Source organism: Primulina tabacum, chromosome 17 (assembly GCF_025594145.1).
Source record: "Primulina tabacum isolate GXHZ01 chromosome 17, ASM2559414v2, whole genome shotgun sequence".
Taxonomy (NCBI): Eukaryota; Viridiplantae; Streptophyta; class Magnoliopsida; order Lamiales; family Gesneriaceae; genus Primulina; species Primulina tabacum.
In genome coordinates this window covers 4,348,021-4,420,109 of record NC_134566.1, presented here as the reverse complement: position 1 = coordinate 4,420,109, position 72,089 = coordinate 4,348,021, and the positions used below count along the sequence as shown (strand labels likewise).

General features: G+C 37.2%; 1 protein-coding gene across 1 annotated transcript; it reads right to left on the bottom strand.

Moving 5' to 3' along the window:
* Positions 1 to 50,890: 50,890 nt before the first annotated feature.
* Positions 50,891 to 51,313, bottom strand: LOC142530437 (uncharacterized). Its single transcript, XM_075636272.1, has one exon. The coding sequence runs from the start codon at positions 51,311 to 51,313 to the stop codon at positions 50,891 to 50,893; it is 423 nt and encodes a 140-aa protein (XP_075492387.1).
* Positions 51,314 to 72,089: the final 20,776 nt, after the last annotated feature.

The following is a 72,089-nucleotide window of genomic DNA, read 5'->3' as shown; positions in this document are numbered from 1 at the left end:
AAAGTTTATTTTCCTTGGTTTGATCATTTCCTTCATACAGCTGGATCAGCTTCTCCCAAATTTCTTTTGCTGTTTTACACATCTTTATTTTGATGAAAGTTAGTTTGTCCAGCGTTTTGTACAGAATGTCTTTAGCCACATTGTCAAGATTTGCTTTTCTTTTGTCTTAAGTTGTCAATTCATCTCTGGGATTTTCTATTCTTTGTGGTGCCCCTTCTGTTATGGCAACTGCTGTATTTGCTTTTAGAATCTTCATGGGTCCATCAGTTATGACATACCACATGTCATCATCTTGTGCAGCCAAATGAGCCTGCATTCTGATTTTTCAATCATCAAATTCTTCTCTGGAGAACATGGGAATTTTGTTGAATGAAGTCATGCTGGCAAGTTTTTAGATCAAAAGTATTCAAGAACAAGATTCAACCGCTCTGATACCACTTGATAGGATCGATTAACGTATCAAGAGTGTTTAGAAGGGGGGGTTGAATAAACATTCACAATTAAAACTGATCTTTTCGAATTTTGAGTTCAGTTTGGTGACAAACTGATTCTCGGAATCTTGTTGGTCAATGACAATCAGTTAAACTAAAGTAGTTGCGGAAAATAACTGACTGAAAGATAGAATACGAAACTGAAATAAAATAGGCAAGGGTTGTTTCTGGATGTTCGGAGAATTTAATTACTCCTACGTCACCCCTTCTATCTCAAGGATAGGATATCCACTAAAAGACTTTGATCAAATACAAGAATTGTACTGACCCACTTCAGTTTGGACTTAACACTGCCAAAACTGAAACTCTTAGTATTACATAATGTTCTCAGTGCGTAACTGATATTAGCACTATCGAATTTCAACGATTATTACAACTTGCTAATGATCTCAAATTGTAGCCTTAACTGCTACGAATATATCAAGTAAGATTGAGCTGAGATTTTGACAGAGTGACAGCAAGCTTTTGAACAGTGTTTACTCCCTTCTTTCTTCAGCTGTTCTTCTGTCATATTTATAAGCTTCTTTTCTCCAACGGTAACTTGAGATGAATTTGAATCTTTGTATCCGTTGATTATTCCTTGGACATTATTTGCTTCATTTATTGTGATGCGGCGTCTTAATTTCTTTCGCCGAAATGCGTTTTCCTTTGCTGTATTAATTGAAGTGCGGCGTTGCAATCTTCTATGTCTCTTGACGGTTGATTGTTCTTTTCCGAGATATGTTCAGTTGAAGGGTGCTTAGCATACGGCTGAATATATCAACTGCTCAGTTTCCAACTGATCAGTCAGTTGATTTCAGTTATTAAGTTCAGTTGCTGAGTTCAGTTTACTCGATCAGTTGGTTCGTATTTTCAGTTGATTCATATTTTGTCAAACGCCGGAATTTAGTTTCCAACAGTATATACTTCTAGCATTCAAGGCTATACTTCGAGCTTTCTAGCACAAACTATAGTTGTAAAACTCGATTTTAAAGAGATCAGTTGTGCGAAGTCTTTTAAGTTGAGTACTGTGAATTACATTGTTAACTAAGAGTTTCAGTTTTGGCATTATTAAGTCCAAATTGAAGTGGGTCTATACAATTGTTTGTATTGATCAAAGACTTTAGTGATAAACATGTCCTTGTGATAGAAGGGGTCGCGTAGGAGTGATTGAAATCTTCGAACATCCATAAAATCCTGTGTGTTCTTATTTCAGTTTTCATTCTATCTATCAGTCAGTTTATTTCCGCACTTTATTGTTAACTTATTATAATTGACTGAAAAGATTTTGAAATTCAGTTTGTCACTAAACTGACTCAATATTCGAAAAGATTGTGAAAATCGATAGCGTTTATTAAACCCCCCCTTATAAACACTCTTTCTCCAATTAACCGATCCTATCAAGTGGTATTAGAGCAGTTGAATCTTGTCCCAAAATATTATTATCCACAAAACTGATTATCATGTTTCATTCAACAAAATTACAATGTTTTCCAAAGAGGATTTTGATAATTGGAAAATAAAAATGCAGGCTCATCTAGCTGCACAATACGATGACATGCGGAACCTTATTACTGGCGGACCCATGAAAATAATAAAAGCAAATACAGTTGTTGCCATAACTGATAGGGCACCATATCGCATTGAGAAGCCCAGAGAGGAATGGACAACTGAAGACAAGAGAAAAGTCAACCTGGACAATGTGGCTAAGGACATCTTATACAAAATGCTGGATAAAGTCACTTTCAGAAAAATCAAATTAAACAAAACTTCTAAAGAGATATGGGATAAACTAATTCAGCTATGCGAGGGAAATCAAACGAAGGAAAATAAGCTATCAGTTGCTGTTCAGAAATTCGACAATATCAAGATGAAGGTTGGAGAATTCATGAATGAATATGATGAAAGGATCATTGGTATTATAAACGAGCTGAATATACTTAGAAAGATGTAATCAAACAAAGAAGTAGCGCTAAAGGTGATCAGAGGTCTTCCCAAAGAATATGATGTCAAGACCATGGCAATGCAAGAATCAAAGGACCTGAACGAGGTCGAACTTCATGATTTGTTTGCCGATCTAAAGGCCTACGAGTTTGAACTACAAACTAGAGAAGGGGACCTTCTACACTAGCTGTCACAACTGCCTTAACTACTGTCAAACTAGAACAACCTGGTTCAGTTGACAAATCTGTTGATCAGTTGAGTAATGACGCAATGTCATTGTTTGTCAAAAAGTTTAGAAGATTCATGAGAAGAAATCAAGGAAACTTTCAGACAAAATACCAGAGAAACAACTCAAAAGAAGAACCAAATGCTTGCTACAACTGTGGCAAATCTGGCCACTTTATTGCTGACTGTCCTAAGCCAAAGAAGGACAGTCGAGGCTCAACTGAAAAAGGAAAGAAGCCCTATGCGTACAAAAGAAGAACCAAGGATGACAAGAAATCACTCAGAAAGAAACATGAGGTGTTTCTAGCTGAGGAGAGCAAGTCAAAGTGGGCAGAATCTGACAGTTATGATTCAGAACCTAAGAGCTTGAGCTGCCTCAGTGATGATGAGGAGGAAGTCAAGTGTCTAATGGCTGATGACATAGAAGTGGAGTCAACCAGTCAGCAGGTATTTGACTTTAGCTCAACTGATTTCACACGAGATGAACTTATTTCTACACTTCATGACATGGTTAATGAGTATCACAAGCTTGCCTTATCTTTTGAAAAGGTCAGAGCAAAGCAAACTGATCCCAAAGACGATAAAACTGAAACTGATTATCACGCCCCGAGACCGAAGCGTCGGTGACATCTGGCATTGTTTAACAATTACTTGAAAACAATAAGCCTCGTATCAAAACAAACCAGTCTTTTTCATAAATCAATATTGTCTTTACAATGACAATAAAATGAAAATTACATCAGAGTTGCGGAAGCAGAAACTAAACAAAAGGTAAAGTAAAAATCTTGATTCTTGATCTTGTTCATCGATTTACCATCTCCGGAAATCTTCTTGTTCCTCCTCATTCAGTTGCGCTTCATTTTTATCTGAAATTTGTAAGGGTGAGTGTTTTGGGAAACAATCAGCAAGTGGGGGTCGATCGATTTCCAAACATACATATAGAACTTCATTTTTCTTAAAACATATTTTTAACAAACTTTCAAAACTTATTACTTTTTAACTTATCGTAACAGAACCGAATCAAATATAAGACAAAGGTTATCAGATGAATCAAAGCAGTTCAGAAACAAATCAGAATAATTCAGAACTAACACAACACTGTTACTCATCTCATTTCTATGGTCAAATTGTCCCCAATATGTTAGTCCTCTAAGGGGCCAGACAGGACACGGTTTTATAACCACCGTTGGGGGCCAGACAGGATTACAATTCTCGTATCATTTCAAATCGAGTTGTAACAGTGTATCACAGAATTCAGATTTTTATCGAACAGAACTTTCAGAATTTCAAACGAATACAGCGGAACCAAAGAATATCAAAAACCAGAAGAACATAACATCGATCAAAATTTTGAAAGTTCGAAAATAAAGACACACATACATGCATGCCATGATATATATTCAAGTTTAAAATTACAAACGAATATATAACAAAAACCCACTTACAGAATTTTAACGGTATGCTTCGAAATTTACAGATTCTTGAACGAAGTTTTCTCCCGTAATTTGGACAGCACTTCTACGTAAAACTTGAGCAGATTATATCTTCAATCTAGCAGTACTTCGACGTATCTTCTAAGCACTTGGACTGCACGAAGCTTTCTTCCTTGCCTTGGCCGAATTTTGGAGGATTTGTGGAGGGTGAGACCGAATTTTTGAGGTGATTTTTGGGGTATTTTTCATTCAGCAATCATGCCATATTTATAGTTGAATTTTGGACCTCTTGGACTCCCCATGGCAGAACACTTGATGGCCAAGAAATGCTATCAATGTGGTCAACAATCCATCCAAGCACCAAGAGTCATCTAGGTTTTCTAAAGGTCATTTCTTACATAGTTAATTTGTCCAAACCCTTAGCTCATCCTTTAGCTCCTTTTTTGGTCCTTTTAGGACAATCATGGTTGAGCTTCATTGAGCTGAAAGATTGAGTCCTTGAGCTGGGGGTTTACCTCTCCGATGACGATTCTTCAATTGATGCGATTTCGTATAGCATAGCTTCCCGTTGAGCTAATCTCCGAGCTTCGGAGCTACTTCCTCATGTTAAGTTAGCTAACAATTTAAGTTCATATTTGAGTTTTATAGTTAGAATGAAAGTTTTGAGCTTAGTTTCGAGTTTTTAATTCTTACATGATTTGCTTCGGCAATTCTGGGTTCTCACATCCCACCCTCCTTATTGAAAGTTTCGTCCTCGAAACTTGGATCAGCTCGATCTTTTGAATAGATGAGGGTATTTTGTGCGCATCTTTTCTTCTAGTTCCCAAGTGGCCTCCCGTTCAGTATGATTTGACTACTGTACTTTGACATATGGGATTGTCCGGTGTCTCAACACTTGATCTTTTGTGTCCACTATTCGAATAGGGACCTCTTCATATATAAGTTCTTCATTCAGATGTCCTTCAATAATCAGCGGTGCAACTTTGAGAACATGATTCGGGTCTGGGACATATTTCCTCAGTTGTGAGATGTGGAAAACGTTATGAATTCCGGACATATCTGGTGGCAAAGCTAGTCGGTAGGCTAGGGTTCCCACTTTCTCCAGTATCTCGAATGGTCCTACATATCTTGGATTTAGCTTTCCAGATTTGCTGAATGGAACCACTCCTTTCATATGAGATACCTTGACATATGCCTTTTCACCGATTTCTAATTCCAACGGTCTCATTTTTAAATCTGCCCAGCTCTTTTGTCTATCTTGAGCTGTCTTGAGTCTTTCTTTGATTGTGGCGACTTTGTCAATGGTAATTTGAACAAGCTCTGGTCCAATAATAGCCTTTTCTCCGACTTCATCCCAGTATAGAGGTGATCTACACTTTCGGCCATACAATGCCTCATACGGAGCCATTTCAATGCTATTGTGATAACTGTTATTATAAGCAAATTCTATCCGAGGTAACTGTTCACTCCAATTTCCATGAAAATTTAGAGCACAGGCCCTCAACATATCCTCGAGGGTTTGAATTGTCCTTTCAGTTTGGCCATCAGTCTGAGGATGATAGGCCGTGCTGAGGGTGACTTTGGTTCCCATAGTCTTTTGAAAATTTTTCCAAAATCGTGATATGAATATTGGATCTCTGTCAGACACTATACTAGCCGAGACTTCGTGTAGTCTCACTATGTTGTCCATATACAAGGTGGATAGTTTATCCAGATTGTAATTCATCCGCACCGGCACGAAATGTGCAGACTTGGTCAATCTGACAATGATTACCCAGATCCCATCGTGATCTTGCCTTGATCTTGGTAGCCCTACTACAAAGTCAATGGAGATGTTATCCCACTTCCACTTTGGTATTTCCAATGGTTGTAGGAGTCCTCCAGGCCGTTGATGTTCTGCCTTGACTTGTTGACAAGTTAGGCACTTGGAAACAAAGACAGCCACGTCTTTCTTCATTCCATTCCACCAGTAATTATTTTTCAGATCTCGGTACATTTTGGTGCTTCCCGGATGGACTGAAAATTTCGATTTATGTGCCTCAGCAATTACTTCTTCTCGAATCCCCTCGATGTCTGGCACACATAACCTTCCTTTCATCCAGAGAATACCATTTTCATCAATCTGAAACTCTGGGGCCTTCAAAACTTTGCAAAAAGTATGCTACATGATAGTTCCAAGAATTTCTCATGCAAATACATGTACATCAGCATATAAATGGCGTGAATGATGAGAAAAAAACTGTTTTATGGCGTGGCTTAGCGTTTATGTGCTCGAAAACTTTAAGACCCCTGCGAAAAACGCCTACTGGAGAGATGGGGAAGAATTTTCTTGAAAGCTTGAGAGGATTTTTGAAGGTGCCTGCTGGTTTTTTCGAAAATGGAGGCTGCTGAATGAGGGAGGGGGTGGCCACTTGAGGGTATTAGGTTTAGGGTTTAGTTTATTAGGTTTAAGTCAAAATAATACACTAATGGGCCTTTAATTAAAATATAAAAGGGTTAAAAGGGTTTTGGCCTATTAAGCACTAAAATAAACTCATCAAACCCAATAACATTTCAAAAAATATTTCTTTTGGGTACATTTTAGAAAATATTGCCTGAACCCTCAAAAAATCTCCCGACTTGATAAAATTTGCGTACCGGCTAAAAATATGACCCGACGAGTAAAAATACCCAACCAAGGCCCATTTTAAAAAATCACACTTAAATACACCATATATTAAATAATTAAAAACAATTATTTATTAAAAATATTTTTCCTGAATATCCTCGGTTTCCGTGTCTCGTTCGAGCGCAAAATGCAACTTAAAAGCCTAATGCATGAAACTTTAAACAACCAATGAAATAAACACATATTCATGCAAAAATCATGCATTAAATGAATAAAAATCATTAAACATGTATTTTAAATAATAATCCTAGATTGCATGCAGTCGGGTTACGTAGTTCGAATTTCCTAGACCTTACAATTCCACTAACGTTTAGATTTTCAAACCCAATATTGATTCATCCTACAATGCCCTTGATTATCATTCCTTATTAAATTATAACCAAGATATTTCAAAGTTCTAAATATCCCTTTCATCCTAAATCATCGAAAATTCATATCATTTAAACTTCAATTCTCACTTATTGCTAATCTAGTCCCCAAATTTCTTAACAATTGCAAAATTAATTCCTAATTTTCTCGAAAATTATCCAATTGGTCCTTAATTTCAAAAATTCTTTAATTAACCTAAAAGTTCTTGGCATTCCTAATTTCATTCTATGGATTTCCCCTAACATAAAGTTCAATAATTTTAGGCTTATTAAACCCAAAATCAATTATCATAACCAATCTTACATTTTCATTAATACCTAAAATCCCAAATTATACATTTTTATACATCTAAAGACCGACACAGTCTTCGAATCATTATTCTTTATATGTATTTCTCGAAAATTAATTCAATTACTAACCACGAATCATCAGTATTTTCTTAGAAAAATCTACATGTCTCAAAATCATTCATAATCTTCATGATTAACTTATGACCCAAATAGTAGAACATCAGTTTTAAAACCCAAAAATCAATATAGTCAAATCAATTTCAACCTTTCTTAACGCCCATTAACCAAATTCTTAAACATGTCCAATTCAACTACGAAGCCAGAATGCATGAAAATTATATAATTTCTTATTTCATGTCCTAACATACATAAAAATTCTAAAGCATCTAATCTTTTAGTATAAAAAAATCATGCAACCATGCATGTTTTAATCATAAAAATCATTTATCATGAAACATAAACCTAAATGCCATTTAACATCAAAAAGTGTTTAAACATGTAGCTTAAATGTATAAACCATATAAACACGCAGGTGATAATATTAAAAATATTTAAACTTAAAAACTTGAGGCAATTCAAAACATGAGATCAAGACCATCAACCAAACCTAAAACTAGTTTTTTTTTCCAAAATAAAGCATAAACATCCTATTATCTCAAATCTCTCAAAAATATCATAAGTCATAAAATCTTTAAAGTAAACTTAAATCATAAACATAATTGCGGAAAACTAGCAAAGATCATCGGGTTATGTACATCAGTCCAGCTAGTTCAACCATCATGTCCTCCGTCAAAATTATGCTCACCTGCATCGATCACACTGAGTGAGTCTATTGACTCAGCAAAGCTTAATCGTAATAGCAAGTAATACATATATATTTACAAGCAACAGTGAAAATACTTTTAATAAAATAGCTTTTCATGAATATGCATAAACATAAACATTTTTCCTTTCATCATTTACTTTTCTTTTCTTTCATCATATACGTATACGTTTCCCTTTTTATTGAATTTAGATCATCAATTTTGACTTTCGAATTAGCTATAGGTCGATGGATCCATCTACATGAAAGGGGATCGGTTACAGTGTCCGGTTACGCAACGGAAGTTTTGAAAAATTGTTTTTCAACAAGAAAAACAAAACCAGGCACCTCACAATATGTGTAGCAAATAACATAAACACAAAATTTCATACATAGCGTGTTTTAGAAATTTTTACCTATCAATCTTAAAAGATTGATGATTGCTCCAACTTAGTTTTCAAACAACTAAGCTCTTGAATGGTTGACCCAATCTACAAGCTTCCTTGCTCTTAGACTCTTTTCTTCAAAATCAGGTCCACCACTAACTAGGAAGATCCCCTATAATTTTGCACTAGAAAAATTAGAGGATTTTTCTTTCAGAAAACTAAGCTTTCCTCAACAATTGAAGAAGCAAAATGAGAGGAAAATATGGGTGAATATTTCGGTCATGAGGGTGTAGGAGAGAAGGGGAGGAAACTTTCTTGGTGTATCAAAAATTAAAAAGCAGCATGTGCATGTCATGCCTTGTTTAATGAAAAATTTGCCTCCAACCCTTCACCTCCCAAGCATGCAATTCTGTTGGGGATCGAAATAGAGTTTAGAGCGGGGGTGAATAAACTCTTTCCTTTGACAGTTGTTTTTGCAAAGGGTACTAGAATCCTGTTAGAGATTATAGCTATTCTTGTTTGAAAGTAAATCCAGCAGATCACAATAAATAGTGCGGAAACGATCCAATGGAGTACGGTGAAACACAATAAAGCAGTAGGCAGTAGAAAATGGTTTTTTATGGAAGTTCGAAGATAAAATCTTCTACGTCTCCCCTTCTTCTGTTTCCAGAAGATATCACTAAAAGACTTTGGTTTTTACAGTACAACACTTGTACACACCCACTTCAGCAGGACTTATCCTTCGCCTACTGAAACTCTTAGTTTCTCATCACGATAATACGAATACAGCAAAGTTCTGGAAAAAACTCTTTTCCATATTACAAACTCTTCTCAAAGATATAGTAACTTGAATATGATTGTAGAGAGAGTAAGATACAGTCAGCACAATATGATCTCAAAAGATCAGATAACTAAAGTGAAGCGTGTGCTGCTTTTCTGTATATTAAGCTTGAAGATGATAAGAAGTTCTGAGTGCTCAAATCGACGTTCGTATATGAAAAAATGTAAACGTTGTTTCAGTATCGGTAACCTATAAACGTCGTTGATCTTGTGTATTTATAGAAGTCTTGAATTCAACGTCTATAAACAAAACGACTTCTTTGACTTCTGATAAAATCAGCTTTATTACCTGAAAATGTTCCTGCAAAAAGCTTCAGAACAATCAGTCTTGTTTCATACCACATTTGATAAAACGTATTAAATGACTTTGTTCAGCATTGATGATGCATTTAATACTTTGTACTTGGTAAAGTAACGATAATATTTAATATAAGATCGTTAGGTTGTGATTCAGTAGAAGTCAAGTTCTGTTTCTGTTTTTCTAAACTGATAAGTACTCAAAGAGTACTGCTTTGTTAAGGCGATACGAAAACTTCTGCTTTTCTAATATCTTCTGGTTTTACTAATGCGATCTACTGGTTTTGACTATCATCACCACAATTAAATTAAGTATCAATTTTCCCCTTCGCGGTGATGTCAAAACCTAGAAGTTAATATGAAAAAGAGAACATTGAGATAAAAATCAGATAGCAATAATAACCAAATATTTGAAAAGTCAATAAGCAGTAATGTAGAGTTCAAGAGAGTATTAATCAAAAGATTAATCATCAGTCCCAATATCTTTAAATAGTGCATCATCATCATCATCCTGAGGATCTTGGCTTGTGAAGGATGATTCTGCTTGATGATGTCCTCCTGATCTACCTTCCTCTGTCCTTTTATCTGTCCTCCGTTCTTCCCGTTCTACTGCTTCCCTTTTTTTGGCATCTAGGCGAGAAAGCAGTTCATCCATTCGTCCAGATAGACTGATAATGCTATCATTCATCATCTCCAAGAATGGGACTTGATTCGAAACACGATCATTTAGGGCCTGAAGGGATTGAGATTGGGACTCAATCTTGGCGTCAATAGATTCCAGCTTCAAATCAGTAGCCTCTACTTTAATGGAAATGGAGCGTAGAGACGACTCATGATCAGCGATAGTTCGAATAACATCTGATTGACTGAGCATGATGTTAGCATGACTGGACAAAACGTTTTTCATGAAAAGGCTTGAGTCAACTTCAAGTTTTGCCAAAGATTCAGCCGTGTTAAAAACCAGTTTAGAAATGTGGTCACGGAAAAATTTTGTGGCACTGACTTCACCAGCATGATCATAAGATAATCGTTTGATGATCTCTGAGACTTTTTCAATATTTCGTCTCTGAGTACCAATCTCAGACTGAAGATCGAAGTGCTCTTCTTCCGGGGATGGAGATCTTGCGAGTGAGCGTTCCGAGATATCAGCAATATATGCAACATGAGAAATGCGAGAAGGTGAATCCGTAGGAAGGACAACAAGGGCAGTTGAAGAAACATGATCTGTAGGGGCAGTAGAAACAGCAGTAGTCTGTCCTGCAGAAGATCCTTCAGCAGTAGCAGAGGGTTCAGGAAGTGGTCGTTCTTCTGGTTGCTCGGCTTCCATGGCCTCTAGTTGTTCAGCTGCTGGAATTTGATCATTCAAGATGGCTACCATTTCTACTTGATGTTCTGCAGAGAAGATCTCTAAGATTGGCAATGATTGAGATGGGGCAGCATCCGATTCTTCTAAATGGTGTTCTGCTGGGAGAACTACTAGTTGGACCAAGTCATCAGCCTGAGCGGCTTCTGATGCAGCAGAGACAGTAACAATGATAGACTGAATAACTTCATCCACTGAAGCCAATTCACGAACAGATAGGAGAGAAGAAGACTGAGTAGGCTGCTTCGGAGATGCAGGAGTACTAGAGACTTTAGCTTCTGGTGGAGCTGTAGTCCTTTCCTCAACTGGCATAGTCTGAGCAAGGTCTGGAATGAAACCTACTAAATACTGTACAGGTTCTCCAAAAGTCTGTTCTTGAGCAAGAAGTTGCTCATTCATTATTCTCAAACGGTCAGATAGAATGCGGATCACATTCTGATTCTGAGCAGCAGTTGGAATCATAGCATCAAAATTAGACTGAAGAGTCTTCAAAACTGATTTCAGCTTGTGTCGTTTCATCTGCTCAAGAATGAAACTTCGGCGTTTCATGGCTTCAATCACATTATCAGTTTTGGCAAGTTCAAACACCTTTCTTCATTCTTTATCATTTTACTGAATGCACCTCGTGTTCTGAAGAATGTGAGAGGATGGAAAACTCGAACCTTATGCCAATCATCAAAGAAGGTCATCCCTTCATTGGCAGATCTTTCAATCTCTTCCATATGAATATCAATACCAGTTAAAACAGATGATTTGGCGCCATGAAGTTATGGTTCTGCAACGGGTTTCCCTTTGCCTTTATCTGAAAATGAGGCAGACAACATGGGTCGAAAAGTAGAAGACCCTGCAGTTTATTCACGAAAAACAACTCCAGACGAGGGTCTGAAGGTTGGAGCAGTAGAAGAGGTGCTAGCAGAAGTGACTGCTGGTTTAGTGATAGGAGCATAAACTAGCAAAGAATACGTGGCTTCTGGAAACACTTGTCTCAACGAGACAGTGTCCAAATCAGCAATGGCTGCTGTTTTCTTAATTCGAAGCACCGTGCGAGCCTTCTTCTTGCTGGGAGTGACAGGGACAGATGCTTGAGTAGGAGCAGCAGACTCTTCAGAAACTGTTTTATCAGAATCGGTGGAGATATCCACTCTTTTCTTTTGATCTTCTTCTGAGGACCTTGCACCTCAGTCTGAGCATCTCCAATCTCTCTTTTTAGAGCAACAAATTCTGCCACAATTGGCTTTGGCCTCAGGGCGAGCACATTATCAGCATCGGCCATTGTCACAAAAGAAGCGTCCTGATCAGTAGTGAAAGGAAAACCAGCATCCTTAAGCATTTTGCTGATTTTAACAACAAACCCAGAACTCTTCCTCAGAACCATATCCTTCAGGATTCTAAACAGGAATGCACTACAATCCACTTTAAATTCAGAGGTGATGGACAGCATCACTTGAACTTTCTCCTTGGTCAATTTATCAAAAGTACCAGCTTTGACCAACAGTGCTTTTGCAACAATATCAGCAAGCACTTGGTATTCTATCTTCAGTAGCTTCTTGAAGTAAGAAGGAGAGAGTTCCTCTCCAGAAGCTGAGAAAATAACGAGGGCAGCCGACATCTCCTCCTTAGACGTATCAAAAAAATCTGAGATACCTGAGCATGAGAGGAAGAAGGTCGATCCCAAAAGGGCAGCATCAATTGAAATAGATACATCTCCTTGGGAATAGAAGATTTTCCCTTCGTCAACCTTAGCTTTGCATAAAATTTCAGGAGAGCAGTTTTGTAGATAACTGCTGGAGCTTCCAGAAGCCTTCTAAATCCAGATTTTTCGATGGCTTTGAACATGTTGACCAGATTTTCGTCCTTAATTGTCAACACTGAATCAAAATTAACTTGATAGGCATTGAGTGTGTATGCTCCTACCATTTTTCTGCAAGTAGAAATAATTTCGAAGTAGATTTTGTAGTAGAATGTGAATACGAGAGAAAACAATAGTTAGTATGCGAAAGATCTGAGAGAGTAAAGGTAAAAAGACTGAGAAGAGTCGGTTAAAGTCGAGAATGTACAGCCGTCAGTGAAACATAAGGACACGTGTCAATTTACGGTTGAATTTGAAAAGTTGAGCAGAGAGTGTCAGATACGCCAAAATTTTAAAAAGTAAAATAAAAGGCGGGTTGTCCAAAGCGGTTACTAAAAAAATCAGAAGAGAGTTTTTCGTCTTATGATAATATCTATTAGGAGTTATGGAGTGCTGAAATATTTTCAGCATCTGGATAAAAACAAGTAGACATATTGTTTTATCGAAAAGACAAACCTTCTTTTGCTTCTGAAAAGCACGGAAAAGGAAAAAACAAAATAAAATAATATTCCTCCTCAATTAATGAAACTAATAAATGCAAAAGATACGATATCTGAGGAAATGATAGATGACTCTTGATATTCGTGCAAGATGTGACCGGTTGGATGTCTCTTTAGCTTCCCAATACTCTATGTAAGTACCTTCAATCTCACAAATAAGGTTATGTACACAAAAAATAACAAATCTCAAATGGATGATGCACAAATACTCTCGGAGTCTTCTCCAGAGACTGATTCAGCAGAGGAATTGCAAGGACCATTTCCAGCTTCTCGTAGATGATGTCTGAAGACATCCTTTTTCAAGATATGAAGACTTGGAAGAATTCATTAGCCTGTAATATGAACAATCCGTTAGATTGTTCTTTTTTAGAAGGGCTAAGCTGCGAAATCATCTCGTCAGCAACCACGATCATGCAAAGAGAGGGGATTCCAGCAGAGCTTAGTTAGGTTCCTGTTGAAGTATTTTGCAGTACTTCAAGCTGCTGATATCAACAAAATGTAATAGATAGGACAATGTAATGCATTTGGTTTTATGAATGAAATATTCCATTATGTCATATATCTGTTTATCTGCTACTTTTTACTTAATGCAAATAAATAAGTAAATAAACAAATAACAAAAAATAAGCAGAAAAAAGGATGAGAAAAACTTAGTCTGGATAACTTAATGCTCGATGACTCTTCGTCTTCCTCAAATCTTATCTATAAAAAGAGATGACTTCTGCTTGTAGTAGCATTTGTATTCCAATGGATTGTGAAAGTAGCACTCATGTTCCTCATCCTTCATGGACACCTCAACTTTTGCAAGAATTAAAAAATGGTGCAGAAGACTTCATCTTTGCGGAGGTTATGTACATTTGGACTACTGCTCATGACCTCCAATCAATCAATACCGGAGAATTTCATGCTTCTGCTAAACAGAGATCACTTGCAAGAAGATTCAAGAGGCTTGCTCGAGTTGATCACATATACGAGCTGGTCAAACATGATGTGCTGAACCATATGCTGCTGTCAAGAGAGTGGGAGTTGTTGGATATAACAGCTTATTCTAGCAACTTACGGAATATTAGAAGTCATTATTTGAACAACTGGTTTAGAATGTGGCAAGATGCTGTAGAAAGAAGTTTGAATCAAGTTGTAAGACGTCGATTCTATTCTTAATAAAATATCAGTAGTTGCCACAAATTGTATCCTTTTATTTATAAACGAATTGATATGAGTTGAATAACATGCAACTGAAAACATCAATTTACTCAAGTTAAATCAATTAAACCAAGAACATTTCGAAAATAAGAAAACTTATTATCAGGTAGAGGCTTTGTAAAGATATATGTTGCTTGTTGATCAGTAAAACGTATTCCAGACGAATTTCCTTCTTCTGCACATGATCTCTAATGAAATGATGTCTGATATCAATGTGCTTTATTCTGGAATGAAGTACTGATTTTGCGTGATTGCTATAGCACTCGTATTGTCATAGAAAATGGTTGATTAAGAAGCTTGAACTCCGTAGTCTTTAAGTTGTTGTATCCAAAGAATTTGAGAGCAGCAACTTCCAGCAGCAAGGTACTCTGCTTCTGCAGTAGACGTAGCTATGGAAGTCTACTTTTTACTAAACCAGGAGATCAACCTATCACCAAGAAATTGACAAAAACAACTTGTGCTTTTTCTGTCTAATTTGCAACCTGCATAATCAGCATCTGAATATCCAATAAAATTGAAAGATGAATCATTGGTATACCATAAGCCGACATTTTGAGTGCCCTTCAAATATTTCAGTATGCACTTAGCTGCAATGTAATGTGACTTCTTAGGGTTAGATTGAAATCTTGTACAAATAGAGACAACAAACATAATATCAGGTCTAATGGTATATAACAGTGAACCAATAAGACCACGATACTGAGTTACCTCTACTGAAATTCCACTATCATCCATGTCAAGTTTAGTAGATGAGCTCATAGGACTAGAAGCAGTCAGCAAAGTATGTTTCCATGCCAAACTTTTTCAGTAGTTCCTTAGTATACTTAGCTTGATTTAAGAAGATTCCAGTATCAAGTTGCCTGATCAGTAGTCCTAGGAAGAATGTTAATTCTCCCATCATGCTCATTTCAAATTGTTCTTGCATCAATTTGGAGAACTTTGCACACAATTTGGGGTTAGTTGACCCAAAGATAATGTCATCAACATAAATCTGTACTAACAGAATGTGCTTATTCTTAACTAAAGTGAACAGAGTTTTACCTATTGTACCGATAGTAAAATCATGATTAACAAGAAATTGTGAAAGTGTGTCAATCTAAGCTCGAGGTGCCTGTTTTAAACCATACAGGGCTTTGTGTAATTTAAATACATGATTTGGTAAGAAATGATCGATAAAACCTTGAGGTTGTTCATCTTATACCTCTTCTTGCAGTAGACCATTTAGGAAGGCTCTTTTCACGTCCATTTTATATACTTTGATATTTTTGAAAGCAGCAAAGGCTAAAAATATTCTGATCGCTTCAAGCCTTGCTACTGGTGCATAGGTTTCATCATAGTCTATTCGTTCTTCTTGTCTGAAACCTTGAGCTACCAATCTTGCTTTATTTCTGACCACAGTTCCTTCTTCATTTAGTTTGTTTCTAAATACCCACCGTGTTCCAATGACAGCTTGATGAGATGGTCTGGGTACAAGAAACCAAACTTCATTTCTTTTAAATTGATTCAGCTCTTCTTGCATAGCTTCGATCCAACTGGGATCCAGAAGAGCTTCTTCAATTTTCTTTGGTTCATCCTGAGAAATAAAGGCAGCATGCATATATTCATTAATCATTTGCCTTCTGGTTCTTAATGGAGCTGCAGGATTACCAATAACCAAAGATGGAGGATGGGATTTCCTCCAGACAAAAGGATTTAAAGAAGTTTCTTCCTGGTTTGACAGATTAGAATCAGGCTCAGCTAAAGCAGTAGCAGGTTCTGGAATGTTCACTTCTGGTTCTGGTATATCCTGTGTCTGAGCAATTGGTTCTATCAGAGGAATGTCTGGTTATCGATTTTGAGTATCTTTAACCGTAGGTTCTGCATCATCTTCACTATCCAATTCCAGATGAATCCTATCTAACCTGTTACTTAAATTTGACACATTAGAAATTCCAGGAGCGCTGCTATCTTCATCAAAGACAACATGAATAGATTCTTCAACATTAAGAGTTCTATTGTTGAAAATTCCAAAAGCTTTGCTTATTAATGAATAACAAGAAATAGTCCAACATCTAATTTTGAATCAAATGCAGACAAATAATTTTTACTGTTATTGTGAACAAAACATCTGCAACCAAATACATGAAAATAAGATACGTTAGCTTACTCCCTTTCAATATCTCATACGGAGTCTGATTGAGTCTTTTGTTGATCATTGTTCTGTTCTGTGTGTAGCATGCTGTGTTGATTGCTTCTGCGCAGAAGCGCTGAGAGATGTCTGCATCTGCTAGCATTGTTCTAGCGGCTTCTTTAAGAGTTCTGTTTCTCCTTTCAACTACTCCATTCTGTTGAGGCGTTCTAACAGCTGAATATTCATGATGAATGCCTTGTTCATCCAAGTATAACTCAAGAATCTTGTTAGTAAACTCAGTTCCCCGATCTCTTCTGATTTTAATGACATAAATAGATTTTTCATTTTGAATCTTTTTCAGAAGCTTGATCAGGAGACTACTGGTTTGATCTTTTCCAGCAAGAAATATTACCCAAGTAAATCTAGAAAAGTCATCAACAACGACAAGTGTATATTTCATTCCCCCTAAGCTCATGATAGGGATTGGACCAAATAAGTCCATATGAAATAATTCCAAACACCTTGAAGTTGATTTACTACCTTTATTCTTGAAGCTAGATCTGACTTGCTTACCAAGTTGACATGCATAACAAACATGATTCTTAATGAAGTTTATATCAGGCAAACCATCAACTATGTTTTGCTTCTTGAGATTATTGATTGACTTGAAATTCAGATGATTCAATCTCTTATGTCATAGCCAATGTTTATCACAAGAGAGACAACTAAACACGTAGGAACATTAATATGATCTATATTTCATGAAACTTTGTATGTGTTGCCTTCTCTTTTTCCACTTAATACAGTAGAATCATCAGCATTTTTAACTGTGCATGTGTACTTTTGAAAAGCCACATAATAACCATTATCACACAGTTGACTGATGCTAATCAAATTATAACAAAGATTTTCAACTAATAGTACATCATTGGTAGTAATGTTACCATGGATAATCTTACTCTTACCCACGGTTTTACTTTTTGAGTTATCCCCAAATGTTATTTTTGGTCCAATACAACTCATTACTTCTGATAGTAGATTTTTCTGTCCAGTCATGTGTCTGGAACATCCACTGTCCAGATACCATGTGGAGCTGCTGATTTTGACTTTCTTCTCCTGTTCCTGCAAACACAAATTTTAGTATCTGGTACCCAATCTATTTGGGTCCAATCTTTATCAGTCCTTTAGGAACCCACATTTGTACAATTCTAGGTGACCTTGTACTTCGGGTATCCAAAGTGGTGTGTGCAACAAAAGGCCTGCTATTTCTAATAGAATGCATCTTAGAATGTTGTTCTTCCCTTCTGTTTTTTTTTTGTCTGGTCTGTATCTCTTCTGAACATGTCTAGAATTAGAGTGCTGGTAGTTTTAACCTTCATAGAGGGTTGTCCTCCTGAGTTGAATCCTCTGCTGGATCCAGAACTCTGGTGAGCTCTTTCCTTAGGTTAAACATAACCCAGACCATAATGCTTCCTTCTATTCGTCTGATCTACAGTCTTTTCAACTCGAACAGTTGGTACTTCAGGTTCATATACCACACTGGATTTGACAAAGTGAATGAATTTCCCTTTGCCTTTATCCATCTCTGTCTTAGTACTTGCTTCAGAAGTGCTTTCATTATTGCTGAATCCGAGACCACTCCTGTCACCGGATTGCTTCTACAATTCTTGCATCTTCTCTAAGAAAACAGAAAACTTGATCCATGCATTTACCAAAATAGATAGCTTCTAGTTTTCAGACCTCATTGTTTGGTAATCTGCATTCACTCTTTCATTCTCAGTTCTTAACTTACTCATCTCAACTTTTAAATCATTGCAACTGTTCTCTTGCAAGCAAGTGAAATTACTGACTTGATCTTTTAAGTCTTGATTTTCAATTTTAACTTCCTCGAATGATTGAGAAAGTCTTGAGTACTCTTCCACCATGTCATGCAGTGCTTTAATTAAATCAGTTCGTGTAAATTCGTCAGAGTCAAAGTCAAGTACCTTTCCAAATGTCGAGGTTGGTTCAATATCTGCCATGATACATTTGATCTCTTCCGCATCACTTTCGCTGGAATGACTTTCTGAGTCAGAAGACTCAGAGCTAGACTCCGCCCATTTAGATTTGATTTCCTCAGCAATCATTGCTTTGCGGTCTCTTCTGAATTTCTTGTCATTCCTCTTGTATTTCTTTTTCTTCTGGTCATCCTTCTTAGTCTTTGGACAATCAGCAATAAAGTGATCGATCTTTCCATAGTTAAAGCACGCCATGTCACCAGGTGGTGAATCCTTCTTGAAGTTCCGGTTATGACGTTGGTAGGCTCGGTGATTCTTCTTCATGAATCTGGATAATTTTTTCATAGAGAGAGACATAGCATCATTGCTGATCTTTTAAGCAGTCTTTTCAGAAGTGCTCTCAATGATGGTAGCACATAATGCTTGTGGAACAGCTACAGCAGCAGCAGCAGCAGTAGCAGCAAGAGCCTTTGTAGGTAGATTTTTTGAGGGCTCTTCTCTGCTTCTCACTTCCAGTTCGAACTCATAGGCTTTTAAGTCAGCGAACAAGTCATGTAGCTCCAAATTGTTTAGATCTTTAGAGACTCTCATAGCCATTGTTTTAACGTCTCATTCCCTGGGTAAAGCTCTCATCACCTTGAGTACTATTTCTCTGTTGCCATACTCTTTCCCAAGAGCTGCTAGTTCATTAATCAGGCTGCTGAACCGTTCATCAAACTCATTCAGAGTTTCTCCAGCTTTCATCTTAAGATTATCAAATTTCTGCATTGCTACAGACATTTTATTCTCCTTCGTCTGCTCATTTCCTTCACATATTTGGATTAGTTTTTCCCAAATCTCTATAGCAGTAGAACACATTTTGATTTTGCTGAAGGTATTTTTGTCGAGAGTTTTGTAAAGAATATCCTTCGCAACATTATAATGATTGGCTTTCCTTTTATCTTCGCCAATCCATTCACTTCTGTGTTTCTCCACCATCTGAGGTGCTCCCTCAGTAACAGCAACAGCAACAGCAGTGTTAGATTTTAAGATCTTCAAAGGAGCATCTGTGATGAAAAACCACATGTCATCGTCTTGAGCTGCAAAATGAGCTTGCATCCGGATCTTCCAGTTATCAAAGTCTTCTTTTGAGAACATAGGAACCTTGCTGAAGTGTGCCATATCTGTTGTAAATATAGAACGAGAAAAATATGCTCTGATACCACTTGTTGGGGATCGAAATAGAGTTTAGAGAGGGGGTGAATAAACTCTTTCCTTTGACAGTCGTTTTTGCAAAGGGTACTAGAATCCTGTTAGAGATTATAACTATTCTTGTTGAAAGAAAATCCAGCAGATCACAATAAATATTGTGGAAACGATTCAATGGAGTACGGTGAAACACAGTAAAACAGTTGGCAGTAGAAAATGGTTGTTTATGGAAGTTCAAGGATAAAATCTTCTACGTCTTCCCTTCTTCGGTTTCCAGAAGATATCACTAAAAGGCTTTGGTTTTTACAGTACAACACTTGTACACACCCACTTCAGTAGGACTTATCCTTCGCCTACTGAAACTTTTAGTTTCTCAACACGATAATACGAATACAGCAAAGTTCTGGAAAATACTCTTTTTCAGATTACAAACTCTTCTCAAAGATATAGTAACTTGAATATGATTGTAGAGAGATTAAGAAACAGTCAGCACAATATGATCTCAAAAGATCAGATAACTAAAGTGAAGCGTGTACTACTTTTCTGTATATTGAGCTTGAAGATGATAAGAAGTTCTGAGTGTTCAAATCGACGTTCGTATATGAAAGAATGTAAACGTTGTTTCAGTATCGGTAACCTATAAATGTCATTGATCTTGTGTATTTATAAAAGTCTTGAATCCAACGTCTATAAAAAAAATGGCTTCTTTGACTTCTGATAAAATCATCTTTATTACCGAAAAAGGTTCCTGCAAAAAGTTTCAGAACGATCAGTCTTATTTCATACCACATTTGGTAAAATGTATTAAATGACTTTGTTCAGCATTGATGATGCATTTAATACTTTGTACTTGGTAAAGTAACGGTAACATTTAATATAAGATCGTTAGTTTCTGATTCAGTAGAAGTCAAGTTCTGCTTCTTTTTTTCTAAACTAATAAGTACTCGAAGAGTACTGCTTTGTTAAGGCGATACGAAAACTTCTGCTTTTATACTATCTTCTGGTTTTACTAACGCGATCTACTGGTTTTGACTATCATCACCACAATTAAATTAAGTCTATCAAATTCTATTTGGGCTTGTAATAATTACAAAGCACAAGGACTTTAATTTAATTGTCTCAAATAATTTGAGATCAATTAGACCTTACTTGAATTTATTAAAGCCCACCAGTTGAATAATTATTTCCTATTGAACTCTACAAGACTCAATATGATTTAATTAATTCAACACTTAAATTAATTTAATTATTTGGACTCTACTAGGCCCACTAGTATTTAATTAATTTAACACTTGAATTAATTTAATTTAGTCCATAATAATGTTTATGAAAATCACAATTTTCAAATACATTATTTATTTGCCCAACTTTTAATTTAGGAACACTTCCACAAATTAAAAGTTACATTTCCCTCATAGAAGTCATATTTCTAATTTTTCCTTGTGCTTATAAACTCCTTTATAAGCCCTTCAAAACATTGAACTAATTTACTTCTCAATGGGATCTAGAAAGTTAGCACTTGTGTGATCTCAATGGTTCATTGATACAACTAGCAGTGAGTTCATATTCCCATGTGATTCGAGACTAAACATGTCCTTATATGAGCATACCCCAGTTGCTCCATTCTTATTTATCAACTCCTTGATAATAAGAACGTCAGAACTCAAGTCTGATAGTACCCAACCAATCATGTTAAACGCCTAGCAGCATCGCTTACATGATTTCTTAGGTATCAAATGATAGTGCCTACAAGAACCATTCTATTATAGTTAGCATACAGTACGGTCTCTTCAACTCATATATCCCGACCGATTCGACAATAATTGGTATATCGAGAGTTGCCAAAGAATCGATACTATGTGTCATGTCCTAGTTGCATCGATGGTGTAATCTAGGAAACCCCTTTCTTAATTACCACCACACTCTGATCAGAGATTTCAAACTACATGCACATGAAATCACATAGGATATCCATAACCGAAGGTAAGTGGTGAATCCCCGACTACAATGCATCGACTCCTATATGTTTCGACAAAACACCTAACCTTGCTACCTGATGACCCCATATGAGTCGGTAAACAAGTCAAAGTGCAATGCTAGCATATAGAGTCTCAATGTTGTCCCGGGTCATAAGGACTAATGCTGTACAGCCATAAAATAGAATGTTTCCAATCGATAAATGAGAACCACTTGGAAAGTCCTTTATGGAGGGTTGTTCAGTGCACTCTACAAGGAGCTCCTATCTGCATGCTCGGACATCATAATGTCCCCTACAAATGAAACATGGTACTCACATCGCAGATACTAGTCTCCAACTCGAGCGACCTATATCCTTCTTAGCGGCGGCTGAATTGACTAGGAACTGTTTAGAATATACAGCATTCCAAATATGAGTTTCATGATATTCATCATATGAGCATCTCATATTCTTTCTACTATTTGTATATTCAAGGACTTTATCTATGCAACATGCATGGGTATACAGATAAAGATGTGCCAAAACAATAATTTCAAATATTATTAAAATAAAGATTTTTTATACGTAGAGTTTCATTGTGAACTCTCGGCCAACACTTGGCTTCACGTGCACCTACTCTAACAATCTCCCACTTGCACTAGAGCCAATTACCCATATGTTTCAAACCCATCGATTCGCGATGCTTCTCGAATAATGGTCCAGGTAAAAGCTTAGTTAGTGGATCAGCAACATTATCTACGGAGCCGACTTTGTCAATCGACACTTCTCCTCTTTCCACAATCTCTCGGAGGATGTGGTACTTTCTCAATACGTGTTTGGATTTATGATGAGACATTGGCTCCTTCGCCTGAGCTATGGCTCCCGTGTTGTCACAAAACACCGGGATAGGAGCAACTCCATTAAAAATGAAGCCCAACTCTTGGACGAAATTCCTTATCCAAACAACCTCCTTTGCTGCAGCTGATGCAGCAATGTATTCGGCCTCAGTGGTGGAATCCACAGTACTATCTTGTTTGGAACTCTTCCAAGAGACAGCAGCACCATTTAGCATGAATACGAACCCAGAGGTTGACTTCAAGTAATCGATATCACTTTGGAAGCTAGAGTCGGTATAGCCTTCCAATTTCAGTTCTCCACCCCCATAGACCAAGAACAACTTATTGGTCCTTCTCAAATACTTGAGGATGTATTTCACAGCATTCTAGTGTGGAAGACCAGGGTTCGATTGATATCTATTCATTACACTTAGTGCAAAAGCCACGTCAGGACGTGTAGATATCATCATATACATGATGCTACCAATTGCAGAAGCATACGGAATGCGTGTCATCGCCGCTATCTCTGCATCAGTCTTGGGAGACAAAGACTTGGATAGGGACACGCCATGACATATTGGTAGATGTCCTCTCTTGGACTCATCCATCGAGAACCGCTTAACGATGGTATCAATGTATGTGGACTGGGTGAGACCAAGCAATCTTCTTGATCTATCTCGATAGATCTGTATTCCCAATATAAAAGATGCTTCTCCCAAGTCTTGTATCGAGAATTTACTCGTTAACCATATTTTAGTTGATTGCAACATCCTTACATCATTCCCAATGAGTATAATGTCATCAACATAAAGTACCAAAAATGTCACAGCACTCCCACTGACCTTCTTATACACACAGGGTTCCTCAGGATTCTTAGTAAAACCAAACTCTTTGATTGTACTATCGAATATGAGGTTCCAGCTCCTTGATGTATGCTTTAGACCATAAATAGATCTCTCAAGTTTGCATATCATATGCTCTGTTGAAAACTAAGTTTCGGCGTTTGACAAATTGCGAACCAACTGCTTATGCAAATAACTGAATACGAGAAAACTGAACTACACAACTGAATGCGTACCAGCTAAATATTATACACGTCATCAGTTGAGGCAGAAGTATAACTGATTGATCAGTTGGGAACAGATCAATTGAAACAATCAGTTATAAGTCTTTCAGCAAAGTATCTTTCAGCTGATGCCTCAGCTGTGCATATCATTAATTAAGAACGAAAACCGACAAGGAGTACACAATAGACTGCAACAAATAGTGGAACGCCGCATTTCAGAGATTGCAGTATAACGAATGTCGGAGAATATCGACGTGCCAATAAACGGATATAAAGATTCAAAACTTTATTTAAATATTACCGTTGAGAAGGAAGCCTATAAATAGGTTAAGAGAGCAGCTGAGAAAAATAGACGAACTATCATATTATTCAAGCTTGCTATTACTCTGCTGAAATCAGAACTTACATTCAGATATAAAAGCTCACTCTTATCAGATTTATCAGTAGTAATTAAGTCTACCTTTACGAGCTTGCTAAGCACTTTGAAATCTTCTGTTAGATTCATTCAGTTGCGTTATATTCAGTCACGCACTGTAAAAGTTATTGTATACAAAAATTTTCAGTTTTGGCAACTGATAAGTCCAAACTGAAGTGGGTCAGTACAAAGTTTGTATTCGATCAAAATCTTTTAGTGGAAATCCTATCTTCGTGATAGAAGGGGTGACGTAGGAGTTATTATATTCTCCGAACATCTAGAAACAAATCGTGTGCATTTAATTTCAGTTACTGTCAGATATTCTATCTTTCACTTCCGCAACTGTTTTTCAGTTAAACTGATTGTTATTGACCGACGAGATACCAAGGGTCAGTTTGTCACTAAACTGAACTCAATATTCGAAAAGAATACAAAACTCGATAGTGTTTATTCAACCCCCCTTCTAAACACTTTCCACCTATTAACCGATCCCTTCAAGTGGTATCAGAGCGGTTGTATCTTGTCAAAAGAATATCTCTACTCAAACTATTGATCATGTCTTCCTTCAACAAGATCCCAATGTTTTCCAGAGAGGACTTCAATGATTGGAAAATCAGGATGCAGGCTCACTTAGCTGCACAAGATGATGATATGTGGTATGTCATCACTGATGGACCAATGAAGATTCTGAAAGCCAACACAGCAGTTGCAATCACCGATGGGGCACCTCACGGAATTGAAAAGCTCAGAGATGAGTTGACTGCTGAAGACAAAATAAAAGCAAATCTGGACAATGTAGCAAAGGACATACTCTACAAAATGCTGGACAAAGCAACGTTCAGTAAAATCAAAATGTGCAAGACAGCTAAAGAGATTTGGGAAAAGCTGATCCAGCTTTGTGAGGGAAATGAACAAAGCAAGGAGAATAAACTTTCTGTTGCTGTTCAGAAGTTTGACAACATAAATATGAGAGCTGGAGAATCAATGCATGAATATGATGAAAAAGTCAGCTGTATCATATATGAACTCAATACACTTGGAAAAGTGTATACCAACAAAGAAGTTGCTCTAAAAGTGATCAGAGGTCTTCCCAAGGAGTGGGACATAAAGACCATGGCAATGAGCGAATCCAAGGATCTAAACAAAGTTGAGCTTCATGATCTATTTGCTGATCTAAAGGCCTATGAGTTTGAGATGCAAACTCGTGAAGGAGAACCATCCACTCCAGCAGCAACTACTGCCTTAACTGCTGTTAGAACAGAACCAACTGGTTCAGTCGAGAAGGTTGCTGATCAACTAAGCAATGACGCTATGTCATTGTTCATCAAAAAATTTGGAAGATTTATGAGGAAAAACGAAGGGAACTTCCAGAAGAATTATCAGAGAAACAACTCTAAAGAAGATTCAAATGCTTGCTACAACTGTGGCAAACATGGTCACTTCATTGCTGACTGTACCAAACCCAAGAAGGACAGTCAAGGCTCAACTGAAAGAAAAAAGAAATCAGATGAGAACAAGAGGAGACCCAGGAATGATAAGAAGTCTTTCAGGAAGAAGCATGAGGTACTCTTAGCTGAAGAGAGTAAATCAAAATTGGCAGAAACTGACAGCGAAGAGTCAGAGCCAGAAACCTCATGCAGTTCCAATGATAGTGAGAGGAAGTGAAGTGTCTAATGGCTGATGACACAGAACAAGAGTCAAGCAGTCAACAGGTATTTGACTTCGCCTCAACTGATTTCACTACAGAAGAACTTATTTCAACTCTTCATGACATGGTTAATGAGTATCAAAAGCTTGACTTATCTTTTGAAAAGTCCAAAGCAAAGCAAACTGATGCCATAGACAATAAAACTAAAACTGATGAATCATTTGATGAGTTGAGTCTGAAAAGGGAGATTGCTTAGCTTAATACTGAAAGAAGCAGAAATCAATCAATGATTCAAAAGTTAATGCTTGAAAATTCAAAGCAAACTGAGCTTATTCAGGCTTGGAACAAATCATCTGCTGCATTAACTGATATACAGAACTCTCAGAAATCAGTTACTGATAAAACTGGTTTAGGGTTCAGTAACCAAGATGAAATGACTTCCAATGATACTCAACCAAAACTGAATATGGTCAAAGGGAAATATATTCACTTTGTCAAATCAGTTATGGTACAAGAACAACCTGAGCCAAGTAAACTGATTGAACAGCCTACTGAAAGTATGAACAAGGCAAGAAGATATGGTATTGGTTATAGCCCAAAAATTTTAACTGACTCACGCAGTCAGTCGACAAAAAGATTCAGCAGGAATTATTCAAATGGCTACTCCAACTACTATAACAACAAGTCGGTTCAGAAAAGATATCAGCCGAACAATCAGTTGAACAGAGGCAAATTACATGTTGTATCGTCTGCACACTACACACCGAGCACACACAAGTCGAGAAAGACCATCTGGAATACAGCAACTGGACAGTCAGTTAGACTGATCCAAGTCTGAATTCCTAAGGGACTAATCAATCTTGGACCCAAATAGAAAAGGGTACCAATATTATATTTTGTGTGTGATTGTAGGTAACAGGTACAAGCAAGGAATCAATCTGGTACTTGGATAGTGGATGTTCACGATACATGACAGGAAATGCAAATTTGCTATCTCAACTGATCAATTACACTGGACCAAACATCAGTTTTGAAGATAATTCCAAAGGTAAAACTGTGGGTAAGGATAAGCTTATCCATGGTAACTTTATCATTAATAATATTTTATTAGTTGAGAATCTCAAGTATAATCTGATTAGCATTAGTCAGTTATGCGATAATGGATTCTCAGTTCAGTTTGACAAACATTCTTGTTCAGTCAAAGATGCAACTGATGAGATCATACTAACTGGCAAAAGGTGTGGAAACACTTACAAAGTCAGTTGGAATGATCAACCTTATTCACCAGTATGTTTTATTGCTTCAAAATCTTCTAAAAACTGGTTGTGGCATAAGAGACTAAACCACCTGAACTTTAAATCCATTGCTTATCTGAGTAATCACGATCTTGTCACTGGTTTGCCCAAAATGGATTTTACCAAAGATAAAATTTGCTCAGCATGTCAGTTTGGTAAACAAGTTAAATCTTCTTTTAAAAACAAGGGCAGTAAATCTTCTTTCTGATGCTTAGAGCTGTTACATATGGATCTATTTGGTCCAATACCAGTCATGAGCTTAGGGGGAATAAAATACACCTTGGTGGTTGTAGATGATTTTTCAAGATTTACTTGGGTTATATTTCTCAAATCCAAAGACCAAACTGCTGCTCAACTGATCAAGCTTTTCAAAATACTATTAAATGAGAAATCAATTGGAATTGATAGAATCAGATCCGATCGAGGGACTGAATTCATCAATCAAATTCTTTCAAATTTTTTAGAAAATGTTGGAATTAAGCATGAGTTCTCAGCAGTTAGAACTCCTCAGCAAAATGGTGTAGCTGAAAGGAGAAATCGGACCCTAAAAGAAGCTGCTAGAACAATGCTTGCTGATTCTGGCATTTCTCAAAGGTTTTGGGCAGAGGCAGTAAATACTGCGTGTTACACTCAGAACAGATCAATGATTAATAAGAATCATATGAAAACACCATATGAGATCTGGCATGGAAGAAAAAGTATAATTACTTATTTCAAAATATTCGGCTGCAGATGTTTTATTCTTAACAATGACAAAAATCTTTTAAAAGCATTTGATGCTAAATCTGTAGAGGGAATATTTTTAGGATATTCATCAGTCAGCAAAACTTATAGAGTGTTTAACAGGAACACACTAATTGTTGAAGAATCAATAAATGTCATTTTTGATGAAACTGTACTAACAAATAAGCCAACTGATCCAGTTGAGCTAGTTGACAGATTTACAGATATAAGTTTGGAGGATGATCATGAAGAAGAAAGCCATATCAATCGAAACATCCTTCAAACACCAGAACCTGAAATTGTGGATCAATCAGTTGAACAGGAAGTAGTTCCTGAAAATCAGTTGGTGGAGCCTATTGAAGATACTCAAATACCAACTGATGCAACAGCAACTGAAAATGAAGAAAACACCCAGTTGCAAACTGAAGCAGTTGCTGACTTGGATACAACAATTGCAGAATACAGATGGAAGAAATCATACCCTCCAGAATTGGTAATAGGTAACCCATCTGATCCGGTGAGAACTGGAAATCAGATGCTCAACTTATTTATTCATTCAGCTTTTGTATCACAATTGGAACCGAAGAAAACTGATGAAGCCCTTGCTGATCCAAACTGGACAATTGCTATGCAAGAGGAGCTGAATCAGTTCACACATAACAATGTCTGGAACCTAGTTCCAAGACCAATTTCAAAAACTGTTATAGGTACAAAGTGGGTGTACAGGAATAAACTGAACGAAGATGGTTCAGCTACGCGCAACAAGGCAAGATTGGTAGCACAAGGAGATAGGCAAGAAGAAGGAATTGACTACGATGAAACATATGCAACAGTTGCAAGACTGGAAGCCATAAGAATATTCCTTGCCTATGCTTCATTCAAGGATTTCAAAGTCTACCAGATGGATGTAAAGAGTGCTTTCCTAAATGGCCAGTTGCAAGAGGAAGTCTACGTTGAACAACCTCCAGGTTTTATTAATCACCTTCTTCCTGATCATGTTTACCATTTGAACAAAGCCTTATATGGTCTTAAACAAACTCCAAGAGCCTGGTATGAAACTCTTTCAAAATTTCTAACTGATCACGGTTTCTCTGTTGGATCAGTTGATAAGACATTGTTCAAATTTTCAAAAAATGATCACATTTTACTTGTTCAAATTTATGTTGATGATATCATATTTGGGTCAACTAACCCCAAATTATGCGAGAAATTTGCTAAATTGATGGAAGACAAATTCGAAATGAGCATGATGGGTGAGCTGACATTTTTTCTTGGACTGCAAGTGAAGCAAATGGAAACAGGAACGTTTATCAATCAAATTAAATACACAAAGGAGTTGCTGAAGAAATTTGGCATGGAATCATGTTCAGCTGCAAGTACTCCCATGAGCACATCAGTTAAACTAGACACTGATCAAGGTGAATATCAGTCGAGGCGACCCTTTACAGAGGTTTAATAGGTTCTTTATTATACCTAACTGCTAGTCACCCTGATATTGTATTTGCTGTCTGTATGTGTGTCAGATTTCAAGCAAACCCAAAGCAATCACATTTTTCAGCTGCCAAACGCATTTTGAAATATTTGAAAAGGCACTCAGAATGTTGGGTTATGGTATTCTAAAGACTACTCTGTCAATCTAGTTGGCTATTCAGATGCAGACTATGCATGATGTAAGCTTGATCGAAAAAGTACAAGTGGATCATGTCAATTTCTAGGAGACAGACTGATCTCTTGGTTCAGCAAGAAGTAGACATCCATTGCTACTTCCACAACTGAAGCAGAATATCTTGCTGCTGGAAGTTGTTGTGCTCAACTGCTCTGGATTCAGCAGCAACTAAGAGACAATGGAGTCATCGCCATAGAATCGCCCATATTCTGTGACAACACAAGCACAATTGCTATTACCTACAATCTAGTTCTTCACTCCAGAACCAAGCACATAGATGTCAGACATCACTTCATCAGAGATCATGCCTTGAAGAAGGACATCCGACTGGAATATGTCTCAACCGAACAACAAGCAGCTGACATCTTCACCAAACCATTGCCTGAGACTAAGTTCTCCCACTCTCGCAATATACTTGGTTTAACTGATTTATCTTAATCAGTTTTATTGCTAATATGTCAGTTGTCTTTTAACGTGTGTTACATATCATTTCTTACTTTCTAACTGATTTCAGTTTGCTATTTGTCATTTATTATGTTCAGTTCATGATTTATTCATCAAATGCTGAGATTAATCTTTGCAGGAAAATAAAAATAAAGATAAACTGATAAACATTTTATTTATCGAAAGAAATTGTTACGGATTACATCAAAATATTCTTCCTCAACGAAAGACCTCCACTTGGCCATCCATCGGTTTATATCACCGGTGGTAGTCTTAAGGAAGCTATCAGAGTCTGCTATACGCTCTAAGATCCTCCGTTCCTTATAAAGCATTAGCTGGTAGACATATCCATCATCAAAGAGGTCAGCCGTTTCAAAGACGTGCAAGCGTTCCCGATACTTGCTTATTTTTGCCAGCAGGTTGGGAGTGGTAGCTTCTCCACATTCATAGAGAAACTGGAGTCCTTGAAGCTCCTCCCAGTATTGAAGGATCTTTTGGAAGACTTCATCTTCCATTGCAGCTTTTCTGTTCTCCACCGCCGAGCTCTTGAAAACTTCAGCCATATCTGAACTCTTTAAACTGCTTGCACCTGCCATTATAACCTTTAATTATTATTTGCTAATATGTTTAAGACTAACCGAGTTACTCTTATTTATAGCCAGGGTCAAAGGAGATGAAAGGACAACGTTATTACAGCAGACGATTAACCTTCTGAGCATAAGAGTTTATTTAATTCGTTTTGCTTAATTTTCCTTAATCTTTATATGCATTTATTAAGGGGGAATATTGGCTTAAAAAGTTAACTGAGAAGACAGCAGTTAGTAAATTTTCAACTGAAAAGACACGGTTTTACAACTGATCATTCAGCTGATAATTTCACTAATCTTCTCACATAAGTTAACACTTTAACCATTTTTTTATTCCATATTTAGTGACGTGACTGGCATTAAATACTATATCTCATCAAGTGACAGACTGTAACGTGGACCCTTTTAATCCACGTATTTTCAACACGCTTTTACCACACGTACACATGTACACACGTCTTTTATTCAGTACTTCCTGGACTAACACGTGTCTAAAAAATTCGAACAATCACGTATATTAGTACTTTACCCGCTCCATTTAAGTTCTTCTTCCTTACGCTTACACCAATTTTCAAAGCAAAAGCAATTTCAAGTTTTCGTTTTCGCAGGAAATCATTCACTTCAAATGGCAAACCAAATTCCTGCACACATATTGAACGCTATGGCTTTTAACTTTGGATTAATTCTATCAGTTAGAGAAATTGATGTCAAAAACGTATTTCTGAAGCTCGAATCAGCAGGTCTACGGACATTTTTGGGACATTCTTCGCAGGAGATTTACCCCAACAAACTTCAAGAATGCTACTCAAATGGAAAGATCAATTCTGATGGAAACATCATTTCTACTATCAATGGCCAGTTGTTGACCATCTCTGAAGATTCTTTTGGAGAACTGTTTTTGTTGCCTTTTGATGGATTGGCACATCTTACTGAGGTAAAAGCATCTGATATTGAAGAGATGCAAACCCTCCTCTCCGCTGATGGACGGAAAATCAAAGTTTCCGATCCAAAGAAAGAAATAAAGCATGAAGTTCAGTTACTGGCTGATATAGTAGCCAAGGGGATTTTGGCGAAAGCAGGGTCTTTTGCTACTCTTACTTTGGAAAAATTTCAAGCCATCACTGCTATCATGGCAGGACGAAGACTCAACTGGAAGCGCATTATCTTCAAAATTTTGAAAAATATGCTCCAATCCACCAAGCAGTCCAAGGGATTTGCTGTTCAACTGAGTTATTTGATAAAAGTCAAAGGATTGGTAGCTGATGATTCAGAGAGATCATCAAAATTCAAAGTATTCAATGCCAAAAACATTCAGCCACCAGTGACTAAACTGGACATGTCTCCTGATCAATTTGTTAAGATCAAGCAGGAGATTGGAACTCAACAGCCTGCTCCCAAGTCAGTTAAAAAGGCCAAGACTCTCGCACAACTGAAGCCTATCAAGAGAAAACTGATCGTCAGTGGATCAGATTCTGAGTAAACACCTTATCAGTTGATTACTAAAAAGCAACGCACTCAAAAGACAAAGCCAGTCGCCACGTTGGCATCTATTCCAACTGAGAGACTAAAACCTTCAGATGCTCAACAGCCTATTCAGGCTATTCCTTTGATAGCTATTCCAACTGATAAAAAGCAGGAATCAGAAAAGGTTTCAGCTCCTTTGATCCAAATCAATCAACATTCGATCCTTGCCCCCTGCTCGACCCAAGGGAATGGTCATTTAGGAACGAGTGGACACTACTCACTCTGGACTGAACATTCCACATATTCTTACTGATGAGAAAGGAAAAGGCAAGTGGATTGAAGAGCCAAGGCCATCCAACGCAATTCAGACTCACATTGACCTCATCTGGGAATAGGTCAATGTTTTTGCTGAATCAAAACTGAAGATTTATGATGCGTGGACTAAGTTTAGAACGTACACATTTGCCAAACAGCTGAAAAAGAAGTCAAAGCTGAATACATTCATCAAGCTGGAAGCAACTGTTATCAGAATGGAATTCAAGCTTTAGGGAGAAAGAACTATTTCTTTGATCAAATCAGAGCCAAGAAGTTGGGCCAACTGATTGCGGAATTGAAAAGCAACTATATTCCCACTAGTCCAACTGCATATAATGATCGAGCTGTGCTCACGCAGCTAGAAACTGATCTTATGGCTCTGCAATCACAAATAAAATTTTGGGAGATGGATCAAGAACTAACCATTCATGAAGGAACTTCAGATGATGAAGAAGATAAATCGCCTTCTCAACACAAAGAGCCATCCCCTGTACAAGCTACTGCTACAACTGAAGAGCCAGTACAGGATGTACCTCAATCTTCTGCTACTGATCATCAAATCTATTCAGAGGCTGACTTGACACTCGTAAATATTGATGAAATTATTCAGTCAGTAGTACAAGAATCTCAAACCGATGCACCCATTTCTGAATCAGTTGATCACTCAACTGATCAAGCAGCTCAAGAGACTCCTATTAAAGAGCCCGCTGAGCTTGCTGTCTCTGCTGAACCTGCTGATCAAACTGATCAAGCGATTGCTGACACAATGGAGGCTTAGTTGCTCAATATTGTAAATTTACTAACTGACGAGCCAGCACAAGTCTCAGCTGATTATCATACAGTAGCATCAGTCGATGATCCTCCAGCTGAAAACCCCATAGACTCTCATATTCAGCAAGGTGGCTCATCTGCTGCTCAGGATCAATCATCACCTCCTCTAGTTCAAGAAGAAATAACTGAAACAGCTGTTCCAGAACAGACCATTGATGAACCGATCGTATCTGACAGGACCTTGGTGGTCTTTGATCAAGTTTCAAGGGAACAAGAACCTGAAGCGTCTGGACAGTCACCTCCGCATTTTTCCACAGATTTTGACTTAGTTCTTGAAGAAATTCAGGATCTTCATAATAACATGAATCAGATGATTACTTCCATCAACAAAATTCAGCACACTCTACTGGCTTACACTCTGAAGCTAGAACATTCTGAAGTTTTCAATTCAGAGAAATTGAAGGTTATTCAAGCTGCTGTAACCTCTCTCTCTCTCTTGCAGTAGATGACATTCAAAAGAACAGGGGTTTAGCAAAAAGTCTCAGTGGAACTCAAGAGTCTATTAGTAAACGAGTTGAAGGTCTGGAGACTTCTGTTTCAAGAAAAATAGACCTGTTGCAAACCACAATGCTTACTGCTGTCTCAAGTATCTCCACTACTGTCAACATCCTATCAACTGATGTCGAAGATTATCTATTAAAATGGATACGTTTGACAAAAAGGGGGAAGAGATTAAAGAAATTCTAGAACAACAGAAGAAGTTTTCTAGTTGAAGAGTAGTCAGTTTGAAGTAGCAGTTCTTGTATTTTTGAAGATCATCAGTTCTTTAAGCTAAATTGATCAAATCCTTATATTATCTACAATGAGTTCAGTTGTTCAGTTCTTATTGTCTTAGTTTTGTCAAACACCACAAAGGGATAAATTGTTGAAAACTAAGTTTCGGCGTTTGACAAATTGCGAACCAACTGCTTATGCAAATAACTGAATACGAGAAAACTGAACTACACAACTGAATGCGTACCAACTAAATATTATACACGTCATCAGTTGAGGCAGAAGTATAACTGATTGATCAGTTGGGAACTGATCAATTGAAACAATCAGTTATAAGTCTTTCAGCAAAGTATCTTTCAGCTGATGCCTCAGCTATGCATATCATTAATTAAGAACGACAACTGACAAGGAGTACACAACAGACTGCAACAAATAGTGGAACGCCACATTTCAGAGATTGCAGTATAAAGAATGTCGGAGAATATCGACGTGCCAATCAACGGATATAAAGATTCAAAACGTTATTTAAATATTACCGTTGAGAAGGAAGCCTATAAATAGGTTAAGAGAGCAGCTGAGAAAAATAGACGAACTATCATATTATTCAAGCTTGCTATTACTCTGCTGAAATCACAACTTACATTCAGATATAAAAGCTCACTCTTATCAGATTTATCAGTAGCAATTAAGGCTACCTTTACGAGCTTGTTAAGCACTTTGAAATCTTCTGTTAAATTCATTCAGTTGCGTTATATTCAGTCACGCACTGTAAAATTTATTATATACTAAGAGTTTCAGTTTTGGCAAGTGATAAGTCCAAACTGAAGTGGGTCAGTACAAAGTTTGTATTCGATCAAAGTCTTTTAGTGGAAATCTTATCTTCATGATAGAAGGGGTGACGTAGGAGTTATTCTATTCTCCGAACATCCAGAAACAAATCGTGTGCATTTAATTTCAATTACTGTCAGATATTCTATCTTTCAGTCAGTTTACTTCCGCAACTGTTTTTCAGTTAAACTGATTGTTATTGACCGACGAGATACCAAGGGTCAGTTTGTCACTAAACTGAACTCAATATTCGAAAAGAATACAAAACTCGATAGTGTTTATTCAACCCCCCTTCTAAACACTTTCCACCTATTAACCGATCCCTTCATGCTCACTTCCGATAGATGTAAACCTTTCAGGCTGAGACATGTAAATCTCTTCCTTAATATCCCCATTAAGAAAGGCAGTCTTTACATCATCTGTCATATCTCATAGTCATACCATGCAGCTATGACAAGCAATATCCTTATAGACTTGAACATTGCAACTGGAGAAAATGTTTCCTCATAGTCAACTCATTGTCTCTGAGTATAGCCTTTTGCTACCAATCGCACATTGAAGGTCAATACCTTCCCATCCGCCCCAAGTTTTCTCTTGTAAATCCATTTACACCCTATGGGAACAGTTTCCTCAGGTGGATCCACAAGATTCCACACTTGGTTTGAATGCATGGAATTCATCTCAGATTCCATAGCTTCAAGCCACTTGGATGAATCGGCATCAGATAATGCTCCCTTGAAGGTCTTTGGATCACATCCATGGTTAGGCTCATCATGGCCCTCTTCAAGAAGCAGACCATACCTCATAGGTGGTCTTGAGACTCTCTCGAATCTTCTAGGAACTTGTATTTCCTCTCTTGGCTCTTCGGGTGTGGGTTCTACAATCGTGGGTGTTTCTCGTGTTGGGACATCCTATTCTCGCACCCAAGACGCAGTGGAAGTTTAAAATTTTTGTTGTTGGGCGTCGTGTGTTTAAAAACATACATAGAGTGTTTAGAATTATATCTTTGCGTTCTTAACGCTGGACTCCAAACTATTCCGTTTTTAGGCAGATATAGTCCTTCTTGTAAATCCCTACGAATGAATATTCTCCTTTGATCGCCTAATTAGGTCCACGATCGAAATTAGTTTTCCTCGTTTGGTTTGCACTAGAAAATCCAAACGATTTGTCTGTTGAAACTGCGCATTCCGAATTTCCAAAATCCGGTGACGGTGTAGCATCGTCGGCGTGATGGTAAAAGAAAATCACTTCGCAGAAATTTTTCTTTGTTTTTCCACAAGGTGGCCGTGACACATTTCCAAAAAGGGTGGGAAGATTTTGTTAACCTTTCTTATTGATTCTTAATCAATAATTAACCCATATTTATTGATTCTTAATCAATAATTAAACAAATCAAATTTTCTTTTGGCCATAATTTCTCCCCACTTTACTTATGGTGATGGCCGTGACTTTCATGGAGAAAGGAAGGAAGGAATTTTGTGTGCAAAATTAGGGTTGTAATCATAAGTCCTAGTGGTGTATATATAGAGTGAGACTCCTAATCTAATTAGGAGTCCATCTCCCATAAGGACTCTAATAATTTCATTATATTTAAACTTTCATATAATTAATATATAATGTATTTATTAATCTTTAATAATACATGATATAATAATATTATATACACATATTTTATATCTCCATATAAAATATATATACATGTATATTAATTAAATTAAATAACCATTATTTAATTAATAAATTAACTCCTTGGTTAATTTAATTCTAGACTCCTCTAGAACATATATGAGAATTTGTGCAAGTTAGTAGTCACCACTACTAGCACAATCATTTAATTAGTAAATTCTCAATTCACTAAATAAGTGATTTCGAACTCATTATAATCCCGATCGACGATCCGAGAGCGACGATGTGTCAAGGATACAAATCTTGTTCATATAATGAAAATCAAAAATTTCGAAGATCAAAATTTTCATTTGCCAAATTTAGATCTTTCCAGATATGGCAGTTACCATATTTGGCAGCTGTCAGTTTTAGTGAACTCCTTCACAAAACAGGCAGCTCCACTCTCCTTCCTTATTTAGCAATCATGCTAACTTCCACTTCTTCCATCCTATGGAATCATCTCATAAACTTCTTTATAAGCTTCCTGTTTGATCTCTATCAGACTATAGTCGCCAAATTCCAACTCCTTGAAATTTGACTATCTCAACGGGAACACAAAATCCGATACTTGTGTGACCCTCAATGGTTCAGGGATACAGCTAGCCGTGGGTTCACATCTCCATGTGATTCAGAATAACATTTATTCTTATTCGGGTTTACCCTAGTTAACTCCATTCTTTTCATCAACTCCTTGATCAAGAATGTCAGAACTCATTTCTAATTGCACCCATCGGATCATGGTAAGAGCGTCTAGTAGCATCGCCCCATGATCCCCTAGGTAACACTTATAGTGCCTGCAAGAACCTTTAGTCATGGTTAGCATACAGTACGGTCCCTTTAGCACATATATCCAGATTAAATCTGCAACCATTGATGTATCGAGAGTTGCATATGAATTCGATAACGATGAGATTTATCTTTGAGTACTAATAGTTGCATGGTATGTGCAACTAGGAAAACACATTTCCCTAAAGCAAATTTCTTGCTCTTGCCAGAGACTCCTTGCAATATTAACTCATCAGATCACATAGGATATCTTTACCCGTAGGCGAACGGTGAATCCCCGACTACAATGCATTTTCTCCTACGTATTTCAAAACTACACCCAACCACGCCACCTGATGACCCTCGATGGAGTCGGTAAACGAATCAAAGTGCATGCTAGTACGTATAGTCCCTACATTGTCCCGGGTCAAAGAACTAATGGTGTACAACCATAACTGCGGACTATTCTACTCGATAAGTGGGAACCACTTGGATAGTCCGAGAGAGTGTTGTTCAGTGCATCATCATATTATCACCGATCTGTGTGAATGGACATCTCCATGCCCTTGCCAATGAAACATGGTGTTTACATAACAAATGCTAGTCTCAAGCTCGAGCGACCTTTATCCTTGTTTTAGGCGGCTGATTCGACTAAGAACCTGTTTAGAATATACGATACATTTCCTAATGAGTTTCATTGTCTTACGTTGCGATGCAGAGCTCATGGTACCTATTGTATATTCAAGGACTTTATCTATGCAGCTTGCATGGGTATACAGATAAAGTATAACGCCATAATGGAATAAAATCGTAAAATATTATTAAAATAAAGATTGTTTTGCATTAGAGTCAATAAAAGCCCTAGCCACATGTTGGCTTGTCGCGCACCTACTCTAACAATCTCCCACTTGTCCTGTAGCCAACTACCCAAAGAGCTTAGACCCATTGCTTCGCGATGCTTCTCAAACAATGGTCCTGACAGGGGCTTTGTCAGTGAATCAACAACGTTATCTGCGGAGGAGACTTTCTCTACCGATATGTCTCATTTTCCCACAATCTCCCGGATTATGTGAAACTTCCTCAGTATATGTTTGGATTGCTGATGAGACCTCGGTTCCTTCGTTTACGCTACGGCACCGGTGTTGTCACAGTAGACCGGGATTGGATCAACTATTTGAGGAATGACACCCAACTCTTGGATGAAATTCCTCATCCAAACGCCCTCCTTAGCTGCAGCCGATGCAGCTATGTATTCGGCCTCAGTGGTTGAATCCGCTGTGGTGTCTTGCTTGGAACTCTTCCAAGAGACAGCACCACCATTGAGCTTGAATATAAATCCAGAGGTCGATTTTGACTCATCCACGTCTGATTGGAAACTAGAAACAATGTAGCATTCCAATTTTGGTTCTCCACTCCCATATACAAATTCTTAGTTCTTCTCAAGTACTTAAGAATGTCCTTTACTGCTTTCTAATGCAGTAAATCGGGATTCGACTTATATCAGCTTGCAACACTCAGTGCATATGCAATATCAGGTCGAGTAAATATCATACCATACATAATACTGCCTATGGCAGACGCATATGGAATGCGGCTCATGGTTTTTATCTCTTCATCAGTCTTAGGGCACATAGACTTGGATAGATTCACACCATGAGACATTGAGAGATATCCTCTCATGGACTCCTCCATAGAGATTCTCCTCAGTATGATATCGATATATGTGGATTGGGTGAGCCCTAGAATCCTTTTGATCTATCCCTATAGATCTGTATTCCTAATACATATGATGCTTCACCCATATCCTACATGGAGAACTTACCAGCTAACCATACTTTAGTTGACTGCAACATCCCTACATCATTCCCAATGAGTAGTATGTCATCAACATAAAGCACCAGGAATGTCACTGCACTCCCACTAACCTTCTTGTATACACAGAGTTCCTCAGGATTTTTGGCAAAATCAAACTCTTTGATAGTGTTGTCAAATCTGAGGTTCCAGCATATTTCATAGTCATACCATGCTGCTATGGCTAGCAGTATCCTAATTGACTTGAACATTGCGACTGGAGAAAGGTTTTCTCATAGCCAACACCTTGTCTTCGAGTATATCCTTTTGCTACCAATCTAGCTTTGAAGGTCACCACCTTCCCATTCACTCCATGTTTCCTTTTGCAAATCCATTTGCATCCTATGGGAACAATTCCCTAAGGTGGATCTACTAAGGACCACACTTGGTTCGAATACATGGAGTCCATCTCGGACTGCATGCTTCAAGCCATCTAGATGAATCGGCATCAGACAATGCTTCTTTGAAATTTCTTGGATCACATCTAGGAATGGGCTCACCTTGGCCCTCTTCAAGAAGCAGGCTCAACCTATTAGGCGGCCTTGAGATCCTTTCGGATCTTCTAAGAGCTTGTGTTTCTTTGATTGGCTGTTGGGATGTGGGTTCTACTAGTTGTGTCGCAAGCAGTTCTCGAATCTCATCGAGTTCTATCATCCCGCCTTTTCTATCCAATAGAAACTCTTTCTCTGAGAAGGTGGCATTCCTTGAACAAACATCCTTGTTTCACTAGGATAAATAGAAGTAGTATCCAACATAGTTATTTGGATACCCCACAAAGTAGCTCAAATTGGCTCTACTATCCAATTTATCTCCCACTCTCTGCTTCATGTAAGCAGGGCATCCCCATATTCTTAGATAAGAATATTTGGGCGGCTTTCCCATCCATATCTCATATGGAGTTTTATTCACTGTCTTTGTATGGACTTGATTCAACAATCTTACCTCTGTTTCAAGTGCATATCCTCAAAAGGATGGCGGCAACTCAGTGAATCCCATCATAGATCGGACCATGTCCATCAATGTACGATTACGACATTCTGACACACCATTCAACTAGGGTGTGGCAGGTGGAGTCCACCGTGAGAAAATCTCATTCTCTTTAAGGTAGTCTTGAAACTCAGTACTCAAGTATTCTCCACCTTGATCTAATCGTAGTGTTTTAATACTCTTTCCTAACTGTTTCTCTACTTCTGTTTTGAATTCTTTGAACTTTTCAAAGGCTTCAGACTTGTATTTCATTAAATACACATACCCAAACCTCGAATGGTCATCGGTAAAAGTAATGAAGTAGATATGGCCAAATCTCGTGCTAACACTTAGCGGGCCATACACAATCCAACAGATCATGTGCACGTTCCACTTTCCCTAGGAAAGGGGCCTTGGTCATTTTTCCTTTCAGACAGGACTCACACGTCTCTTAGAGAGTTTATGTCTGACGAGTCAAACATATCCTCTCCCACTAGCTTGTGGATCCTTCTTTGGGAAATATATCCTAGCCTAACGTGGCACAAATGTGCTTGGTTTAGACTATCTTGTTTTCTTTTGGTTGTTGTTGAAATTATGTTTACTTGGACATTCACTTATCATTGCCAAAACATTTCTGGCCCAGATAATTTCTTATGTCCAGACTTTTTGTAGTGAAATATACATGTTCTAAATTATCGGGTCTTGTCAAATTCCAGGCCCACCACCTTCTCATTAGGCCCAATCATACTTACACCATGTTCATGGGCAAGAGCCCCATCTTGCATGCGTGTAGTCATATGTTCCTTGAAAGTGGCGTGCATCATTATGCGAGTTCCATGCACTATGCAACTCTTGCATGTGTATTTGAATGTCAACAGCATTCAAAATTTTCTCAAACTGTCTCTACAGTTCATTTGACATAGAACCAAGCATATTACACTTTAGCTTGCATCCTATGGTCCTACCATCTTGCATGCTTTGTCAGTTTAGCAAGACTGACATTAGTGTGTATGCTATTTTATCCGAATTTAGAACAATTTTCCCAGCCAATCTCGAAAATTAGTGTTCGGCTAGCTTGTTTTAATGATAGAAATGGATTACGTGACGAAATCATAAATATACTAATATGGAAACAGAATAAACGTTACCGACTATTTTAAAATATTTTGTAAGACGTAAAATATTGACTTTTGTTTTTACGAATTGCCTCCCACTATTTTGACACTTTCACCACCCTCTGATGAAAAACGTGAAATCCAATTTTCTTAGTGAGTACGCAAGGCCCAATTGCAAAATTAAGATCCCGAATAATATCAGCCAATCATAACTTCCAAAAGGTAGAGCCCAATTGCAACTCCTTGCAACCCTAACGTAATTTTGCCTCACGTTTGAGGAGGGTCCAATAATATGATCCCCTTTCTCTTCACGTGTCGAGCCCGGCCCATCAATGTTGAACCTTAATGGACGGTCGCCATGAGATCCCCCAATAATATGAGCCGAAGTCATGGGAGTTCCACATAGTTCACATCAAATATGTCAGTGGAAGTCACAGCTTTCCGGCGTCCAGGCCTCCCCAATAATATGAGCCAGACACTGACCGCGGGTAGCGTTCATCATGCAGCCATCGTTGATGGAAGGCAAGGAATTATTAAACTTTCTTTTAATTATCCTTTTAATGGGCTTGATTTTAAATTTTGGATCTCATCCAAAATGAGGGATTTTAATTTTAAAAATTTGTTTCATCATTAATTTTAAAACTCATGCCATGATTGTTTGTATGATTGCCGGATTCATGCAACTCTTGTCATTATATTAATAATAACGCACATACTGATTATTTATAATATATCACATACATCATAAATAATAAAGGATGATCGATAACCGAGAGCTAATTGATCCCTACGAGCCACATACAGATCCATGTCCATAACCTAGGTAAATGCAGGGATGCAAATGCAATATTACATAAGCTTCCAATATTTTACATGTCTTCGATCTTCAAAACTCCTTCCGAGGATCGGGCCCACCGTCTTCAAATCTTGATCTCCCACTAATTGTAATATTTACATAAAATATCCATCACACATTGGAATACAAATTTAGGGGGTGGGGACTGTTCACGGTGCCCGCGGGCACTGTTCACGCTACCCATGAACATTTTTTGTTTTTCAAAAACAGTTTTTTCAAAAATAATTTTTATGGGCATTTTTCATAAAAATTCTTACGCAGTTAGAAATAATAAACTCAACACAATTTAATTAAAACACACGATTGAGAATAACCTAGCTCTGATACCACTGTTGGGACATCGTATTCTCGCACCCAAGACGCAGCGGAAGTTTAAAATTTTTGTTGTTGGGCGTCGTGTGTTTAAAAACATACATATGGTGTTTAGATCTATACATTTGCGTTCTTAACGCTGGATTCCAAACTATTCCGTTTTTAGGCAGATATAGTCCTTCTTGTAAATTCCTACGAACGGATCTTCTCCTTTGATCGCCTAATTAGGTCCACGATCGAAATTAGATTTCCTCGTCTGGTTTGCACTAGAAAATCCAAACGATTTGTGCGTTGAGACTGTGCACTCCGAATTTCCAAAATCCGGTGACGGTGTAGCGACGTTGGCGTGGTTGTGGAAGAAAATCACTTGGCCGAAATTTTTCTTTGTTTTTCCACAAGGTGGCCGTGACACTTTTCCAAAAAGAATGGGAAGATTTTGTTAACCTTTCTTATTGATTCTTAATCAATAATTAACCCATAGTTATTGATTCTTAATCAATAATTAAACAAATCAAATTTTCTTTTGGCCATAATTTCTCCCCACTTTCCTTATGGTGATGGCCGTGACTTTCATGGAGAAACGAAGGAAGGAATTTTGTGTGCAAAATTAGGGTTGTAATCATGAGTCCTAGTGGTATATATATAGAGTGAGACTCCTAATCTAATTAGGAGTCCATCTCCCACAAGAACTCTAATAATTTCATTATATTTAAACTCATATAATTAATATATAATGTATTTATTAACCTTTAATAATACATGATATAATAATATTATATACACATATTTTATATCTCCATATAAAATATATATACATGTATATTAATTAAATTAAATAACCATTATTTAATTAATAAATTAACTCCTTGGTTAATTTAATTCTAGACTCCTCTAGAACATATATGAGAATTTGTGCAAGTTAGTAGTCACCACTACTAGCACAATCATTTAATTAGTAAATTATTAATTGACTAAATAAATGATTTCGAACTCAGTATAACCACGATCGACGATCCGAGAGCGCCGATGTGTCAATGATAAAAATCTTGTTCATATAATGAAAATCAAAAATTTCGAAGATCAAATTTTCATTTGCCAAATTTAGAACTTACCAGATATGGCAGTTACCATATTTGGCAGCTGTCAGTTTTAGTGAACTCCTTCACAAAACATGCAGTTCCACTCTCCTTCCTTATTTAGCAATCATGCTAACTTCCACTTCTTCCATCCTATGAAATCAGCTCATAAACTCCTTTATAAGCTTCATGTTTGATCTCCATCAAACTATAGTCGCCAAATTCCAACTCCTTGAAATTTGACTATCTCAACGGAACACAGAATCCGATACTTGTGTGATCCTCAATGGTTCAGGGATACAGCTAGCTGTGGGTTCACATCTCCATGTGATTCAGAATAACATTTATTCTTATTCGGGTTTACCCTAGTTAACCCCATTCTTTTCATCAACTCCTTGATCAAGAATGTCAGAACTCATTTCTAATTGCACCCATCGGATCATGGTAAGAGCGTCTAGTAGCATCGCCCAATGATCCCCTAGGTATCATTGATAGTGCCTGCAAGAACCTTTAGTCATGGTTAGCGTACAGTACGGTCCCTTCAGCACATATATCCCGATTGAATCTGCAACCATTGGTCTATCGAGAGTTGCATATGAATTCGATAACGATGCGATTTATCTATGAGTACTAATAGTTGCATGGTATGTGCAACTAGGAAAACACATTTCCTTAAAGCACATTTCTTGCTCTGGCCAGAGACTCCTTGCACTATTAACTCATCAGATCACATAGGATATCTTCACCCGTTGGCCAACGGTGAATCCCCGACTACAATGCATTTGCTCCTACGTATTTCGAAACTACACCCAACCACGCCACCTGATGACCCTCGATGGAGTCGGTAAACGGATCAAAGTGCATGCTAGTACGTATAGCCCCTACATTGTCCCGGGTCAAAGAACTAATGGTGTACAACCATAACTACGGACTATTCCTCTCGATAAGTGGGAACCACTTGGATAGTCCGAGGGAGGGTTGTTCAGTGCATCATCATATGATCACCCATCTGTGTAAATGGACATCTCCATGCCCTTGCCAATGAAACATGGCGTTTATATCACAAATGCTAGTCTCAAGCTCGAGCGACCTTTATCCTTGTTTTAGGCGGTTGATTCGACTAGGAACCTATTTAAAATATACGGTACACTTCCAAATGAGTTTCATGGTTTTACGTTGCGACGCAGACCTTATGGTACCTATTGTATATTCAAGGACTTTATCTATGCAGCTTGCATGGGTATACAGATAAAGTATAATGCCATAATGGAATAAAATCGTAAAATATTATTAAAATAAAGATTGTTTTGCATTAGAGTCAATAAAAGCCCTAGCCACATGTTGGCTTGTCGGGAACCTACTCTAACATCTCGAACCTCTTCGAGTTCTATCATCTCCCCTTTTCTATCCAATAGAAATTCCTTTTCCAAAAAAGTTGCAAACAAACACCTTGTTTCTCGGGGATGATAGAAATAATATCCAACTGAATTTCTTGGATATTCCACAAAGTAACATAAAATGGATCGACATTTCAATTTATCTCTCACCTCCTGCTTCACATAAGCAGGGCATCCCCATATCCTAAGATAAGAATATGTGGGAGGCTTACCCATCCATATCTCATATGGCGTCTTATCAACTGCCTTTGAATGGACATTGTTCAACAACAGTGCCGCTGTCTCAAGCGCATATCCCCAAAAAGATGGCGACAACTCCGTGAACCCCATCATAGACCGAACCATGTCCATCAAAGTCCGATTACGACGCTCCGTAACACTATTCAACTGCGGTGTAGCAGGCGGAGTCCACTGCGAGAGAATCTCATTCTCCCTAAGATACTCTTGGAACTCGGCACTCAAGTACTCACCACCTCGATCCGATCGAAGTGACTTGATGCTTCGTCCCAATTGTTTCTCTACTTCACTTATGAATTCTTTGAACCTTTCAAAGGCTTCAGATTTGTATTTCATCAAATACACACACCCATACCTCGAAAAGTTATCGGTAAAGGTGATGAAGTAGGCATGTACATGCTTAGTGGTGATGCTAAGTTGACCACACACGTAGGTATGGATCAAATCCAATAATCCTTTGGCTCGCTCCACGTGAAACTTAAAGGGAATTTTATTCATCTTTCCTTTTAGACAGGATTCACAAGTCGTGAGAGAATTAATATCAGACATATCAAACGTGCCTACTCCCACTAGCTTGTTCATCCTTCTTAGGGAAATATGTCCTAATCGAGCATGCCATAATTGTGCCGAATTTAGAGTATCTTGTATTCGCTTGTTTGTTGTTGTTATTGCTTGGACATTGTTTAGTGGAATATCTTTCAATTTTAAGCTGTAGAGATCGTTTTCAAGTTCTCCAGTACCAATTAAACATTCATTCTTTAAATGTTGCAAACACCTTTGCTAAATAAACAAGAATATCCATCTTTTTCTAGCATAGAAATGGAAACAATGTTTTTCACCAACTCAGGTACAAACAAAACATCTCTCAAAATTAACTTAAAATCATTGTTCAACAATAAGTAAACATCTCCTACGGCTTTGGCAGCAACTCTTGCTCCATTGTCCATCCTCAAGAAGGTCTCACCTTCCCTTAGTCTCCTACTTCTTCCCATCACCTGCAAATCATTACAGAGATGTGAGCCACAGCCGGTATCCAATACCCAAGAAGTAGAGTTAATTGAAATGTTTACTTCAATGTAGAACATACCATTTCCAGAACCTTTCTGGGCAAGATATTCTTTGCAATTACGCCTCCAATATCCAGGCTTCTTGCAGTGATAACATACATCAACAGTCTTGTCAGCCTTAACTGGTATGGCTGTCACTACGAGATTTGGAGCTTGCCTCTTCAAGGGCACATTCTTCTTGGGACGTTGGAAAGAAGCGTTCTTTCCCTTCCCATGTGAATCAGTCTTCGAACCAGATGAAGAACCCACATAAAGAACCAGCTTCTCTTTCTTGATGGTGGACTCAAACGTAACAAGCATGTTTACCAACTCCTCAAGGGTAGGCTCCATCTTGTTCATATTGAAATTCACCACAAAAAGATCAATTGAGCTAAGCAGTGACAAGAGCAACACGTCGTTGGTCAACTCCGATGGCAACGTAAGATCCATGCCAACGAGCTTGTCCACAAGCCCAATCATCTTTAGGCCATGCTCATGGATCGAAGCCCCATCTCGCATGCGTAAAGTGATTAGCTCCTTGACGGTAGCATGCCTAAGAGGTCGTGTTTGCTCGCCTAAGAGCTCCTTGAGATGCAAATGAATGTCAGCAGCACTCTTTGCATCCTCAAAACGCCTCTGCAGCTCATCATTCATAGAAGCCTGCATATAACACTTGGCTTTCAAGTAATGGTCACACCATTCCTTGTAAGTCTGCAATTCCTCAGGAGTGCAGCCAGTCGGAGCCTCAACAGGGGGCGACTCAGTCAGTGTATATGCTATCCTCTCCGAATTCAAGAAGATTTTTAGGTTTCTTAGCCAATTGAGGTAATTAAGTCCGGTAAAAATGTGTTTTTCGAGTATTACAGATAACGGGTTGCGAATTGAAGACATTGTCAAATTTGTATTGAAAAGTAAAAACAGATAAATGTTAATGACTATTTTAAAATATTTAATAATTAAGATATAAAGTGTGGACTTTTACTTCATAAATTTTCACTCCCACTGTTGTGACATCTTTCACTACCCTCTAGTTAAAACGGGAAACTCCTTTCCTCAGTAGGTACGTAAGGTCCAATTAGCAAATTATGATCCCGAATAATATCAGCCAATCATAATTCCTAAAAGGTAGTTTCCAATTGCATCTCCATGCAACCCTTTACGCAAACTTTTGTCTCACGTTTGATTAGGACCCAATAATATGACGTCGTTCATCTTTACGTGTCAAGCCTTACCCATTGATATTGAACCTTAATGAACTGTCGCCATGAGTTCCCTCAATAATATGAGCCGAAATCATGGGAGTTCAACGTAGTTCACATCACCATGTCAATGGATGTCACAGCTTTCCGACATCCAGGGCTCCCCCAATAATATGAGCCCAGCCCCGAGCACGGGTAGCATTCATCATGCACCCATTGTAGATGGAAGACATGGAAATTATAAACACCTTTATAATTTCCCTTTTCGGGCTTGATATTAATTTTAAATCTTATTCAAAATGAGGGTTTTTAATTTTGAAAGGTCTTATCATTAATTTTATTTTAAAAGCTCGTCATGTTTGATCGTATGTTTGCCGGATTCATGCAACTTTGTTATTATAAAATAATAACGTACATACTCATTATTTATAATATATCATGCATATATTATAAACAGCAAAATAAACAAGGATGATCAATCGTCCCAATACTAATGGCCCGTGTGAGCCAAACACGGGCCTAGGTCCAATCCTAGGGAATGAATGGGATGCAAATGCACAATTACATAAGCCTCTAATATTTACATGTCTTCGATCTTCATATTCATCATGGCCCACCATTTTCCAATCTTGATCTTCCACTATACTAATATTTACAAATAAATATTCATGGCAAATAGGGATACATCTCATGGGGTGGGAACGAGCTATAAACCAAGTCCACTTGAAAATTGATAATTATTACAATAATTCAACAAAAAATATCCTAGCATACACCTAGCAAATTGGGCTTGGACTCTTGATCATCCTTCATGCATAATATCACATATCATACATCATCAATTAATTATCACAATAATCAATTGATCCAATATTATATATCTTGATCCAATCACTAATAGCCACGATTATAAATTAAATTAACAAAGTAAACAAACTCCTTTGTTCGCTTTTTAATTAATTTATTTATAACCGAATTTCTCGTAAATCATCATTTACTATAAATAATTAAAGTCTAACTTCAATTATTTATTTCATGAGAAAATATATATACAAATTTTGTAAATTTAAACTTAAGGGCCCAATAAGACATTTTTTACCAAAAATATTTGGGCCCATTTAAATTTCACAAATTGTGTTAGGCATCTAATGGCCCAACAACTAAAGGCCCATGACACTTTGATATTCCAAAACACTTTTGGAAATCTTAGTCGTCACCGTCGTTTCCGGAGCTCAGTCGCCGAATTCCGGCCAACTCACAAAAATTTATTTATTTTTATTTTGAAAGGAGGGGCTGTTCGAGCAGCCCCTTGGGCTGCCCTTGCTGCCCAAAAACCGGCCTTCGATTTGTTGTTTTGATTATCTCATGCGGTTAAAAATTGACCTCAATATAATATCATGTATTTGCTACACTAAAATTGTAACCATAGCTCAAGATACCACTTAAAAGGGGATCGATTACGGTACCCGGTTGCGTAACGGAAGTTTTGAAAAATTGTTTTTCAACAAGAAAAACAAAACCGAGCACCTCACAATATGTGTAGCAAATAACAAAAATACAAAATGTCATACATAGGGTCTTTTAGAAATTTTTACCTATCAATCTTAAAAGATTGATGATGGCTCCAACTTAGTTGTCAAACAACTAAGCTCTTGAATGGTTGACCCAATCTACAAGCTTTCTTTTCCTTGGACTCCTTTTTCAAAATTAGGTCCACCACTAACTAGGAAGATCCCCTCTAATTTTGCACTAGAAAAATTAGAGGATTTTTCTTTGAGAAGACTAAGCTTTCCTCAACAATTGAAGAAGCAAAATGAGAGGAAAATATGGGTGAATATTTCGGCCATGAGGGTGGAGAAGAGAAGGGGAGGAAACTTTCTTGGTGTATCAAAAAGTAAAAAGTAGCATGTACATGCCATGTCTTGTTTAATGAAAAAGTTGCATCCAACCCTTCACCTCCCAAGCATGCAATTCTATTCGGGCTTGTAACAATTACAAAGCCCAAGGACTTTAATTTAATTGTCTCAAAAAAATTTGAGACCAATTAGACCTTACTTGAATTTACTCAAGCCCACTAGCTGAATAATTATTTCCTATTGGGCTCTACAAGACCCAATATGATTTAATTAATTTAACACTTGAATTAATTAAATTATTTGGACTCTACTAGGCCCACTAGTGTTTAATTAATTCAACACTTGAATTAATTTAATTTAGTCCATAATAATGTTTATGAAAATCACAATTTTCAAATACATTATTTATTTGGTCAACTTTTAATTTAGGAACACTTCCACAAATTAAAAGTTACATTTCCCTCATAGAAGTCATACTTCTAATTTTTCCTTGTGCTTATAAAATCATTTATAAGCCGTTCAACATATTGAACTAATTTACTTCTCAACGGGATCTAGAAAGTTAGCACTTATATAACCCTCAATGGTTTATTGATACAACTAGCAGTGGGTTCACATCCCCATGTGATTCGAGACTAAACATGTTCTTATATGAGCATACCCCAGTTGCTCCATTCTTATTTATCAACTCCTTGATAATAAGAACGTCAGAACTCAAGTCTGATAGTACCCAACTAGTCATGTTAAACGCCTAGCAGCATCGCGTACATGATGTTTTAGGTATCAAATGATAGTGCCTCCAAGAACCATTCTATTATGGCTACCGTACAGTACCTGGAACCACGTCAATCACAAACTCAACTTCACGGTCAGGTGGCAATCCAGGCACATCATCTGCAAATACGTCAGGAAAATCTCGAACTACCTCAATCTCACCCAACTTCATTGTCATCTCAGTATTCACATCTATTACAGTAGCTAAAAACCCCTGACACCCCTTTGATAACATTTCCTGAGCTTTCAAACAAGAAATATAAGGAGTGCCAAGCGAAATACCTCAACTTTGGAAAATACCCCTATCATCATCTTTTTGCAGGAAATCGCACTATCTTAGCCACACAGTCTATAACAGCACGATATGACGATAGCCAGTCCATTCCCAAAATAACATCAAACGCCACCATGGGAATAATAATAAGATCAGCAAAATAGATTTTTTCATTCACTTGTACTGTACAACCTTTAAGAATACTAGAAGGCCATAATTCGTCTCCCGATGGCAACAAAATACTATAGTGAAGTGGTTCACAAGATGGAACAACATTCAAGGAGCGCAAGAAAATTTCAGACATAAAGGAATGCGTAGCACCAGTGTCAATCAATGTAATAGCGGCCTTGCCTGAAATTAAAATAATACCTGATATAACAGAAGAATCAGGATTTGCGCCTTCTTTGGTCATTGCGAAGATTCTGCCTTGAACCCTATCATTCCCTTTCTCACCCTTTACTAGACAATATTTGATAACATGTCCAACACCTCCACAACGAAAACATCTATTACTTCCAACCAAACACTCACCTGTATGGATTTTGCCACATTTCGGACATACAGGTCGATCATACGCAAGCGGTAGCATAGGAGCTTTGGGTCGATGCTCCTCTTTCTCTTTGCCTCTAAACTTGCCCTTACCTTTCCATCCAGAACCTTGGCCCTTAGTAGAAAAATCTTGGCGCTTCAACTTTCTTTCTCTTTCAATTTCCTTCTCGTCTTGCTCGGCCATCCTTGCTTTTTCAACAATCTCTTTAAATGAAGCAGCTTTAGACATTCAAACGTCTCTTTTAATTTCAGCCCTGACACCTCTAAGAAAATGCTCACCCTTTTCAATGTCATTACTGATGAGATATGGGGCAAACTGACACACCTCTTCGAACTTGAGAATATATTCTTGCATTGACATATTTCCTTGCCTCAGTTCTAGAAATTCCTTCACTTTCTGACTTCGAACATCTCGAGGAAAATATTTGTCGTAGAATAAATCTTTAAACTCCTGCCACTTGAGTGCTGATACATTAACTGATACCTTGGTGGCGTCCCACCAAATCCTCGCGGTCTTGGTTAGTAGAAAAATGGCACAGCTGACTTGATCTTTATCGTCAAACTGCAGATAATCATAAATAGCCTTCACAGCTTTGACCCATTCCAAGGCAACCAAGGGATCAATGCTTCCCTCAAATTCTGGTGGCTTCATCTTACGAAATCTTTCATATGCGCCTTCACTACTGGGCTCGGGCCTCACTTGCTCTCTTTCTCTCCCTCGGCCTTCATTCTACATCTGTAAGAGCTGCTGGATTTGCTCTCCATGTAACTTGGCCTATTCTTTCACTAACTTGCTAAATTCATCAACCACTCTAGATGATGAACTATCCTCCCTTTCTGATGCTTTACGCTTAGGCGGCATGATCCTATAATACATATTAATTTAAAACCATTTCCAAGTAAAACATATCATACTTATTGAGGCTACACATCCATATTATATCAAATAATGCAGGTACATACATACCGAATTGTCGACAGCAGAGGAAGTCATATGCCAAATCATTGGTCCGAAAATCTTTGCTCTGATACCACTAAATGTAACACTCGAGACTAAAATGCATACTTAGTGCGGAAGCTTTAAAATATAATTTGGAGAAAATGTATACTTTAAAGAAATTTGGGCAGCATCTCCCCGTAAATAGGACATGCTACCTGTCTCAAGCAACACATAAACATATGCAAAACATTTTCATATACATCAGATACCATTTCATATAGTATCCACACAAATTTTTAATTCAAATACCAAAACAACATTTTCAAGGATTCCCAAAATAACCAAAAGTTCAACACATCAAAATAGCATCCAACCACTATCTCCAAAGTTTTGCATATTCCCTTCTCTTGCTTCGACAACTCAGGGATGATCAGTCTTTCTTACCTGTACCTGCATCACATGAACATAACTGGAATGAGTATAAAACTCAGCAAATGGAATCAATAATAACAAGGTACATATATATCATTTTATTGTAAAACATAAAATGTATAGCCTCAATTTCATTTTCTTGAAAACATTATCCTTCTCATTTCATAAACGTTGAATAATCATTAATATCATCCGTCAAGAATTATAATACAACAATACATAGGGATGATATTCATTTCATTGATCAACTGAAGAATTGATAGGTCTTATAAGATAGTTCATTCATTGCTAACCCTCTTCGTAAAAACGAATCTTATAGGAGGGACATGTACCTCTGCATAAAATGCATCTTATAAGAGAGCACATGTTTTCATCGTTAATTGGCCAATTACATTGCGGATTTAGAATTGCCAGGGGCAACACCGCTACTATCATTATCAATCCAATCATTCAATCATATAAAACTTCATTCATGCATTTTATCGAACACCTTAGAGGCATCATTTAAAGTTTAACTCCTTTCATTCAAAAATGCATATAATTGCACTACCATATATACATATTTACATATATATATATATCATGAATGGAATTTGAAAGGAGTTAACGTCATAAAATCATCAAAACACATACATATAGGATCATGTGATGCATTTAAGAATTGATTCCACTTACAACACTTGGAGCACTTGATTTCCTAAACCTTGACGATGATCCTACAAAAATAAACCCAAATAATAACCTTAAATTACCATTTAATCCAATACATCATCACAACTATCATCCCCTAACTCCAATATCTTCAATAACTCAAGAACAAGAAGAAAACCACTTACCTTAGCTCCTTTCACTAAAAAGATGAAGTTCCAACTCCGGATTGAAGATTGATTGCTTAAAATAAAGATTGGAAAAATAGGAAAATGAAGAACCCTTACCTTACACGATGGAGAAGAGAAAGGAAGAGAAGGGAAATGAGAAAAATGAGAGTCTCCTTCGATTTTATGCCTAAAATTACCCAAAACACGTTTTTAAACATTGCTGGCCGCCCGGGTGCGGAACTCTCAGCCAAAATACATTTTTCTCGAACAAGGCCCGCCCGGGCGCAAATCTTTTCCCGCCCGGGCGCGCGCTCTGCGCACAACCCCTTCAAAGATCGCTTCCGAAACGCCTCTTCCCTTCATAATTTGGAAAAGTGGTAAACTGGAAAGTTGTGGCTCTATGCTAAATCTCCCAACATGTGTCACTGGAGGAACGACGAAACACATGACACACTTCGAGGCACTTTTGGCTTACCTTCCACAATGATTTGAACAAAACTCAAAATAAGAAAGTTATAGCTTTATATCTTATCTTTCTAATGGAAATGACCTCACCTCATTTGGATCAATATACAAAACATTATGCTAAAAACCACAACTACTGCCACAGTTTCATACCGTTTCAGCACTTCCATTACCTATTTGGCTAAGGATCAACTTTCTATTCTACCCATCCATTCTTTGTTTCATTCTATATCATTCAATACCATTCATATCATATCTTGAAGCCATAAACCATCACCATTACACTACATATCCCAAACGATCATCATAACAAACCATAAAAGTAATAATGAACATACTTAATCATAATCATTACCTTACATCATATGCATACAAATGTCTGGGTGTTACAATTCTCCCCTCCTTAAGAAATTTCGTCCCCGAAATTGCAATTACTGTGCGAATAACTCAGGATATCGCTGTTTCATTTCCTCCTCTGGCTCCCACGTTGCTTCTTCAACCAACTGATTACGCCAAAGAATCTTGATAATGCCGATCTCCTTATTCCTCAGTACTTTAACCTTGCGATCTAAAATCTGAATTGGTACTTCTTGATAAGTCAAGTTCGGCATCAGATCCAATGGTTCATGTCTAAGAACATGAGAAGGGTTCGAGATGTACTTCCTGAGCATTGAGACGTGAAATACGTTGTGGACTCTATCCAAGTCTGGCGGTAAGGCTAGACGATATGCTCTTTCTCCAATCCTGTCCAATATTTCAAATTGACCGATAAATCTTGGGCTCAGCTTTCCTTTCCTGCCAAATCTCATAATGCCTTTGAGAGGAGCAATTTTGACAAATACGTGATCTCCAGCTTCAAACTCCAAAGGCCTTCTTTGGATATCGGCATAACTTTTCTGTCTGGATTGGGTTGTCTTCATTCTGTTCCGAATTAAAGCAATCACATCAGCTGTCTGTTGGACCAATTCTGGTCCTAACATCTTTCTTTCACCGACTTCATCCCAGTTCAATGGTGACCTACATTTCCTACCGTACAATGCCTCGTATGGTGCCATGCCAATTGTCGCCTGATAACTATTGTTATACGTAAATTCAACAAGTGGCAATTTAGAATCCCAGCTACCAGGAAAATCAATCGTGCATGCTCGTAGCATATCTTCCAGAATCTGAATCACTCTCTCTGACTGGCCGTCACTCTGAGGATGATATGCTGTGCTAAAAGCCAATCTAGTGCCCAAGGCTCTGTGCAAGCTCTTCCAGAATTCAGCAGTAAACCTTGGGTCGCGATCAGATACAATTGACACAGGGATACCATGAAGTCTCACAATCTCAGCTACATAGACTTCAGCATATTGGTTCATTGTAAACGTCGTCTTGACCGGAAGAAAATGAGCCGACTTGGTTAACCTGTCAACAATCACCCAGATGGAGTTGTAACCTTTTGGTGTTCTTGGAAGTCCCGTTACAAAGTCCATGGTGATGTGCTCCCACTTCCACTGAGGTATTGGGAGAGATTGCAAAGTTCCAGCAGGTCTTTGATGCTCAATCTTTACTTGCTGACATGTTAGACATTCGGATATAAACTTTGCAATATCAGTTTTCATACCTGGCCACCAGTATAGACATCAGAGAACCTGATACATCTTGGTACTACCTGGATGTATCGAGTATGGCGTTGTATCAGCCTCTGTCAAAACATCCCGACGAATGTCATTACCACTGGGAACACATATCCGACCTCTCCATGTTAACAAATCATCAGTGTTCATCGCAAACTCTGTATTTCCTTTCTTATCAGCTTTGGCTCGCAATTCCATCAACTGATTGTCAGTATGCTGCTCCCGTCGTATCCTATCTGTCAACGTAGGTCGAATAACCAAAGCTGAAAGTCTAGCGATAGTCCCTTGCTCTACTATAGCAATCTCGCTCCTCTGAAGATCCAATAACAACGGATTCTGAATCAACGAGCTCAAAGAAGAAACTGACTTGCGGCTCAAAGCATCTGCAACGACGTTTGCTTTACCTGGGTGGTAGCTAATGGTCACATCATAATCTTTAACAAGTTCTAACCACCTTCTCTGCCGCATATTGAGTTCTTTCTGTGAGAATAGATATTTCAAGCTCTTGTGGTCTGTGAAAACTTCACATTTCTCGCCATACAGATAGTGTCTCCAACAGTGCGAATACCACAGCCGCTAATTCAAGATCGTGGGTGGGATAATTCTTCTCGTAGTCTTTCAATTGACGAGAAGCATAAGCGATTACTTTCCCATGCTGCATCAGTACAGCTCCAAGTCCCATCTTTGACGCATCAGTGTATACAATAAAATCTTCAGTGCCGCACGGAAGTGCTAGGATAGGGGCTGATGTCAACTTGTCTTTCAACACTTGAAATCCGTGTTGGCACTCGCTTGTCCACTCAAACTTCACCGCTTTCCTTGTCAAATTGGTTAATGACAGAGCTATTTTGGAGAAATTGGCAATAAAACGTCGATAATAGCCTGCCAAACCAAGAAAACTACGCACCTCGGAGACGGTCGTAGGAATAGGCCATTGTTTAATTGCTTCAATCTTCATGGGATCCATTGCAATGCCGTCTTTCGAAACAATATGGCCCAGAAATGATACTTGCTCTAACCAGAATTCACACTTTTTCAACTTTGCGTATAACTACTTTTCCCTTAATAACTGCAATACAGTTCTGAGATGCTCGGCATGAAGTTCCCGAGTCTTAGAATAAATCAGGATATTGTCAATGAAAACGATAACAAATCTATCCAGATATGGCTTGAAGACCCGGTTCATTAGATCCATGAAGACAGACGGAGCGTTCGTCAACCCGAATGACATGACTAAGAACTCATAATGGCCATACCTGGTTCTGAATGCAGTTTTAGGGACGTCAGCTTCCCTAACTTTCAGCTGATAATAACCAGAACGCAGATCGATCTTTGAAAACACTGTCGCTCCCTGCAGCTGATCAAAGAGATCGTCAATCCTCGGTAATGGATATTTATTCTTGATCGTGACTTTATTGATCTCTCTGTAATCAATGCACAACCGCAAAGATCCATCTTTCTTTTTGACAAATAAAACCGGAGCTCCCCACAGAGAAGGACTCGGACGAATAAAGCCTTTGTCTAATAGATCCTGCAACTGATTCTTCAGCTCCTTCATTTCAGTCGGGGCCATTCGTTATGGAGCTTTCGAAATCGGAGCAGTACCTGGAACCACGTCAATCACAAACTCAACTTCACGGTCAGGTGGCAATCCAGGCACATCATCTGCAAATACGTCAGGAAAATCTCGAACTACCTCAATCTCACCCAACTTCATTGTCATCTCAGTATTCACATCTATTACAGTAGCTAAAAACCCCTGACACCCCTTTGATAACATTTCCTGAGCTTTCAAACAAGAAATATAAGGAGTACCAAGCGAAATACCTCAACTTTGGAAAATCCCCCTATCATCATCTTTTGCAGGAAATCGCACTATCTTAGCCACACAGTCTATAACAGCATGATATGACGATAGCCAGTCCATTCCAAAAATAACATCAAACGCCACCATGGGAATAATAATAAGATCATCAAAATATATTTTTTCATTCACTTGTACTGTACAACCTTTAAGAATACTAGAAGACCATAATTCGTCTCCCGATGGCAACAAAATACTATAGTGAAGTGGTTCACAAGATGGAACAACATTCAAGGAGAGCATGAAAATTTCAGACATAAAGGAATGCGTAGCACAAGTGTCAATCAATGTAATAGCGGCCTTGCCTGAAATTAAAATAATACCTGATATAACAGAAGAATCAGGATTTGCGCCTTCTTTGGTCATTGCGAAGATTCTGCCTTGAACACTATCATTCCCTTTCTCACCCTTTACTGGACAATATTTGATAACATGTCCAACACCTCCACAACGAAAACATCTATTACTTCCAACCAAACACTCACCTGTATGCATTTTGCCACATTTCGGACATACAGGTTGATCATACGCAAGCGGTAGCATAGGAGATTTGGGTCAATGCTCCTCTTTCTCTTTGCCTCTAAACTTGCCTTTACCTTTCCATCCAGAACCTTGGCTCTTAGTAGAAAAATATTGGCGCTTCAACTGTCTTTCTCTTTCAATTTCCTTCTCGTCTTGCTCGGCCATCCTTGCTTTTTCAACAATCTCTTTATATGAAGCAGCTTTAGACATTCGAACGTCTCTTTTAATTTCAGCCCTGACACCTCTAAGAAAATGCTCACCCTTTTCAATGTCATTACTGGTGAGATATGGGGCAAACTGACACCCCTCTTCGAACTTGAGAATATATTCTTGTATTGACATATTTCCTTGCCTCAGTTCTAGAAATTCCTTCACTTTCTGACTTCAAACATCTCGAGGAAAATATTTGTCGTAGAATAAATCTTTAAACTCCTGCCACTTGAGTGCCGATACATTAACTGATACTGAAACGTCTGCTTATTCGTTTTCTTAAAAAGTACTAGAAAATTTTTTTTTTTAAAACCAACTAACATTTTTTTCTAAATCTAAAAATAACATTTGAAAAGTATAGCCCAGACTATAACCTCTCAAAAACCACTCATACTTATGATAAAAGTCATAAAATCTTTTAACATAAATCATAACATATATGCGGAAACTAGCGTCGGTCCTCGGGTCATGTGCACCTTCAGTCCAGTCGGATCAACCATCAAGACCTCCATTAGCATTATCATGATAACCTGCATCATACACACCTAGTGAGTCGAAAGACTCAACACGTCATATTCTTGATAACGAGTAATACGTAATACAGTTAACATATAACAGTGAAAAATATTTGTACTTAAAATATCGTTTTCATGAAGATGCATAAACATAAACATTTTCGTAAACATTTTCATGATGCATAAAAACATTTTCATAAAAACGTTTTCATATAAACATAAACATATCACATAAACATATTCATATTCATATTCATATTCATGTTCATGTTCGTGTTTGTTGAATTCAGATCGTGATTGTGACTCGTATTCTTAAACGTATTGGGCGATGGATCCATCTAAAGAAACCACAGTACTGGGCGGCGGAGACACCAGCGACACTCTCACCCGTCAACTGGGCCTTGGCCAACGTATTAACATATTCGTATTCGTATCACGTATTCGTATCCGTATCCAAGGAAACACGATCGTCGGGCTCCCACTGGGACCATAACCCTCACGATATTTCCAACATATTCAGTAGTCACAATCCCTTCACATCCTTCAACACGTTATCATTACTTAATAAAAACGTGCATATAATATCATTTTTATTTTGAAACCAAGCATGCAACATATTTTTTAAATGTCCAATTTAAATCATAAAAATTCATAAACATTTTTAACTGATTAAAAATCCGTAAACATTTAAAATAAACGTGTTAACATCTTAAAAATTCATCAACATTTAAAATCGACATATTAACATATAAAAATTCATAAACATCCATAATCATGAAAATAATCATATTAGCATATAAAATAGCATTTAGGGCACTGCCATGACGTTTACTAATTTCTAGGTGTAAAAAGACCGTTTTACCCCTGGACGTAAAATTTCACATTTTTGATTTTTTCTTAATTCCATTGACTCTAACATGTCCCAAATAATTATTTAAGCTCACATGAATTTTCTCATATTTTTATTTAGCTTAAATCGAGTACTTTTAATTTATTCTTTAAATATAACGTATTGATGCGTTTTAATCCCGAATTAAACCAAACCTTAATATAAAATTCCCAAATTAAAAACTTAGACTTATAATAATTATTTAAGCTTAACCCTAATTTTTCATAATTTTATAAGGCTTAAAACTATGCGTTTCAATTAACTCGTTAATTACCGTTTCGTGCCGCGATTAAATTTCGAATAAAACCAAAACTCGTTATTTTGATCCCAAATTTTACACATAGCCTTTTTATGATTTATTCTACCCTTTCAAGTCATGAGCCACACCCGTGGACCCATGGATTTAATTTTTTTAGTTCTTAAATCTCGTTTTTGACCTTTAACCGAACACACCGAGCCATCCCCTAATTTACTCGAGCCACGCCCGAGCCACCTTGAGCCAAAACCTAGCCAACCCATCTAGGGACCCTATTGCCCCATTAGGACCCATTGGACCTGACCCTAAACTCCAAAAACCAAATTTACAACCGAGCTGCGGATACAGCCCCAAAATCCACCTAGGCCACTTGAGCAAACGAGACATACATGCTTCTAACCACTTCATGCTTAAACCGACTCGAACCGGACCCGAACCAGCCCCTAGACGTTACCCTTAGACACAAATTAAGACCATGGTTAAGCCCCTTTTTACTCATAATCAGCGCCTAAGCCCCCAAAAAAATCAAAAACTTGACAGACCTCTTATGAGGCCAATTTCTGTGCAGCATTCGAGTTTCTGGTTCCAGCGCTCTACCCGACCATCCAGCCCATAAACCAACACATAAAGACTCATCCTAGGACCCTAATACATGTCCCAAACCATAGTCAAGAGCCCTGGTCCAGCCCCTGATTGACACCCTAAGGCCGAACACCTACAGCCCCTCCATGAGACCCACTTCTGTACAACACACGTTTCTGGTTCCAGCCTTCTATCCAGCACACCAGACCCTAAACCACCCTAACTAGGATCATCCTATGACCCTAAAGAGTCGACCTAGCCCAGCCCAGAGCCCCCAAGCTGAGCCATCTCTCCTGCACAAGCTGCTGCACATCTGCGCCACTTCCTTGGAACTCACGGGTTGGAGTCCTAGCTTGCTAGGACTCCTTCCCAGCCTCTTGTATCGAGTCCTAGCGTGGCTAGGACTCTTCCCTTGACCCAAGCACGACCCTAGCTTAGCCTTGATCCAGACAAACCGAGCCATGCATCACCTTTCCCCTTAACCAAGCCCCCAAGACACAATCACGTAATTGGGTTTCCAGCTTTAAACTTTCATGTCGTGCAGCGTTTTGTTGCTTTTGTGTGCTATTCTAGACCTTTAAACTTGTTGAAATACATGATTATTCATATCCTAATTCATGGCAGCCCCTTAAACATCATATAAACATGATTTTGAATCCACAAACAAGAGTTAAACACATGCATATGAATAGTTGCGAAAATTGTGAATTGTGTGACTTATTTTCATGCAATTTCATAAACAATTATGTAATATGTGTGATGATGAGTAAAAGAAGAATATGGCGTGCCTTTGCGTTATATACGCACGAAAAACCGTTGGCGACGAAGAACGACGGCGAGGAGACGACGGCTAGAAAACCTTAGCAAAACTTGAAGCTTTTTCATTCCCAAAATTTTGTGTGTGCCGTGTCATGTTTTTGCTAGGGAGAGTTTGATTTGTAAAGGGGTGTGGGGCGTGTGAGTATGTAGGGTTAAGGGTGGGGTTTAACATATTTTATAGTCTAATTAATCACTAATCAAGCCTTGGCCCACTAAGAGGTTAATTAGGCCCATTAGAACTTAATTAAAATATTAAAAATAATTTAATTTAACTAAGTTTGTGAATTTATTAGCCGGATTGCCAAAACGCTCGCATTTTTGTTAAAAATCCAACACCAATAAAAATTACGTCCCGGCGTATAAAATCACCTCAAAAGCCCATATTTTCAAAATTAATAAAAAAGCATCACCCATATTTTAAATAATTAAAAATATTTATTTAATAAAATCATTTTCCATTTTTTAGCCATCGGTCTTCGTTCCTCGATCGCAACTCGAATAACCTTTTAAAAATAAATTTTAATGCAACCATGTCGAAAAATATATTTTTAAACATGTAAATATGCACAACATATTTAATTAATGCAATTAAAACATTTAATCAAATACAAGGGAATTTAATAAATCATATGCATGTGGTTCGCGTGGACCTTTAAATTTTCGGGGCGTTACAATCTTCCCCCCTTAAATTGAATTTCGTCCTCGAAATTCGCTTATCCTTAACAACCCAAAGTTTAGACTTAGTTTTAGTATCCCAAAAATCCACTCTTCTGCTGTGCTACTCTGATCAAATTTAAGTTCTAGAATGTCTTTACGTCTCCTTGATCCCAATTAAATTTTCCTCTAAATCCTTACTTGCAAATTTGCACTTAAAATGTTCCATGATAACTTAGTGCTATGCTATTATAACCTCGAATTTCAACTTTTCTTAAAATTCCCAATATAAAAATATGGATGACCATAGTTATCATATATTGTTTTCTTTATTTTATACCCAAAATGTTCGTCGACTTATCATATTTCAATTTTAAAATCCCAAATGCATCTGCTAACGCTTAGATTTTTCAAGCCTAATATCGATTCATCCTTAAAAATCCTTGATTAAAATTTCTTATAATACTAAAACAAAGATATCTCAAGGTTCTGAATATTCTTAAAAGTTTAAATCATCGAAAATTCTTATCATTTAACCCATTCACTTCTCGCTTATTGCTAAACTAGTCCCCAAATTCCGTAATAATACAAAATCAATTCTTAATTTCCTCAAAAATTATCCTAATTGATCCTTAATTTCGAAAATCCTACGATTAACCCATAAGTTCTTAGCATTCTTAATTTTCTTCTACAGGTTTCCCATAATATAATTTCAATAAATTTAAACTTATTTACCCAAAAAAAATAATTCATATAACTAATCTTACTTTTCATCAACTTAAAATCCCAATTTATATATTTTCTTATTCTCAAAGTCGTTGTAATCCTCAAATAATTATTCCTTACGTCTAATTCCCAAAAATTAATTCGACTAGTAACCATGAATCATAAATATTTTCTTAGAAAATCTACGTGTCCCAAAAGCATTCGTAATATTTAAGATTAACTTATGACCCCAAAAGTAGAACGTCAATACTAAATCCCAAAATTCAACATGGTCCAACTCCACCACAAAACCAACATGCGTTGAAAAAAAAATTTCTTATTTCATATTGTATCACGTATAAAAATTCTAATGCACATAAAACATATATTATCATGAAGCTATTAAACATGTGACATAAACATATAATTCATGTAATTATGCAGGTAACATCATAAAATCATATAAAGCATGTAAAACTTACAAGTTTGAGGCCTGACGACTGATTTTTCCAGCGCTGATGGTGGCACAACCCTTTATAGGACCCTTGCTCTGATACCAACTGAAACGTCTGCTTATTCGTTTTCTTAAAAAGTACTAGAATTTTTTTTTTAAACCTCACATAGCATCGGCCGAACCATGAAATTTCATAAAATACTTTTGACATCATTTTAAAATAAACAACCAACTAACATTTTTTTCTAAATCTAAAAATAACATTTGAAAAGTATAGCCCATACTATAACCTCTCAAAAACCACTCATACTCATGATAAAAGTCATAAAATCTTTTAACATAAATCATAACATATATGCGGAAACTAGCGTCGGTCCTCGGGTCATGTGCACCTTCAGTCCAGTCAGATCAACCATCAAGACCTCCATTAGCATTATCATGATAACCTGCATCATACACACCTAGTGAGTCGAAAGACTCAACACGTCATATTCTTGATAACGAGTAATATGTAATACAGTTAACATATAACAGTGAAAAATATTTGTACTTAAAATATCGTTTTCATGAAGATACATAAACATAAACATTTTCGTAAACATTTTCATAAAAACGTTTTCATATAAACATAAACATATCACATAAACATATTCATATTCATATTCATATTCATGTTCATGTTCGTGTTTGTTGAATTCAGATCGTGATTGTGACTCGTATTCTTAAACGTATTGGGCGATGGATCCATCTAAAGAAACCACAGTACTGGGCGGCGAGGACACCAGCGACACTCTCACCCGTCAACTGGGCCTTGGCCAACGTATTAACATATTCGTATTCGTATCACGTATTCGTATTCGTATAACGTATTCGTATCCGTATCCAAGGAAACACGATCGTCGGGCTCCCACTGGGACCATAACCCTCACGATATTTCCAACATATTCAGTAGTCACAATCCCTTCACATCCTTCAACACGTTATCATTACTTAATAAAAACGTGCATATAATATCATTTTTATTTTGAAACCAAGCATGCAACATATCTTTTAAATGTCCAATTTAAATCATAAAAATTCATAAACATTTTTAACTGATTAAAAATCCGTAAACATTTAAAATAAACGTGTTAACATCTTAAAAATTCATCAACATTTAAAATCGACATATTAAAATATAAAAATTCATAAACATCCATAATCATGAAAATAATCATATTAGCATATAAAATAGCATTTAGGGCACTGCCATGACGTTTACTAATTTCTAGGTGTAAAAAGATCGTTTTACCCCTGGACGTAAAATTTCACATTTTTGATTTTTTCTTAATTCCATTGACTCTAACATGTCCCAAATAATTATTTAAGCTCACATGAATTTTCTCATATTTTTATTTAGCTTAAATCGAGTACTTTTAATTTATTCTTTAAATATAACGTATTGATGCGTTTTAATCCCGAATTAAACCAAACCTTAATATAAAATTCCCAAATTAAAAACTTAGACTTATAATAATTATTTAAGCTTAACCCTAATTTTTCATAATTTTATAAGGCTTAAAACTATGCGTTTCAATTAACTCGTTAATTAGCGTTTCGTGCCGCGATTAAATTTCGAATAAAACCAAAACTCGTTATTTTGATCCCAAATTTTACACATAGCCTTTTTATGATTTATTCTACCCTTTCAAGTCATGAGCCACACCCGTGGACCCATGGATTTAATTTTTTTAGTTCTTAAATCTCGTTTTTGACCCTTAACCGAACACACCGAGCCATCCCCTAATTTACTCGAGCCACGCCCGAGCCACCTTGAGCCAAAACCTAGCCAACCCATCTAGGGACCCTATTGACCCATTAGGACCCATTGGACCTGACCCTAAACTCCAAAAACCGAAGTTACAACCGAGCTGCGGATACAGCCCCAAAATCCACCTAGGCCACTTGAGCAAACGAGACATACATGCTTCTAACCACTTCATGCTTAAACCGACTCGAACCGGACCCGAACCAGCCCCTAGACGTTACCCTTAGACACAAATTAAGACCATGGTTAAGCCCCTTTTTACTCATAATCAGCGCCTAAGCCCCCAAAAAAATCAAAAACTTGACAGACCTCTTATGAGGCCAATTTCTGTGCAGCATTCGAGTTTCTGGTTCCAGCGCTCTACCCGACCATCCAGCCCATAAACCAACACATCAAGACTCATCCTAGGACCCTAATACATGTCCCAAACCATAGTCAAGAGCCCTGGTCCAGCCCCTGATTGACACCCTAAGGCCGAACACCTACAGCCCCTCCATGAGACCCACTTCTGTACAACACACGTTTCTGGTTCCAGCCTTCTATCCAGCACACCAGACCCTAAACCACCCTAACTAGGATCATCCTATGACCCTAAAGAGTCGACCTAGCCCAGCCCAGAGCCCCCAAGCTGAGCCATCTCTCCTGCACAAGCTGCTGCACATCTGCGCCACTTCCTTGGAACTCACGGGTTGGAGTCCTAGCTTGCTAGGACTCCTTCCCAGCCTCTTGTATCGAGTCCTAGCGTGGCTAGGACTCTTCCCTTGACCCAAGCACGACCCTAGCTTAGCCTTGATCCAGACAAACCGAGCCATGCATCACCTTTCCCCTTAACCAAGCCCCCAAGATACAATCACGTAATTGGGTTTCCAGCTTTAAACTTTCATGTCGTGCAGCGTTTTGTTGCTTTTGTGTGCTATTCTAGACCTTTAAACTTGTTGAAATACATGATTATTCATATCCTAATTCATGGCAGCCCCTTAAACATCATATAAACATGATTTTGAATCCACAAACAAGAGTTAAACACATGCATATGAATAGTTGCGAAAATTGTGAATTGTGTGACTTATTTTCATGCAATTTCATAAACAATTATGTAATATGGTGTGATGATGAGTAAAAGAAGAATATGGCGTGCCTTTGCGTTATATACGCACGAAAAACCGTTGGCGACGAAGAACGACGGCGAGGAGACGACGGCTAGAAAACCTTAGCAAAACTTGAAGCTTTTTCATTCCCAAAATTTTGTGTGTGCCGTGTCATGTTTTTGCTAGGGAGAGTTTGATTTGTAAAGGGGTGTGGGGCGTGTGAGTATGTAGGGTTAAGGGTGGGGTTTAACATATTTTATAGTCTAATTAATCACTAATCAAGCCTTGGCCCACTAAGAGGTTAATTAGGCCCATTAGAACTTAATTAAAATATTAAAAATAATTTAATTTAACTAAGTTTGTGAATTTATTAGCCGGATTGCCAAAACGCTCGCATTTTTGTTAAAAATCCAACACCAATAAAAATTACGTCCCGGCGTATAAAATCACCTCAAAAGCCCATATTTTCAAAATTAATAAAAAAGCATCACCCATATTTTAAATAATTAAAAATATTTATTTAATAAAATCATTTTCCATTTTTTAGCCATCGGTCTTCGTTCCTCGATCGCAACTCGAATAACCTTTTAAAAATAAATTTTAATGCAACCATGTCGAAAAATATATTTTTAAACATGTAAATATGCACAACATATTTAATTAATGCAATTAAAACATTTAATCAAATACAAGGGAATTTAATAAATCATATGCATGTGGTTCGCGTGGACCTTTAAATTTTCGGGGCGTTACAATCTTCCCCCCTTAAATTGAATTTCGTCCTCGAAATTCGCTTATCCTTAACAACCCAAAGTTTAGACTTAGTTTTAGTATCCCAAAAATCCACTCTTCTGCTGTGCTACTCTGATCAAATTTAAGTTCTAGAATGTCTTTACGTCTCCTTGATCCCAATTAAATTTTCCTCTAAATCCTTACTTGCAAATTTGCACTTAAAATGTTCCATGATAACTTAGTGCTATGCTATTATAACCTCGAATTTCAACTTTTCTTAAAATTCCCAATATAAAAATATGGATGACCATAGTTATCATATATTGTTTTCTTTATTTTATACCCAAAATGTTCGTCGACTTATCATATTTCAATTTTAAAATCCCAAATGCATCTGCTAACGCTTAGATTTTTCAAGCCTAATATCGATTCATCCTTAAAAATCCTTGATTAAAATTTCTTATAATACTAAAACCAAGATATCCCAAGGTTCTGAATATTCTTAAAAGTTTAAATCATCGAAAATTCTTATCATTTAACCCATTCACTTCTCGCTTATTGCTAAACTAGTCCCCAAATTCCGTAATAATACAAAATCAATTCTTAATTTCCTCAAAAATTATCCTAATTGATCCTTAATTTCGAAAATCCTACGATTAACCCATAAGTTCTTAGCATTCTTAATTTTCTTCTACAGGTTTCCCATAATATAATTTCAATAAATTTAAACTTATTTACCCAAAAAAAATAATTCATATAACTAATCTTACTTTTCATCAACTTAAAATCCCAATTTATATATTTTCTTATTCCCAAAGTCGTTGTAATCCTCAAATAATTATTCCTTACGTCTAATTCCCAAAAATTAATTCGACTAGTAACCATGAATCATAAATATTTTCTTAGAAAATCTACGTGTCCCAAAAGCATTCGTAATATTTACGATTAACTTATGACCCCAAAAGTAGAACGTCAATACTAAATCCCAAAATTCAACATTGTCCAACTCCACCACAAAACCAACATGCGTTGAAAAAAAAATTTCTTATTTCATATTGTATCACGTATAAAAATTCTAATGCACATAAAACATATATTATCATGAAGCTATTAAACATGTGACATAAACATATAATTCATGTAATTATGCAGGTAACATCATAAAATCATATAAAGCATGTAAAACTTACAAGTTTGAGACCTGACGACTGATTTTTCCAGCGCTGATGGTGGCACAACCCTTTATAGGACCCTTGCTCTGATACCAACTGAAACGTCTGCTTATTCATTTTCTTAAAAAGTACTAGAATTTTTTTTTTTAAACCTCACATAGCATCGGCCGAACCATGAAATTTCATAAAATACTTTTGACATCATTTTAAAATAAACAACCAACTAACATTTTTTTCTAAATCTAAAAATAACATTTGAAAAGTATAGCCCATACTATAACCTCTCAAAAACCACTCATACTCATGATAAAAGTCATAAAATCTTTTAACATAAATCATAACATATATGCGGAAACTAGCATCGGTCCTCGGGTCATGTGCACCTTCAGTCCAGTCATATCAACCATCAAGACCTCCATTAGCATTATCATGATAACCTGCATCATACACACCTAGTGAATTGAAAGACTCAACACGTCATATTCTTGATAACGAGTAATATGTAATACAGTTAACATATAACAGTGAAAAATATTTGTACTTAAAATATCGTTTTCATGAAGATACATAAACATAAACATTTTCGTAAACATTTTCATGATGCATAAAAACATTTTCATAAAAACGTTTTCATATAAACATAAACATATCACATAAACATATTCATATTCATATTCATATTCATGTTCATGTTCGTGTTTGTTGAATTCAGATCGTGATTGTGACTCGTATTCTTAAACGTATTGGGCGATGGATCCATCTAAAGAAACCACAGTACAGGGCGGCGAGGACACCAGCGACACTCTCACCCGTCAACTGGGCCTTGGCCAACGTATTAACATATTCGTATTCGTATCACGTATTCGTATTCGTATCACGTATTCGTATCCGTATCCAAGGAAACACGATCGTCGGGCTCCCACTGGGACCATAACCCTCACGATATTTCCAACATATTCAGTAGTCACAATCCCTTCACATCCTTCAACACGTTATCATTACTTAATAAAAACGTGCATATAATATCATTTTTATTTTGAAACCAAGCATGCAACATATCTTTTAAATGTCCAATTTAAATCATAAAAATTCATAAACATTTTTAACTGATTAAAAATCCGTAAACATTTAAAATAAACGTGTTAACATCTTAAAAATTCATCAACATTTAAAATCGACATATTAACATATAAAAATTCATAAACATCCATAATCATGAAAATAATCATATTAGCATATAAAATAGCATTTAGGGCACTGCCATGACGTTTACTAATTTCTAGGTGTAAAAAGATCGTTTTACCCCTGGACGTAAAATTTCACATTTTTGATTTTTTCTTAATTCCATTGACTCTAACATGTCCCAAATAATTATTTAAGCTCACATGAATTTTCTTATATTTTTATTTAGCTTGAATCGAGTACTTTTAATTTATTCTTTAAATATAACGTATTGATGCGTTTTAATCCCGAATTAAACAAAACCTTAATATAAAATTCTCAAATTAAAAACTTCGACTTATAATAATTATTTAAGCTTAACCCTAATTTTTCATAATTTTATAAGGCTTAAAACTATGCGTTTCAATTAACTCGTTAATTAGCGTTTCGTGCCGCGATTAAATTTCGAATAAAACCAAAACTCGTTATTTTGATCCCAAATTTTACACATAGCCTTTTTATGATTTATTCTACCCTTTCAAGTCATGAGCCACACCCGTGGACCCATGGATTTAATTTTTTTAGTTCTTAAATCTCGTTTTTGACCCTTAACCGAACACACCGAGCCATCCCCTAATTTACTCGAGCCACGCCCGAGCCACCTTGAGCCAAAACCTAGCCAACCCATCTAGGGACCCTACTGACCCATTAGGACCCATTGGACCTGACCCTAAGCTCCAAAAACCGAAGTTACAACCGAGCTGCGGATACAGCCTTAAAATCCACCTAGGCCACTTGAGCAAACGAGACATACATGCTTCTAACCACTTCATGCTTAAACCGACTCGAACCGGACCCGAACCAGCCCCTAGACGTTACCCTTAGACACAAATTAAGACCATGGTTAAGCCCCTTTTTACTCATAATCAGCGCCTAAGCCCCCAAAAAAATCAGAAACTTGACAGACCTCTTATGAGGCCAATTTCTGTGCAGCTTTCGAGTTTCTGGTTCCAGCGCTCTACCCGACCATCCAGCCCATAAACCAACACATCAAGACTCATCCTAGGACCCTAATACATGTCCCAAACCATAGTCAAGAGCCCTGGTCCAGCCCCTGATTGACACCCTAAGGCCGAACACCTACAGCCCCTCCATGAGACCCACTTCTGTACAACACACGTTTCTGGTTCCAGCCTTCTATCCAGCACACCAGACCCTAAACCACCCTAACTAGGATCATCCTATGACCCTAAAGAGTCGACCTAGCCCAGCCCAGAGCCCCCAAGCTGAGCCATCTCTCCTGCACAAGCTGCTGCACATCTGCGCCACTTCCTTGGAACTCACGGGTTGGAGTCCTAGCTTGCTAGGACTCCTTCCCAGCCTCTTGTATCGAGTCCTAGCGTGGCTAGGACTCTTCCCTTGACCCAAGCACGACCCTAGCTTAGCCTTGATCCAGACAAACCGAGCCATGCATCACCTTTCCCCTTAACCAAGCCCCCAAGACACAATCACGTAATTGGGTTTCCAGCTTTAAACTTTCATGTCGTGCAGCGTTTTGTTGCTTTTGTGTGCTATTCTAGACCTTTAAACTTGTTGAAATACATGATTATTCATATCCTAATTCATGGCAGCCCCTTAAACATCATATAAACATGATTTTGAATCCACAAACAAGAGTTAAACACATGCATATGAATAGTTGCGAAAATTGTGAATTGTGTGACTTATTTTCATGCAATTTCATAAACAATTATGTAATATGGTGTGATGATGAGTAAAAGAAGAATATGGCGTGCCTTTGCGTTATATACGCACGAAAAACCGTTGGCGACGAAGAACGACGGCGAGGAGACGACGGCTAGAAAACCTTAGCAAAACTTGAAGCTTTTTCATTCCCAAAATTTTGTGTGTGCCGTGTCATGTTTTTGCTAGGGAGAGTTTGATTTGTAAAGGGGTGTGGGGCGTGTGAGTATGTAGGGTTAAGGGTGGGGTTTAACATATTTTATAGTCTAATTAATCACTAATCAAGCCTTGGCCCACTAAGAGGTTAATTAGGCCCATTAGAACTTAATTAAAATATTAAAAATAATTTAATTTAACTAAGTTTGTGAATTTATTAGCCGGATTGCCAAAACGCTCGCATTTTTGTTAAAAATCCAACACCAATAAAAATTACGTCCCGGCGTATAAAATCACCTCAAAAGCCCATATTTTCAAAATTAATAAAAAAGCATCACCCATATTTTAAATAATTAAAAATATTTATTTAATAAAATCATTTTCCATTTTTTAGCCATCGGTCTTCGTTCCTCGATCGCAACTCGAATAACCTTTTAAAAATAAATTTTAATGCAACCATGTCGAAAAATATATTTTTAAACATGTAAATATGCACAACATATTTAATTAATGCAATTAAAACATTTAATCAAATACAAGGGAATTTAATAAATCATATGCATGTGGTTCGCGTGGACCTTTAAATTTTCGGGGCGTTACAATCTTCCCCCCTTAAATTGAATTTCGTCCTCGAAATTCGCTTATCCTTAACAACCCAAAGTTTAGACTTAGTTTTAGTATCCCAAAAATCCACTCTTCTGCTGTGCTACTCTGATCAAATTTAAGTTCTAGAATGTCTTTACGTCTCCTTGATCCCAATTAAATTTTCCTCTAAATCCTTACTTGCAAATTTGCACTTAAAATGTTCCATGATAACTTAGTGCTATGCTATTATAACCTCGAATTTCAACTTTTCTTAAAATTCCCAATATAAAAATATGGATGACCATAGTTATCATATATTGTTTTCTTTATTTTATACCCAAAATGTTCGTCGACTTATCATATTTCAATTTTAAAATCCCAAATGCATCTGCTAACGCTTAGATTTTTCAAGCCTAATATCGATTCATCCTTAAAAATCCTTGATTAAAATTTCTTATAATACTAAAACCAAGATATCCCAAGGTTCTGAATATTCTTAAAAGTTTAAATCATCGAAAATTCTTATCATTTAACCCATTCACTTCTCGCTTATTGCTAAACTAGTCCCCAAATTCCGTAATAATACAAAATCAATTCTTAATTTCCTCAAAAATTATCCTAATTGATCCTTAATTTCGAAAATCCTACGATTAACCCATAAGTTCTTAGCATTCTTAATTTTCTTCTACAGGTTTCCCATAATATAATTTCAATAAATTTAACCTTATTTACCCAAAAAAAATAATTCATATAACTAATCTTACTTTTCATCAACTTAAAATCCCAATTTATATATTTTCTTATTCCTTAAGTCGTTGTAATCCTCAAATAATTATTCCTTACGTCTAATTCCCAAAAATTAATTCGACTAGTAACCATGAATCATAAATATTTTCTTAGAAAATCTACGTGTCCCAAAAGCATTCGTAATATTTAAGATTAACTTATGACCCCAAAAGTAGAACGTCAATACTAAATCCCAAAATTCAACATGGTCCAACTCCACCACAAAACCAACATGCGTTGAAAAAAAAATTTCTTATTTCATATTGTATCACGTATAAAAATTCTAATGCACATAAAACATATATTATCATGAAGCTATTAAACATGTGACATAAACATATAATTCATGTAATTATGCAGGTAACATCATAAAATCATATAAAGCATGTAAAACTTACAAGTTTGAGGCCTGACGACTGATTTTTCCAGCGCTGATGGTGGCACAACCCTTTAT

Bases quoted from the DNA above. Each gene is read 5' to 3' on its own strand.
- LOC142530437 (XM_075636272.1), bottom strand. From the start codon at position 51,313: ATGAAGCCACCAGAATTTGAGGGAAGCATTGATCCCTTGGTTGCCTTG.